The sequence below is a fragment of the Bombus vancouverensis genome, unplaced genomic scaffold (assembly GCF_051014615.1).
Source record: "Bombus vancouverensis nearcticus unplaced genomic scaffold, iyBomVanc1_principal scaffold0075, whole genome shotgun sequence".
Taxonomy (NCBI): domain Eukaryota; kingdom Metazoa; phylum Arthropoda; class Insecta; order Hymenoptera; family Apidae; genus Bombus; species Bombus vancouverensis.
The window spans coordinates 183,260-242,177 of NW_027468966.1; the positions used below are offsets into that span (position 1 = coordinate 183,260).

The 58,918-nt window shown below is 36.6% G+C and overlaps 1 protein-coding gene, 2 long non-coding RNA genes and 4 pseudogenes across 4 annotated transcripts; 4 read left to right on the forward strand and 3 right to left on the reverse strand.

Moving 5' to 3' along the window:
* The window catches only part of LOC143305019 (glutathione S-transferase-like), a 2,138-nt pseudogene extending 1,577 nt beyond the window's left edge, over positions 1 to 561 (forward strand).
* Positions 562 to 16,244: 15,683 nt separating this feature from the next.
* LOC143305022 (uncharacterized) lies at positions 16,245 to 17,738 on the reverse strand. Of its 2 annotated transcripts, none has more exons than XR_013061695.1 (3): positions 17,494 to 17,738; positions 16,986 to 17,219; positions 16,245 to 16,837 (listed from the first exon to the last, which is right to left on the reverse strand). It is a non-coding gene; the product is annotated as an uncharacterized LOC143305022 (long non-coding RNA). The 2 variants fall into 2 exon arrangements; XR_013061694.1 differs by having other exon boundaries at positions 16,245 to 16,834; positions 17,494 to 17,734.
* A 3,355-nt stretch (positions 17,739 to 21,093) lies between these two features.
* LOC143305021 (venom serine protease Bi-VSP-like) lies at positions 21,094 to 26,002 on the forward strand. The gene is made up of 9 exons (XM_076627578.1): positions 21,094 to 21,272; positions 21,344 to 21,498; positions 21,827 to 23,259; positions 23,472 to 23,567; positions 23,644 to 23,922; positions 23,998 to 24,266; positions 24,350 to 24,446; positions 24,609 to 24,713; positions 24,791 to 26,002. The coding sequence occupies exons 2-3, from the start codon at positions 21,367 to 21,369 to the stop codon at positions 21,980 to 21,982; spliced, it is 288 nt and encodes a 95-aa protein (XP_076483693.1). The 5' UTR covers positions 21,094 to 21,272; positions 21,344 to 21,366; the 3' UTR covers positions 21,983 to 23,259; positions 23,472 to 23,567; positions 23,644 to 23,922; positions 23,998 to 24,266; positions 24,350 to 24,446; positions 24,609 to 24,713; positions 24,791 to 26,002.
* Positions 26,003 to 28,588: 2,586 nt separating this feature from the next.
* LOC117164185 (rRNA biogenesis protein RRP5-like) lies at positions 28,589 to 33,799 on the forward strand (annotated as a pseudogene).
* Positions 33,800 to 50,315: 16,516 nt separating this feature from the next.
* LOC143305024 (5S ribosomal RNA) lies at positions 50,316 to 50,434 on the reverse strand (annotated as a pseudogene).
* On the forward strand, positions 50,335 to 52,790 carry LOC143305010 (uncharacterized). Its single transcript, XR_013061682.1, has 3 exons — positions 50,335 to 50,460; positions 51,434 to 51,519; positions 51,989 to 52,790. It is a non-coding gene; the product is annotated as an uncharacterized LOC143305010 (long non-coding RNA).
* Positions 52,791 to 53,162: 372 nt separating this feature from the next.
* Positions 53,163 to 56,936, reverse strand: LOC143305009 (katanin p60 ATPase-containing subunit A-like 2; annotated as a pseudogene).
* Between the last annotated feature and the right edge of the window lie 1,982 nt (positions 56,937 to 58,918).

Sequence of the window (58,918 nt, forward strand, 5' to 3'; positions counted from 1 at the left end):
TATTCTGTGGAAGACACAATGTTTATGTTGAAATAATATAATGTGATATTTATTAAACAATTATTTCGAGAGTTATAAATGTGCGTTCTGGAATGTAGACAGTTGGCTAGTTATTCACAGACTGACTGCCTTAGTGACCTGTGGCGCTTGTAAAGATTTTGAACCCCCACTCTCTATAATGAGTGTGACCTGAGTAGATGCCTGTGTAACGTCACGTGCCACGGAACCTTCTAGCAGCTTCTCGATACAAAGCGCTACGCTGTCAAGGCGCGACACCGACGTGCCCAATGTTCCATCCATATCCTTATGTTTCTTCCGCCGAGTTCTCGGAAGAGCATGCACGCGCCAGCCGCCGCGGTACATCTAACGAACGTACGCTAGTGGGGATGGCGCTGGGCAACGAATGGAAGAATCTGTACGATCAAACACTCTATCCGCATGCGACTGATATCGTTGTATTCCAACAATTCCTACAGAAACATACGAACTATATAAACTGTTGACACGATGTTGTGCTTTTGTATTATAGAGATAATAATAAAACCATCAAACAATCATTAATTATGTTTTTTATTATATTCATTAAGAATTGAAGATTACCTCCTTGGTGATCTTGATAATATCGTATTTTACAAATGTTGAACAAAAAAAATGTATGATTATTTTATTCAATACGTTATGAGGGTTGCTTTAAAAAAAATACGAGTTACATATTTCTTTGAAAAAAGTATGATTTTTGTCGATACAATAATGTTCTTCTGTTATCGCTTTAAAGTTGAGTACTTCGTTGATTACACGAGAGAACTCGCCTACAGCAAATAAGATACGACCGTGTGTAAAGTAATTAATCTGTTTGCTCGTTGCTAGCTACACATAAGGCTTGCGTAAAAAAAGATATGCATTTCAGTTCAGGCGGAGAATTATGTAGAAAGTCATTTTGTCGATCAATAACTTAGTTAATAAAAGATCAAATTTTCATGTACATAAATGTAAGTAACGTTCAAGTATTAATCATTACATACAATTTTTGTATAATTCGATATCTTGGTCACTTACATCTTACAAATGATATATAGATAATATTTATGAGATACATTGGAGCTATCTTTTAGTTAACGCCATTTTTTCTTGTTTTCTCTGTACTTTTACTATTCTTCCAAAAATATCAAAGGATCGATGACTTCAAATTAAACTAGAATTGGTTCGGTATATTGTCAATCAATGGCTATTTGTATTCACATCTATATCAAAGGAAAACCGATTGCAAAATTAATTATCCTTGCAACTCCGCAATCTGAAACTATGTGTGATCGACCTTGAAGATGACAAATCTCAATGTTTGAAGTAGTACAAAAAGATGATAATTTAATTTCGCTTTATCAAACTGTATAAAATTTGTATACACATACAGAAAAAAAACGGAGTTCAAACATTAATCAACATGAATTATCGGTTATTATTGCTGAGTAATTATTAGGATTAGAGTTTTGGAGTATCGATCGTATCGAGTTTTAACTATCGGTTTCCGCAATTTATTGTTTTTCTAAATTATGTCTAAATGGTATCAGTTTTTGAATATTTTATAGTTTACACTCCAACATACTGACGTAAGCTATCGAAAATAATTGTAAATTATACAATATCATTTTTTTTATATTTCATAATCTAAATTTCAATCTATTTTTTGTATTTAACATCCCTTTTTTATTGTTCGTTCGTTTCGTTTAATTTTTTTCCCTTATTGTCTTTACATATTTGGAGTTTAAACGCGTTATAAGTACGTTTTTTTTAACACGATTACGTAGAATTCTTATTCTGAATAAATTATTTGTTTCCGCTTCATAACTGTTTCTAAATTACAGTGCATTTAATCTTGAAATGCACAGTAACATTTTATACTTTTTACGTTCTAAGGAATTTTCAGGATCGGTTAAAAATTAAATTACAGTAATGGTAATACTCAATATTAATGTCAGACGTGGATACTTCACTGTTTCGTATAATAATTTGTTATCTTGGCATCGATCAAGGTATTTAATATACAAAGCGTACAGATTAATAAGAATTTTAATTAATCCTTCTTCTATAGTATTCACCGTTCTTTTCGAGCTCGTACCATTTCAAATAGACTTTCGAATAGATTTCAAAGATTTGTCTGTTCAAATAAAACGCGATCTTTTTTATTTCCCTATCAGTCGTCCCGTTACTGTTCCGTAGTTTCCAACAGATTACAGATTCGTTTAAAAAACATTTGTAACGAAAAACAAACCCACTCGCAGAAATGTTATTCAATATCGCATTTATAACTTTCATAGACATCCTCCTCTCGTTGCTATCATTGTAAACAGATTGAAACTTCGTTTGCAAACACTCGCGATTAAAAAAAAAAAAAAGAAAAGAAGAATTAATCTTAAACAATTTTATCTTGTGTTCCATTTATAATTTTCATAATTGTCTTCCCGACGTTGTATCATTTTAAATGGCTTTTTTCTATCCATCTATGTTGCAGCGAGATCAACGGTCCTAATTACTAAATTGCACGATGTGTTCATACAAATTCACTTTTTATGAACGCGATGAAACGAAATGAAACCTAAGTAGAGATTTGTTTTCTCATCAAGTATAACGAGTTTTATACTTTGGATAGATTGCCTCGTTGCGAGAAGGTCTTAATCGTTTATAATTGCGATTAAGTAATTGCAATAAGTCATATTTTTAAGAAACGGTCTCACATGCTGTTACACACTCTAATTAGAAAAGGATCATGAAACATTCGGTTTATGATATTATTTGTTTGTAAATCTTCCTGCTTCCGGAAACTTTTTTAAATATGAAAATATTTATATACAAAATTAAATATTTTTTTCAATATCAACACTTCTTGCGTTTATGTTGTCCTAGTCAGAATTATATTATTTCGTGTATCCTGTTGCTTTTTATATGATAGTCCTCCCGTTGGCCGCGGCTTCGTTATCAAGCCTGAGGCCCTCGTCACTAGTGTAACTATCGACAATAAAGGTACCCCACGCGCGACCGGACGATGGAGAACTTCAACGCAGAACCGCTACCTCCCGCGAGCCCTCCCCGGGAGGGCGCCTCGAGCTCGGACTCGGATATTCAGACTCGACATATATATTATTATATATATTATATATACTATTATATCTATATAATATATGTATTTATATCTATAAATATATGTATAAATATATCTATTTAAAAAAATAAAGTTGACCTTCATATATCGCCAATAATATCGCGTGCGTAAAAAGAAACTAATTACATTTAATTCTTTTTTTACATTTATTTATTTTTTATTATTATTTTTTTCACAACTAATTACATTTAATTATTACATTTACATACATTTAACTATTATTACATACATTTACATACATTTAATTATTATTTTTTTCATAATTATATCTCGTTTGAAATATTTTTCGACATAATTAATTGTTTCAAAAACACATATTCCAGCCTTCTAAATGATTTATTTTGCGTATTATACGAATTATTCCATCTATAAATAAATTGTTCTCTATACACACAAACACGCACACAGTCTGTTAATTACACGAGTTAATTGTAACATTTTTCTCGATAAGTTGACAGAGCAAGAAAAATGAGCGACGAACATACCTACAAACTAATCTACTTCAATGCCCGTGGTCGTGCCGAACATATACGGTATATATTTGCATATACTGGCATCGAGTATACCGACGAGAGGATCCCCGAAGAACTCTGGCCTGAATACAAGGATTGTAAGCGTGAAGAATCGATTTTTACTTTCATCGTTCAACTCTCAGATATCTACCATTTACTCAAACTTTTCTGTATATAAAACTTTCGTTTCACGTGCAGGCTAAACTTACTTAAAGTAAAATTTCATACGGAATAAAGTCGAACTTTTCATTAAGTTTTGCTTCCGTAATATCGTGTTTATCGAATACCAACTTAATTCACTTACGATTCTCGAATTTTTGTGTTGCAATCTTTATTGTTTTCAATGAATCGAAGCATTTCGAATATTTTGAGAAAACCGTAAATAGGTGACTTAAAATAGGAATACAAAAATACTTCTACGTTTCTCGTTAATTTAAAAACTTTTTAGGACTTGTCGGAAAAAAAGGATAAAAAATTGAAATCAGTTCGGAAATGAACAAGAACACAGCTAAAAAGTCGAAAGAACAAAGCAGACATAAAATTCGATCTTCCGTTGCGACATTTCTATCGTAAATAGTATAATAAAAGTTTTACGCAGCATAGTCTTCGATATAATCTTATATGTCGCTTGCAGATAGAGAAACCAAAAATCAACGTAAATCTGTAAATCAATCCTGTCGGTGTAAAACACAAAATTACGTTCGCAAGAGACATTCGATTTATATTCCTTGCATTTCAATTTTCATTACAAGAACCGTGTACATTTTCTAATATTTTTTCCGTGTCTGGTATTATCTTTTATCCTTGATTTTAAAAACTTTAGGTTCTTCCCAACAGTCAAAAACACGCGATACCATGTCCATCGTAATCGTAAGAAAAGAAAAAAAGGAGAAAGAAGACATTTCTGTATTTCTTTACTAGGCCATGTTGATTAAAACCGAAATGATTTCGATTCATCTATTCACAAGAACGCAACGGCCTCGGAAGCTGTGTTGTGATTTCCTATCGATCGTTTCCCTCTACACAGTGTTCATATGAGCCATGTTTGTTCTTAGCAATGCCTTATAAAAAGCTGCCTGTGCTGGAGATAGACGGGAAACCGGTAGCGCAGAGTAACGCTGTGGCGCGATACTTGGCGAGGAAGTACGATCTAATGGGAAAGGACGAATGGGATGCGATGATATGCGACGAGCTCGTCGATACTCTTGGAGATTTGAAGCAAGGTGAGTAACTGATGAGATGACTTTGCATTTGTCTCACCACAGAGACAGACGTTCAAGAATTCATTGTGAAAAGACGAGTACAAACAAGATACGTATGTAGTATCGTGGACGAAAGGCCTGGGAAATATCGGGCGAACTATGAACAGTGTCGCGAGAGCCGAGGCGCCGTCGGGCCCATCAATGTGTCATCGGTCTTTTCAAGTGCATAGTTTCGTGGAAAAGACCTACGTGACCCTGGCCACGAGCGTCTGCAGAACACGTGTGCGGTGGGCCTAGGAAAAGGGCAATAGAATGCGACAACGGCCAGAAAGGGCGAGTCGAGAAACAGTGTGCGAGTCGAGAAACAGAGTGCGAGTCGAGAACGAGAGTGCGAGTCGAGAAGCCGTGTGCGAGTCGAGAAGCCGAGTGCGAGTCGAGCGGAGACGGAGGTTGCGAGTGGCGTTGCCGAGAGAGTGTGGATTGCGCTGTGTTCTGTACGTTTGGTATGAATAGTTCAAGTTAAGCCACAATCGTCTTTTCTGTCTGATTAACATCTCTATTGTCCACGTTTTGTAAACATATTACAACACGATATTACAGCAATGCCTTATAAAAAGCTGCCTGTGCTGGTGTCACGGTGGTCGTGAGAACGCAACGAAAGGATGGTTATGTCTCACATACCTTGGCCAGCAAAATGATGGCTAAGCAGTAATAGAAACCCTATGTGACCGGCATCCAGCGATAGCCCCTCCACAGGAGCCGGGTCCTTGATATAAAAAAGTACCACTCGAGTCGTTGTAAGAACATTCTTTTCTGTGCTGTTTGACCATTCTGTATCGTTACTCTGTCAGTGTTCAATAAATTTTCTAATAACAATCAAAATTTAAGTACGAATTTCTCACCTTGCGTGCGGAACGTGAAATTACCCCGAATCGACGTGACAAAATTGGCGATCCTGCCAGGATCCACTCATCGCATCAAGAGGAAACTTCAACGGGAACTCTACGGATTCTACAGCGAAGGACCACGGTCACCTCCTTGATCAAAAGAAGGATCTGCAAAGAATCTCGGTAAGCTGGCTTTCGTACATTATCGAAACCGTAAGCCTGAAATACGTTCTGAAGATAGTGACTCTTCTTCCGCCGAAAGTGTCATATTTCTCAGCATGAACCCAACTGACAAGAGTACCGCTAAACAAAACGAACTAATCGCTACCCTGATTGAACAATTTGAAAGCCTAACTCACGAGTTTAGAAGCTTTAGAAACAGCACCGATCAAAACATTAAAAACATAAAAGAATTTGCGGAAACTAGCGATAGAAATCGCTCTAAAGAAATACGCGACCTTGCAAAAACCATGGAAATAAAATACGACACCGAGACTGACCAGTCGCAAATAAACGCCCATTTAGAAACCGCTGCTGATAACGTAACGGATGACGAAACTGACGGACCGAACACGTCACAAAGACCACGAGCCGCATCTAGCCGCGCCGCGAATAAACCAATAAACAACTACAACGAAGATCGAGGGCTCGAGGCAGATAAGGCCATACGAACTGTCGAGACACTACGAGGTCGAGATGACGTAGGCGTTGAAGATTTCATCTTATCGGTCCGCAAAGCAAGAGCTAGGCAAGGCAAGTGACAGAGAGCTATTATTAGATCTCATACTGATCGAAAAGATTACCGACAACGCGAAACGAAACATACGATATCTAAAAATCAACTCGTTCGAAGACTTATATTCATGCTTAAGACAACGCGTATTAACACCAACAACTATTAGCAACTGTAGGGACAAATTAAAGAATTTAAAACAAGGGGCAACAGAAAGTGTACAATCTTTTAACTCCAGATTCCGACAACAGCTAAACGAATTAAATTATGCAGTCCAAAACGAAAACCGCACACCAACAAAACGACGCGTAGCTATAGATATTGAAGAACGCGAAGCACTTAAAACATATTTGCTCAACTTACGATACGAGATAGGACAGATGGTGGTATCTAGCGATCCAAAGAACCTGAACCTTGCCCAACAACTAGCAGCTGATAGAGAACAATGGTTACGAGAAGCAAATCGTGTTGCCAACCGCCCAAAGAATCAATCTCACAACATTACATTAGTATCCAAGCGAACTACTACCGATTCACAGCCACAAACTTCTGCTCAGCTACCTAGCAGACCATTAGACGACCGCATGAAACCGAAGTGTCCAAAGTGTTTACGAATTGGACACACAGCCGAAAAATGCTACTCTCGAAATTTTCCATTCGCCAGCCAAGGAAAGATTCCACCTCGAGTAAACCAAACAACGGAGAACCCAGAGGAAGCTTATCTCGAGTTAACTGCACCACCACCGGAAGATTACTATCAATCGTACTGTAATATCGTGATGTAATATGTTTACAAAACGTGGACAATAGAGATGTTAATCAGACAGAGAAGACGATTGTGGCTTAACTTGAACTATTCACACCAAACGTACAGAACACAGCGCAATCCACACTCTCTCGGCAACGCCACTCGCAACCTCCGTCTCCGCTCGACTCGCACTCGGCTTCTCGACTCGCACACGGCTTCTCGACTCGCACTCTCGTTCTCGACTCGCACTCTGTTTCTCGACTCGCACACTGTTTCTCGACTCGCCCTTTCTGGCCGTTGTCGCATTCTATTGCCCTTTTCCTAGGCCCACCGCACACGTGTTCTGCAGACGCTCGTGGCCAGGGTCACGTAGGTCTTTTCCACGAAACTATGCACTTGAAAAGACCGATGACACATTGATGGGCCCGACGGCGCCTCGGCTCTCGCGACACTGTTCATAGTTCGTCCGATATTTCCCAGGCCTTTCGTCCACGATATTACAGTACTGCAACGAAGAGACGGAGGAAGAGCCAGATTCCTCATCGATACCGGAGCAGGAATCAACCTTATAAAAGAAAAAGCCTCACTAAACGTCCAAACTTCTAACCCAAAAACCTTCCTAATGGGAAGTGACAAACATACCACTAACAAAATTTGCAATTTAACCATGCTCAAGAAAAATCATCAATTCTACGTAGTCCCTAACAACTTTCCCCTAATCGAAGATGGAATAATCGGACTCCCATTCCTTACAAAGTATCAATACAGCGTCACTAACAATAAACTAACCTTAGACGAAATTATATTACCATTCCAGGAAACCGATAGCAAAATAAAACCAGGCGAAACTCTAATCTCAGCCCAATACATCGAAGGAAAGCCCACAACAGTATGTTTCATCAACACTGGTAAGCAAATCTGTCACATTACAAACGAAATAGAGAAACCCGATAAACTAAGCCAAATTAATAAATTCGCACAAATAATACGTACCAAACATATTGATCCAGAACTTCGAGAACCCCTTGAGAAAATCCTCATCAATTACTTAGACGTTTTTAATATGGAAACAGACTCATTACCATGTACCAACTTGACAGAACATACAATCACAGTCAAGACAGACAAACCTATAAACATCAAATCTTATAGACCGCCTGAATGTCATAAAAAGGAAATCGAGACTCAAATCAACGACATGTTAGACAAACAAATCATAGAACCATCGGACAGTCCATATAACGCACCAATTTGGGTAGTTCCAAAAAAATTAGATGCATCAGGCAAACAAAAATGGAGAATCGTTATAGATTTTAGAAAATTAAACGAGCAAACAGACCAAGACGCGTATCCTTTACCAAATTCGGACGAAATACTCGAGCACTTAGGCAAAGCTAAATTTTTCTCGGCCCTAGACCTCTCGTCAGGATTTCACCAGATACCTATGGAGCAAAATTCCAAAAAATATACTGCATTCTCAACCCCACAAGGTCACTTCCACTATAATCGCATGCCCTTCGGCCTTAAAAACGCACCGGCGACGTTTCAACGTATGATGGATACCGCGCTACGGGGGTTAATAGGAAATAACTGTTTCGTATACCTGGATGACATTATAATATTCGGGAGCACCATCCAAGAACATAACCGAAATCTAGCCATTATACTAGACAGACTGCAAAATTTAGAATTAAAAATACAACCGGACAAATGCGAATTTTTGAAACCGAAATTAGAATACTTAGGACACGTAGTAACAAAGGAAGGAGTAAAACCTAATCCCAAAAAGATTCAAGCCGTGAAAGACTTTAAAACACCAAAGACCGCGACCCACATAAAATCATTCTTAGGACTCGTTGGATACTATAGAAAATTTATACGTAATTTTTCTAAAATCGCAAAACCATTGACAGATCTCACAAAAAAGGACACTCCATTCTATTGGACCGATAGACAACAACTTGCATTTGACACACTAAAACAAAAACTCTGCGAAGCCCCTGTACTACAATATCCAGACTTTGACAAAACATTCACATTAACAACAGACGCAAGTAACGAAGGGTTAGGAGCAATACTCTCAAAAGACGGACATCCATGCTGTTATATATCCCGAACTTTGAACCCTCCTGAAAAGAATTATTCCACAACCGAGAAAGAGTTATTAGCAATAGTATGGTCAATCAAAAAACTAAGACAATACCTACTTGGTAGAAAATTTAAAATTCAAAGCGATCATCAAGCCTTGAAATGGTTAAAGAATGTTAAAGACCCCTCATCGACACTCATGCGATGGCGTTTGAGACTCGAGGAGTACGATTATGAAATCGAATACAAAAAAGGAAAAGAAAATACAGCTGCAGATGCTCTATCCCGATTGTATCCTATCACTAATGAAGAAATCCAACCCAATGTAGAAAACCCGGACTATTATGACGAGTATATAGACTGGAAAATCAATATCACCCCAGCTCCGATAACTCAAAAACCTAACCGACCACACTTTAAACAAATTACAAAGACCGAACTGGGAGACTTTAACGAACAGCATTGGTTGCGTCAATTAACCAAACACTTTATTAAACACCGAACCGGACGCTTACAAATAGGAATAAACGACAATAGCTTCAGCACGTTAGAAAAGGTAAATATTCAACTCATGCTAAGGTTTCTAACAACTAGATTCCCTCAAATTAAATTAATATTTGGACAAGATCCGCCAGTAGACTACGATAACGAACAAAAACAAACGATACTACGCGAAAATCATAACGAATTAGTAGGACACTTAGGTATACACCGCACCGTGAAACGAATACAAGAGCACCATCACTGGACAAACCTAGAACAAGACGTTACAGAATTCATACAAAACTGCGACACCTGCCAACGAGAAAAGCTAAATCGTATCAGGGCCAAGGAACAACCTATGATAACTGACACACCCCTTAATCCTAATGACAAAATCGCAATGGACATATTCGGACCTCTCACCAAAACCAAACGGGGCAATCAGTTTATCCTGTCTATCCAAGATCAATTAACCAAATATCTCATCCTCATACCCTTAAAAGACCAAACAGCCAACTCAATCATTAACGAACTTTTGGATCACTATGTGTACATATTTTCCGCACCAAAAAGTATTCTGACGGACATGGGACGAAATTTCGTATGTAAATTGATGGACACATTTGAAAGGGCTTTCAAAATCCGACACATAAAAACCACTTCTTTCCATCCACAATCTAACGGATCCCTTGAACGAACGCATGCCGTAGTAAAGGACCTTATTCGAACTTGTACGACCGACCGACAGAACGACTGGGATGAAAACTTAAAATTAATATGCATGGGATATAATACTTCAGTACACGAGACGACCGGACATACCCCATTCGAACTAACATTTGGACGACAAGCTAACATGCCATCCTCAATATCAACCACTCCTAGCCTAACCAGAGAACAATTGTTTAACCTCTGGAAAAATCGACACAACGCCTATATAGCTAAAGCAAGACGAGTTACCGAATCTAACAAAAAGCGATACCAGAGGGATCAAATGCGAAAAATTATTAAAACACAGACGATATTCCGAGTAAAAGATAAAGTATGGGTACATAACGATCACAAAACTAACAAGCTAGACCACGAATGGCTAGAACCTGCAGAAATCCTCTCATCCAATCCACCCACCTATCTTATCGAATATTCCAACGGTCACACGCAAAGAATCCACGGTAACAGGCTAAAACCCTACCTTTCAGGAAGAAGACCATAATATGGATCATCATAACACTCGAGTACATTAGAAGCGATCTAGAAGTAAAACCATTGAATTACGCCAACATATTCCTGGAACACATTGACAATTGCTATCTGTACAACGAACAAATAGATATCACCCTTATAGTAGGCCTTAACGATCCAATTGACCAAGTTAATATATTACAACGCGTAATAGATTTAATAGACCGTCAATGTAAACCACCTTGCGCTTACACACCAGAAATAAGCAGCCTAAAATTTAAGTACAGAAATCTTCAAAACCTGACTCGGCAACTCAAATTATTATTGCGTTATAAAAGCAAACGCGGATTGCTCAATGTCATAGGCTCAGTATCCAAAACTTTATTCGGAACTCTCGACGAAAACGATTTAGAACTCATTAACAAGAACATCGATACATTATTTGATTCCAACAATAAAATAAAAACAATTCTTAGTAACCAAACCGCACTCATCAAACGCGTGCTAGACAATACCAAAACAAATCAACTTGAAAACTTAGCCAACGATATACACAAGATTGAAAACCACAATGGAAAAAACGAAATATTAGTCTCCCTATTAATTCAAACCGAATCTACCATATCAGAACTCCATATAAACATCGACGAAATTTTTAACACTGTTATGTTAGGGAAACAAGGAATCATAAACCCACAAGTTATAGAACCTGAACAATTCTTAAAAACATTTGACCAAATAACGAGACAAAACTTTATGACTAACCATATCGAACCTTCAGTTCAAAACTTTCAACTAATTCTAGATCTAAGCAAACTAAAGGTATGGATAAGAGATAACAAACTTATATATACAATAACTGTGCCGCTTTTGGAAAACAATGAATGGAAAATAACTAAAATTTACCCGATACCTTCCAAACAAAACTCTGTATTCATTGCGCCTGTAATAGAAACTGATTTGATACTAACCGACTCAGAACAATACACCTTTGTCGATAGTCACTACTTAAACAAATATTGTAAACGAACGGCAATCATCCACATTTGTAAAAGAACTCAACCGAGTCACAATAGAATCAATTCACCTGAATGTAGATCAGAATTAATTACTAATCGACAGACGGTCAAAACTTGCCCGACTGCTGTCTTCAAGCTGGAAGAATTGACGTTCGTACCTTTGCAGACGGAAAACCGTTATATTATTATTCCTGCGAAAAATGTACAAATCGACGTGTTATGTAAGACACATAAAATCCTAGAAATTAGACAACCAAGCTTAATTAGCAGTAAAACCGGGTGCATAATCACATACGATCATAATATTATGAAAATAGGAGGATCACATAAAAATATCTCTTACGAAACCAAATTTAAGAATAGCATATACAGCTTCGAAGAAACAGATGTTCCAATATTAGAGAAAATATTAGAAACAGCTCCAAAAGTAACTCACAATTTTAACCAATATAAAGCCAACCTCGACACATTACAAACACAAATCAGTACCCTGGAATTTGAGCGACGCATAAATTCATTGAAGGAATATGGCATATCCACACTACAAATATTAGGAATCATAGCCCTAGGACTAGGAACAATATATGTAATGTACAAATGTAAACTTTTCGAATGTCTACGCCGATCATTTCCTAAAAATGTACGTATCAAAATACTCTGCCCTACCGCTCGCGTAAACAGGATCGATCAAACATCAACAGTACCATGGACGGTCACCTTCCAAAATATCACCGAAGACGAAGATGAGGGGATCATTCAACTTAGAAGCCCCACCAGAGCCTTACGCTTTAGCGGAGCAACGCGAAGCTAAGGAGGGGGGAATGTCACGGTGGTCGTGAGAACGCAACGAAAGGATGGTTATGTCTCACATATCTTGGCCAGCAAAATGATGGCTAAGCAGTAATAGAAACCCTATGTGACCGGCATCCAGCGATAGCCCCTCCACAGGAGCCGGGTCCTTGATATAAAAAAGTACCTCTCGAGTCGTTGTAAGAACATTCTTTTCTGTGCTGTTTGACCATTCTGTATCGTTACTCTGTCAGTGTTCAATAAATTTTCTAATAACAATCAAAATTTAAGTACGAATTTCTCACCTTGCGTGCGGAACGTGAAATTACCCCGAATCGACGTGACATCCTCTATGTGCTTCTCGAGCTCTTGTGTCGTCCTGTCTTTGACGGAACATTCTACTTGAAGATCAGCGAGTTGATGCTCGGGATCGTAATTCAATTTTTGGTCGTTAGCAGTAATAAGCTCACGTAACTTCACTTTTGAACTTGATCTTGTTTGGTCTTGATTGTGTTTTCGTGGTGCTTGTGGTGTTCTAAAAGTAATCGTCACGTTGCTTGCATTTTTAGTGCACATTGGTACACTGCACTATGCACAGGCAATGCTTTTGTTGTCATGAAATCTCTCTAACTTTTCAGTAACAAAACCTTTTATTTTATTATTTAATTTTGGATCACGCGCCCCTGGTGAAGATACATTATGTGTTCTCTTTACCTTTATTATGTACACGTTTTCCTTTTGCTCTCAATTTTTCGATCATCTTGTGCTGTTCTATATATTGTGTTCTTATGTTCTTCGCATATAAATCCTGTCGATTGATTTTATCTTTCAGTTGAGGTACATGTTTAATTCTTTACCTTTTTTTTCTTTTTTTTTTTATGGATTTCTTGATAATCTTTTAGAAGTTGCTCGTTATATTTGGAAAGTTTTCTCACTTCGTCTTCAGCTGTTTCCTAACGGGATTTTTCTTCTTCAAGTTTTTCTGTAATCATTTTTTCTAAACTTCTCCATTTATTCTGTTCTTCTTCGAGTAATTCATTACGTTTCGGTATCTGGCTATCTTTTCCTTTAAAACATTTTATTTTATCAGAGAGTTCTCCTATTTTCAAACTTGCTTCATTTAAGGTAACTTTATGAATTTCCGATTGATGCTTTAACATTTGATGTAAGTCTTCTATTGCTGTTTCACGTTCTTTCAACTGTTCATTAAATTCGTTGTTTAGCATATCCACTCGAGAAATTTCGAGTTCTTGAGCATCGTTTCTTCTTTTAGAAATTTGGCTTATTTTCTCTCGCCTGCTGCTACATGTTGCTGTCATTTTATCAACTTCTTTCTTCTTTTTTTTTCTTTTTTTTTTTTTTTTGAACTTAAAATCTTGATTTGAGGTTTGTGTTTCACTATATGATTTATTATTATTAACTAGTTCAACATTATTCTCAGTAGATTTTTTTTCGCGTGATTTTTATACTTATTTAAATAGTTTAACATGAGCAAATGCATCGTACGTCAGATATACCATTTTTAATAAATTGTCGCCTTTACAACTCGAGTTACCTCTGAACGAGTCGCATGATTGATCAATAAGCCATGAGTAATTATGCAAATTCAGTATTTTTTTCATCTATCTATCTGAATATTATAACAAAGACTTTACATTGAATATTTTATTAAAATTGTAAGTTTTTCATAAACGCTTCAAAATCCACAGTCTATTGATCAACTCCTCTATCCTTTCTCTTTCTCCTCACTAAAATAGATAAATTCCTAATGTAGTTTGTGGATAATATTTTTTTTTTTTTTTTTTCTAAAGCAAATCACATTTATCATCTGATATATTTTTTGAAATAATTTCTGTCTGTACATTTTCTTCTTTTCCCTTACTCCTCTTTCTCTTTCTAATGAATTCTTTTTATTCCGTAAAATAGTTTTTGTATATTCAATTTTGTTAAGTGCAATCCTTATTTCTGATAACTTACTTTTATTAGATAATTCTTGTGAATCTTCTACTACATCTTCCATATCATTTTGAGTGCGGCTTCTACCTTCAGTAAATTTAATATCTTGAACCGTATCATTAATTTCAATAGCTCTTTCGGTATCAAGTAAATCGCACTTATTATTTAATATACCTTTTGAATTGACTTCTGTCTCTGTAGTTTCTTCTTTTGTATCTTCTTCGAGTTTTCTTCGTTCTTCTAATCCACCCTTCTCATTTTCTAGGATCTTCCTTGTTGTTACGCCGCCTAAAACATCTGCACGCCAGCCCGCGCCAGCTCGCGCCACCGGACAACAACCAGCCTGCGTAACGTCACTTCGACCCTCAATAAACCTAAGGACCCACCATAACTTTCACTTCCCTGTATTGTTTCGCCATGTGTCTTCAATCCGTTTGTCTTGAAGAATTTCTAAAGCTTAAAAATATTCTCGAAACACAGTCGGTTTTTAGAGAGGTCCTTGGGTTTATTAGGCGTACTTAAAACACGGAGAAAGCGGGTATGCACCCATTAGGAAAATCCGAATAGCCCTCTAATAAAACAAGCTATGTTTTCCTCACGCACACAGTCATCTATCCACCACGATGGTAGGAGACTTCCTACTCATCCCTTCGAGCAGTAGTGCAGGTCATGACCAATCGACACCGCGGTTCGTTACCCTCACTTTTCCTAACGAAAGTGGGAACAACGAATCCGCGTTCTTTAGGCACAGGGGCACACCCACACCGAACTTTTCTTCCGTATTAGAAAAAGAGCGACAGACAGTCTAAAAACTAACGCCTAACGCGGCAGTCTACACATAGCGCGAGAGTCGCATACTTCACGAAAATCTTTTGTCGGTTCTCGGTGTTGTCGAACATACATCTTCTCTCCTAAATATATTATAGTGCTAAGTCCATTAATACATTAATTTCCATTATAAGAGCCCTGCTCTAGCGTACATATCTATCACATCTTCGTGCGACAAGTTGTTAACTATTTATTTCTCTACGTCAGTGTAATCTAAGTGTTGGAAATATATAATTTATAATTCAGTGAATCACAGTGTTATACAAACTCAATCACCCCTATTATCTCAACGGAAATCAGTCGCTGCTTTCAATCTTAAATTGTTGCTGACAATCTTAAATAGTATGCCTCATATTTTTAAAATATAAAATTATATACTATGTTATTCTATAATGTATTATGTACAGTTATATATATATATATATATATATATATATATATATATATAATAATTCTATATTGAAAAAAATATGAAATTAACATGATATATACATTACTACATAAGTTATATATAAAATATGTATATTATACCCTTGCCTACTGACTGATATGAATTTCTTTCGGTCTCGAATGCGTTAAAAGAGAGCGCAAAGAAGTCGAAATTACTTATTGTAATTAGTAAAACGACCTGAGAGGCAGACAGATACAAGAAAGAAGGAATATTATATTAGCGGCATTATCATGTTTTTGCTCTCTTTAATTCTTTCATCGAGACAGACAATCTACAGGTATTAATCGACCAATTTCTCCAAGCTGATAACTTCGAATTGATGTTTATATATAAGAAGTGTCGTTAAACGATACGTAATTGCCTTTTGATCGTAAATTTTACTATCAAGGGGTCTTTTATGTATGCGTAATCATTGTGAATTATAACAATTTATGTGATCGATATTAAAGGTGTTTAAAAGCATGTATTTTTTTCTATATTATTATTCTCCTATATTATTATCCTATATTATTATAGCATTCCTATATTATTATAATATCCAATTACATGTTGATACACAAGATATACAGATTATTATTTATAACGTTTTAGTTTTCTTAATTGAGTCATTCATTTAGTACAAATGATAAGAAATTAGTAATAATTCACAAAAAAAGGATATCGTAGTAGAAATATTATAAAAAAACATTTTCTGTTTTAGTGTAGAGTTACTCCTTCTTACAGACAGTGTCGTACAAATCTGTACGTCTCTGAGAAAATGTAGGTATCCGAGCCCTTACTTCCTCAACAACTTTTAGATCTGCTAGAAAAAAGAAACATACGAAATAATAAGTAATGCTTACTAATAAATTCAACAAATACAAAGGAAGATGGCTAAATCGATAAATTAACGAGACTAAAAATTAATTACATCATGGATCTCTCGCTTTTAATTTTAAGCTGTAAATTACCGATATCGGTGACTGCCATATTCTCTTGAGTTTACAAATCGTAAAGAATCTTTCCTCAGGGATTGGTCAACTGTGTATGTCCCCATGCGACGTAACTTGCTTAAGGAACACGAGCCGGTGATATGCAGGCAACGTATAATTGATTATCATTCGCTCTGGAACGCTGAAGTAATGACCAGTGCAGTGGTCCAGTGGTCATATTGAATGCCGCTGGATATATCAGCATTTGGCAACCTAACCCAGAGAAGCAGGAAATATGAAGCCACCGAATACCAATTAACTTCGTAGTTGCACGGTTCACATTCCATCATTTCTGAATATGCGAGGACAGTCCTCTTATTGTGCTTTTAATTCTTTTATTTGTTTCATTTTCAGCAAATATACTGGTTTTTTAAATTAAGCTTCTTTTTATACAGAGTTACAGATTATATTAATTTTATATAGAATATATTTAAGAAAGATATTTAATTTTTTGCTAGTTAAGTATTGATCGATTAAGTTACTGTACCTTTGTTCCGATAAATGCGTGCCATTTCCTCGAATCTAATATCATAGCAAATGCCAATACCTATTTTGCAGCCCTTCACATCGAACGTCGTTAGGGAGTTACCAGGACTGAGTGAATCACTCTCTCGAAAAGTAATCTTATTAGGAATGTCGATGTCGAATAGATGTACCTAATAACATAAAAATGTGGTCGCTAATTATATTGCTGCAACTTTTGTAATTTAATATCAAAGTTACCAACTCCTAAACTTTAATTATTTTTTATTTAATAACTGACAGCGTTTTTATCACTTTCTTTTATTAAAAAATCTTATCATTTAATAATGTTTAAAAAGGAGAAAAAATAAGTATAATAATATTTTAAGTATGTGAAAAATTTATACAACAACAAACACATTACAACAAAAATGGGCGTTTCCCGTATCATAACGTATTTTATAAACCGTAAATTATAGAATTGGTTATAGTATACGTATGTACATATGTATATTCCTAAATTATTCCTAGATAGAGTCACTTTCTTCACCCCGATATTTTCAAATTCAAAGCCATAAAGGAATATATTACTTACCTTTCGGTGTCTTGCTATCAAAGTTCCATCGGGACCCCAAATAGTACAGGTATTGTACAATTTATCGCCCTCTATTTCAGGCATCGTACCACCAACTACATAGATGTTGTTTTCTTTAGCTGCGTTCGATGAAGCAACGCTCGTTTCACCATCAGGAATACTCTCGCCGTATTTAGGAAAGTACTCTGCATTGCAATATTTCAATTAATGAAAAATAACTGTCTTTTGTTCCAACCATAAATTAAATTGAAATGTTTGTCAGTTTTTTATTTTCTAAATTATCAAAATAACCAAGTTTTATATTTCGACTTAATTAAATATGCAATTTCTTAGCTAATAGTATATATAATAAATTGTTTCTACAGGTTCAAAATGAAAAATGAATATTTAGAAATATTTAATTACGACAATGCTATTTGTGTTAGCATCAGTGGCTTGTTACTCAACGACTTTGCTAGTATAAGTACCCAATTATTAGTATCTTAAAAAATATATTTATACAAAAATCACGATAATCATGAAAATGGGGAAATCCTATATTCTCGAATCAATTCACAATTTATTTTGTATATTAATTAGATTCCGCGCTCATCAGTACGTACTCACTGGCGACATCGAGAAAATGTATCGGCAATTCCTCGTACGACCAGAGGATCGGAAATATCAAAGGATATTATGGCGCAGCGCGAGTGGAGAAACAGAAACATATGAGCTTAACACCGTAATACTCTTATCATAGAAATAGAAGCAGTCCTCAATTCCCGCCCGCTAACTCCTATCTCCACCGATCCAAATGATCTCCTAGCCCTCACTCCCGGACATTTCCTCATTGGCGATTCATTAATGTGCTTACGTGATCGAGATTTCAGAGACATTCCATCGAACCGACTCTCCAAATGGCAGCATATCCAACAGCTTAAACAACATTTTTGGAACCGCTGGCATAAGGAGTATTTGAACGAGCTAACCAACCGCAATAAATGGAGCAAGGGTGGACACAGCATCCAAAAGGGCACAATCGTCATCCTCAGAGAGGACAACGTTCCCTCCATGCATTGGCCTCTGGGCCGAGTTATCAAGGTTCATCCAGGCGCCGATGGTGTCATCCGGACAGCTACAGTTCAGACGGCAAAGAGCATTTTGGATCGGGGCGTCAAAAGGCTTGTCCCACTGCCAATTCAACCCGATCTCGAGAAACCCGAACAACTAGCCACCGAGACGAAATAAGATGGGAACTTCAACCACACCTCGCTAGTTTGATCGGTACCCTCTCAACGGGGGGAGAATGTTACGCCATGCGGCTTACCATAGGTCATATTCTTAACTATCGATAGCGCCACTATAATGTCGCAGACGGATCGTCGCGTCTGCCCGGCAAACAAACATTGTAGTGGCAAGCGCGTGGTTCATTAAGCAGGGCGACTTCCAGAAACGTCGACTCGTGGCCCGTATTTTACCTCGCAGTAAAAGAATGTGGCGTGATCCGAACGTAGTGGGGGTCGCCTTCCAGAAAAAACGAAAAAAATCGAAAGGCGTTCAGAACTTTTCGAGAAGTCGAACCGTCAACACATGTGGTATGTCGCGCTTTACTTATCAACCAAAACGCAGTTACATTTTTTTTGTTCCATTTATATCTTTCTAGTTAATAAGTTGTTGAAATAAACATTAATTTATTTGTGTTAATTCTGTGGAATTTCATTGAACTACCCTTATTATCATAATCGAAATAAGGGGATCGATCAGTTCGTGGCGTCGATTATTTAATCGTAACGGGAACTTACAACTCTCGTTGACGTGCTATCCCGCGATCGCGTCTCTCCGCGAACGGTCGAAACAAAATGATTCACTAAAAACTGTCCTGAATTCCTAAGAATTTATTTACCGCAAAACTGACAAAGTGTTTATTTAAAAAATGAGGTTGAAGGTAGTCCTTTTCTTTCATTTCATTCATTTTCATTTTCTTTCTTAAGTATGGCTAACACAATATCTAATCAATTAAAATTTTATATTTTCACGTGAAAAGTTTCTTTAGATAATTATTATCAACATGTTGACTAACTCTTACGGATTAATACGTGTCTGTAGGGCAATCCGGTGGACTTGATCGGCTTTTTACTTCGAAAGTTGAGTAATCGGTGTCGCTTTCTTACGCATCTTTGAACTGTATAAATGTTTTAAAATTGTTTGATCCAGAATGTACGTACCACACCGGACAATCAAGAAGGCACGTTTTATGTCTTTCTTTCCGATTAATAATAAGCCATTTACTGCAAAGAATGAACTTTAAAGGCATTAAACAGCACATCAATGTACATTTCAATTAGACTAAATAATAATGCTATGATTTTATCGGTAGTAACTTTACTTATTAACTTGAATTATTTCTTTCTTTTACTTCATGTTAGGAAGAGTATCTTTTTGCTTGAAATAAAAAATTGATATAGGAGTAATAATATAGATAGAGATCAAAAACTGTTAGGGCAGAAATTACACGTTTGAACTTTATAGTTCAGTATAGTTCAAATAGAAATTATATAGAATTATTTAATAATTTGTATTCCACTGGAATAAAAATTTAATTTCTGTCTTTATCAAATCTCTATTTCAGAGTATTTGTACGTATGTACTTATCGTCTGCTGTATGATCGAATATCGAATAGGTAATAATCGTTGTTACTCGTTATGTGAGAAAAAATTATGTATATTCACAACTATGACTATTGCATTTTAGGCGCTTGGCCATGGATCGCTGCATTAAGTTTTCGTAATCCCCGAAACCCAGACAAACCACTATGGAAGTACGGAGGTTCCCTGATAACGGCTAGGCATGTTTTGACCGCAGCACATTGTGCACATATGGATGGAATAGAAAACATACACAATCATAATATTGCCATTCTTAGATTGGTGGAGGAGGTGCCATTTTCGAGTAAGTCCTCAAATATATATATATATATATATATATATATATATATGCTATTGAGTATTACTGAAGTATCATATTCGGAAATTTCTTACTGTACACATATATTGTGTCATAAAGCGTGTACAATTCTTTCTCATACTTTTGGTCATTCGTTTCCTGCATTTTCATTTATTCTTTTATTTTTCAGGGTACGTATATCCCATTTGTACGAAAGAGCCCCTACGAAAGAGCAACTTCGTCGGCTATAACCCCCTTGTTGCTGGATGGGGAGCATTAAGATATAGTAAGTGATATCAATTTTATAATAAAATTAAACAGTTCCAGTCTTAAATATCTTTCTTATTTTCTTCGTAGGACGACCACGACGTAATGCATTAATGGAAGTACAAATGCCAGTGATTAAGAACGCCGAATGCAAAATAGCTTATTCCAAATTTCCTAATGCACCTGATATCACTGATGGTATAATATGCGCCGAACATGCTCAAGGTGGAGAGGATTCTTGTACGGTAATTAAGTTACAGAGTTACTACAAACTATACGGTATCTGAAGACACGTCAATTTGAATTAACATCAAATCGACGTCTTAAACATTAGAAATAATAGATAAACACAATTTAATAGTTTTGCCCACTTCTCACACCTCATTATGGTATTTAGTCTAATTTCCTTCTAATCTTAGTTTTGTTCAAAATACATATAACATGTACATTATAAATTGGAGTATTTCTATACACAAATCAATAGAAGATTATTACTGTATATAAGTATAATTTCAATACAATTCGATCGATATATTTCAGTATCTTTGATTAAAAATTTAACGATCCTTTCAGGCTGACCGCGGCGGACCACTGCTGATACAACATGAATTAACCTCGTATTTAATAGGTATTGTGTCTTACGCTTATAAGTGCGGCACAGCTGGCTATCCCAGCGTTTACACTAGGGTCACATCGTACCTTGACTTCATTCTCCAAGCGATGCAATAATATGATATTACTGTTCCATAAATATCATTGTGTAAAAAACGTAAAGTTGGATTTTCTTATTGTGGAGATAAGAAACAGCTCAAATTTACATTGTTTTGTACGTTACAAATTATAGGCTTAAAATGTACGAAATGTAACTTTGAAACGACACTAATTTTTTACGCACGATAAACCTCCACGACTTAGGTATGTAAAGATGATAAACGTATATTAATTCTATTAATTTGGTAATAATAAACCAACTTTCTGAGAAGTTCTGTAAATTTCGTTTCTGTTGTATCAAGAGAATAATGGAATATTCCACTTAGATCGTATACTTCTTGTATGTACATACAAAATTTTCCGGCTAATCTAAAACACTTCATAAGATAGAGAGCTTCTGGAAATTCGGACACAGAGAGTACATAAAATACAAGATAAGTCTCGTGTCTTTCAAAATTATTTTTTATTCGCTAAAAACGTCCTGTATATTCATGCAATCACATGCAACCTCGAAACTTCACTTATTTTTTATCACTTTCCAATTCAATACACTGTTTCTGCATTTTTGACTATATGTAAGAGAAATTTCCATTCAGCCAAAGGTGTACTTACAGATTATAGATTCCTATACGACTCTCGGTAAAAATTTATCCGCACTCCAGATAGTTAAAACTTCTGTCGACCATATTGATCCATCTGCACTCTTCGTATGACGTCTATATCTGTTCAGTGCTGCTGCGTAGGTTTCATTGTGTTACGTCAATTCGTTTGTGCAGGATGCTGTGATTCGTTTCTTGTGGTCTGAGGTTATGTTTAATGCCTATATTTATCAAAGATTTAATGCACATTATGGAGAAAGTGTTTTGTCATGAAGTGTGTTTGAATGGGCACAAAAGTTCAAAGAATATCGCACAAGTGTTATGAAAAAACAGCTGGACGCCCGTCCACATCCACGATGACAACATTGAACGTGCTATCTATGGAATAGACGAGTGACACTGGATAATGTGGCAAATCATTTGCAAATCAGCCACGGCTCTGCTTATGCAATAGTGCACGACAGATTTGGGTTTTAAAAAGTTTGTGCGAGATGGATGCCGAAAAAGCTGATGAAAAGGTGAAGACGACGATGCATTCGTGGTTTGCAGCTCAGCCCAAAACATTTTTTAACGAGAAAATATGAAGGTCCTTCAGCAAATGGACAAAGTGTATACAGAAATTGAGTGATTATGTCAAAAAATGATGTATGTCTTTTTTGACAATTGCTTAAAATAAATTCTACACCGACAGAGAGGGTAACTTTTTACTCACCCTCGTAAGACACTTAAATTTCCAATCTATTATGATGAATAAAAGAGTTTATACTATTAAATCTAATTGTATTTTGTTGCATGAGAGTACACGTGTATGTGATGTACATTACCTTTATATCCCCTTGAACGCTTCAATATTGCGCATATATACTATATTTTGTGCAGCTTCTATAAAATTTTGTATGTTTGTTTAGGCTGTTAATCGAGAGGCTGGAGTACAAAGAAGTGGCACAATGATGTGGGCTGATGACATTTATAATTATCAAGGAATCACCCCTACATTCGCTCAGGTATATATCGTTGACTATAATGTATTTAACATATATGATTGTTAGAATATTAATAATTAATTTTTAATTCTATCAGAATTTTAATGAAACTGTCCCTTGGGAAGGAAGAACTGATACCTTGATATCAGGGTTTGTACATCCTATATATACGACAAATTTTAGAACATTATATAACGAAGAACCAGATCGTCGTGGCCATGTGATGTGAATAAAAGGACTTGAATTTGATGATATTTTTATAATGTTAGATAACATAACTAAGTATCTTCACAGTAAGATAGGATGACATGGTTTACATGATCTTAATGTTGTTCACTTGAGTGATGATATTATAAGGAAAAGTGTAATATCACAGGTAGGATGATTCATAATTTAGAACTACTAACTCATGTATGTATTAAAAATTAAAGAAATATATTAAATTTTATAGGATATTTATGTTTAGTAACCAGTAATTCAGAGATTGGTATTCATGGTTACTATAACGAGGCTGTAGAAACGCACCCTTTCTTCTTTGCAAATGGTCCTGTATTTATGTCTAAGCCGAAACTGGAACCTCTGAATAATTTAGATTTATTCTTGTTATTTTCTAAAATACTTATCTACAGTATACCATAAGGAATGATACCGTATCACACCTAATCAAGTGCCTTAAGAAACATCAACAGGATATCACAGTAATCCCTTATCGACTGATATGTAAGTAAAAGTTATGTGTCATTGTTATACACAGTTATGTGTTAGTGTTATACACAGTTATTTATCATTTTCTATTAATTCAGTTGTAGCCACTACAATATCTATGACACCGGTAGTAATTATAAGATCAATAATGATGTTCTATAAGAGGAAATGATGATTAGGAACAAAAACTTACAGGTAAGTCAAAGTATATGTTATTTGCCATTTGAAAAGAAAGTTACTAACTTAGAATTTTTTGATAAATAACAATTGTGCAAAATATATTGGATTTCAAATTTGTCAAAAATTGAAATTTAAGAAGCATTGTAATAATATAACATTAATATTTTGATTTTTCAGGAGATATCATGCGGTGGATGGATAATATGTAAAAAATATTAAGCAGTATATGAATTTTCATATTGCGTAGAGATAACAAAATGAATTTTAAAAAATGTCGACATGGTAATAAGAAATAGCATCATGACAAAGAATATATAAACACAGTTTCATTTTTTATAAATAAAAATTTGTTGTTCCAGATTTTGAAATATAGTGAAACGTTTAATTAGTATCTTAATATCTTTAAATAATTATTATTTTAGAATCAATTGTAATTGTATCATACGTACTTTTGAATTCGTGCAAGAACATATGTAATTTTGAAGTAGTTATTATTAGGAAATTGTTAGACGCGAACAGTATGCGAAAAGTTAGTATGCAGTGTAATAATTATCAATCAAAACACAAGAATTAAATTCTTGAGGAAAAAATTTCCGGAATTTCTTATTTAGATGATTATAAAGAAATCCATAATAAAAAGGAGCTGCTTTCTAATACTTCTCTTCCTTGTAATGCCTACGTTAATAATAACGAGGTTCGACTTTTTGTTTTTAGAGGGATACTGGAAAATTTGAAAGTACAGTACCATTGGGAAGAAAATCACGATATTGAAAACGATATTTGCAAGTAAATTTCCAAAAAATCTGTTTTCAAATTTTCGCTTTCTATTTCACATTAAAAGAAAGGGCTGCCTTCTTTCTCTGCAAGACAAAACAAACATTCTGAATCTCGTATCAATGAATGATGTCAATAAGTTATTTTTCTTTTCAGATTGAACAATATTCCAGATTTATTCATAATTTCATACTACGCGAAGAATAGACTTTCATGGGTATATAAAGGAAATATTAAGTATAGGAAAACTCTTTTTCGTTGTAGGTGACATATGCTTCACGGTTGAACACAAGTATTTTTGAACACATATAAGTGAAAAAGTACTCTTATGGAGAAAAAGAATTGATACCTTCGATTGACATTAGATAATGTATATAAACTTATGAACAATCACTATCGGTTTGTATTTTAGGTGCACACGCAGATTTGTTGGAGTTCTTATAAAATGTACATCCTGTACGAACGTTTTATTCTTCCAAATTTTACGATACTATGTCTCATATAATAACTATATGGATTAAACGTAATATAAATGATCCGAAAATAGACTCGAACGACATTAATTGTCTTTCTATTTATATCAATATCGAAAATACAAGTAAAGCTGGAACAATAGTATGCAAGAATGGACTATTTATTATTTTAAACCAAATCATAGCATATTCAGAATGCACAGTATTATCATGAAATGTAAATGAATCAGTTGTAAACGAACGATTTTACTGTAAAATCGTTGCCTCCTTTTTTTCATCTGAAATATAGCAGCAATGAGTACATTCTTTTAATATATAATAAAACGAGATATCTTTATAAAGTTACATATGTCATCACTGGTAACTGTTATCTCGTATGACACCAAATATACCGTTAGTATGGAATGATATTTTTATGAAGATATACTTTAATGATAGATTTTATGAATGAAACGTTATATAAGAAAAATTATCTCTTGTTATTCTATGATGTGTAGTAGCTAATGAAGATTAATTTTACAAAGTATTGGAGCAAAAGAGAATTAAAAAATTAAAAAGATCTAAATAAGATTGTTCGTGTGGCTTAATTATCTCAATTCTGGTACACCACTTGTTACATTCTAACTAATTAGCGCTAAACAATAACTTGCAAATATTAAAGATATTAACACCTTAATATTAACACCTAAAGGTTTTCAGGAAATTTTATAATATTTGATTATTGTATATCTAGTCATTGATTGATAAAATTTCTTGTATAAGCATAGATCGAGGTTGACGTCATACGCAGATTGCATATCATTGACAGGTATCGTTTTAATTTATTTTATGGCTAGAATCATTTGAATATTATACGAATAATTATTTCCATTCGAACGATTAATAAATCACGTACCTATAAAAGATATATTATGAAAAAGACGTGACGAAACAAAAAAATATTGGAAATTCCGTTGTCATTAGATCAATTATTTTTGCAATGATTTTTATTTCCATGTAATTACATATGAAATGGGTAATTCATTAACATCTCCTCGAATCGAATATAATTCGTTACACTTCACAACGATTCAAATAATGGACGGGAAATATATAATAACTTTCCTGTCCTTGCGTTAAAATAGTACTGTACAAATCAGATGATACAGGAAATACCCAAAAAACCCAATTACATCCACATTGCATGACAGCACACTTGCAATGGATTTTTGTGATTTCAATGTCACAGACAATGACACAACTAATCAGAACACGTTCGAGGCTATAGACATTGAAATTACCGCGTGTTTAATACGTTTAAAGCATAAATCTAAATTTCACGCGATTATTTCTTTGTACATTGTGAAACTCTTAAATTATCTTAATCGAATAAATAATCCTAATGTAATAAAACATCTTGAAATAGACCTAGATATCTGAAACAGAAACTCGAAGGATAAGAAATCCTAAAAGGTACTAATCCTAAAATAACAAACTCCTAAATAATAAACAAGTGATAAAACCTGTTATAAATAATAAAGCTTACCTGGAATAATCAAATCCTAACTAATCGAAAATAAAATAAGGCAAGCAATTCTTAATGTTTCAAGTAATTTTTCCGAAAACACAGAAAGATAGAGAAATTAAAAAGACGCAGCACAAATTGCAGCACAATGAAAGTTTCAGAGCGATGAATACGATCGTATTAAACTAAATAATTTTCAAAAGTGAAATTACACTGAAACGTATATCGATGATATTTGTCATTTCTACGATCTGTTTCGCTTGATCGTGCTTCTTTTCTGATGTAAATTCAATTTATAATACGAACTAAGTTTCCTTTATTATTATTAGTCCTGCGTCTTTTTAATTCGTCACTTCTTTTATTTCAGAACAATGACGGGCTCCAAGATGCTGTTCGGATGTTTGGCGTTAATTGCTTTTCTGCATCCATTAGTTCACGTTTGTACTTCGAGTAGTACAGCTCAAGGTTTGTACTTCGAGTTGTCTTTTTCCATGCACTTCAAATTCCAATACGATCTGGTCACGTGGCCTTCGTACAATTTCGAAATTTTACCTGTTTGGTAATCGTCAATGAAAAAAGAAGTTATGCGTGACCTCAACACATTGAAACAATTTTTATGATTTTTTATTTGCCGGTTGGTCAGCAAGTTAATGGAAACATTTCACTTAACTATTCGCGTTAATTTCTTCGGTTTAACTTTTGGGAATTGCTTCGTTAGCTTCGGGAATATTCCAACGATTCGTTTTACGTACAAAATAAGCATGATAAATATTACATCACGGTAATGTAATATCGGAATATATTAAAGGTGTAATTTTGTCCGATTAATTATAATTTATTAATAATGGATTGAAAATACAGATATTAGTTAGACAGAGAAACGATGTTTGATTAACAGGAAAACTAAATGCAACGCTCGTATTTTTTATATTTGGTAACTCACTCTCTCTCTCTCTCTCTCTCTCTCACTAGCAACTCTAACACTCGACAATTCTAACGACTCTATGCTTCGACGTCTCGATCAACTCTGACCCTCGCCAATGCATTCCTGCTCGGTCGTGCTCGCTCTTGCTCTCGTCCTCTCACACACACACACACACGCACACACGCACACGCACACGCACACGCACACACTTTCTGGCTCACATGCTCTGGCCTCTCGATTGCCACTCCTTGAAATATGAAACCGTACTTCTGTTTTGACGCTGTTTATCTTTTCTCGCGTCACTGTTACTAGGCGCTCTTGGATGTAAACAAACTACAAAAAGACGACGTACACGGTGTTTTCTAATTTCAGCCGATCTTCAATCAAAGCTATTCTACGATATTACAGAATTATATTTCCCCCTTTTTAATTAATTATATATATATATATATGTCGGGTTTACATTAGAATTAGGGTTAGGGGCGTGAAACGAATCTTCGTTTGGGTTACACGTTGTCGTTATGCAATAGAGAAGACATTGACAAGTGCAAATACGATTATTATAGAACCGGACAAGTAACCGTGGTAGTTAGGTACTCGAGAAACTAATGACAATGATCCTAGGTTCAATAACGATTCCGCTGTGACATCAATCACATCTCAACCTACATCAGTGATAATACATCGACGGCCGACTCTCGAACACTTTTGGACACATCACCACCTTATCATCATAGCATACACCAAGACTGTGACGCACCTTAGTCCACATCAGAGATAGGATATGGACCCCCGACCTTTGGACACTTTTGGATACATCACCACCTTATCATCATAACATACACCAAGACTGTGATGCACCTCAGTCCACATCAGAGATAGGACATGGACTCCTGACCTTCGGACACTTTCTACATCATAACCTACACCTAGCCCCTCAACATCCTAAAACCAAAACGTATATAAACCGAGACTTCACCCAGCTCGGGCAGTTCTTGTTCTTCTTCTAGTTGCTGTACTCATATAACCCCTTTTCTCCAGGTCGGTATTATTTTGTAAGTGTGAACATTTATAATACAGTTTTATAAAGGAAAATAAGTAGTTGGGTTACGACTCAGCCTTCTTACTACCACACAAGTACCGACTTTACGTGACACCGCGGTCGACGGGATGATAGATGAACGTGCTCACAAAATCTAAGTTGGACGCGTAATATTCACTGGTCGTAAAGGGTTACTCTTTTCATCGATGAAATCGCGAGCGAGAATGCCTTTCCCGTCCTGATGATGCCACAGAGGAAAACTATAATGGGGTGTGTCTAAGGACACGAGATCATCGGATTCGTCGAGAAAAGCCTTCGTTCAGAAAGTAAGGGAAATTGGCGTTGCTGCTAATTGGTCAATCTCCATATCGGTGGTTAGAAAAAGATGCTAGCCGCCCTCGAGGGAAAGTTGCTAGTGGGAGACGCCGCTCGTTGAAAAATAGGTCTCCCCTATTTTCCCGTAGGTGGGACAAAGACTGTTTGTCTGTTTGAAGGACTTTAGTTGACTAAATCTTAAGATTTATAACGGGCCTTCAGGCTAGCCGAACATGTACTGCGGAGACGCATCGACATCTGGCAATAATCTTACTCGGAGAATAGGCTCTGCGTGTGATGAGCTACAGGACAGAGACCGTTGGAATGTTTACCGTCGCGTGCCGTCACAAATATTTCTTTTAAGGAGGGCTATAGAATTACTCCATACCTTTGTTAGACAAAGCGTTCATCCCTTGGCCGCGACTACGTTAGGCGACGGACTGTCGCCTCGAGCCAAAGCTCACTATCACTAATCTCGAACAATTACAATCGGATTGAACAACTACAATTGTTTAATTACAGCTATAGTAGACTCTAGGTTATAATGTTGCGGGATTATCCAAAATTCCAAAAGCTCCGGTGTTCTTTCATCTCCGACAAATATAAGTACTGTCGAGAGACGCTCGTACAAACGTATTCGTAAAAACAGTGTATGATTGCTCGCATATGACTCGATAACTCGTATAACTCCGTTAATTACCGTTAATAACTCGTGAAACTCGAATTATAACTGACTCGCTCGCGACTGCTTCCTCTTATTGATAAATGATTTTTTGTCTATTACACGCCTGTCAGATTTCTTTACGAGCAGAACTGTAGCAAGTGCTATTGTAGCAGAATACAAAAAAATGATGCGTGCCTATGTGGGTGTCACGTTTATCTGCAGTTACGAAAATCTGAACTTTAGAAAGAGAACGTTGTTGTGGAAGTAATGATAAGTAAAGTGCGAGTGTTTGTGTAAATTCATATTTTTATAAATTGAAAAAATTAAATCTGAGCAGACGATTGTTTTATTATAAATGTTATAAGGAGTACTATATCTTGTATATTTCATACCTCGTTCGGTCTAATACTTCATATATGAAACCTATAGTGGTCATTGTTATCTATATTCATTCAATTAATATTTATTATTAATATTTATATTGAAACAATTTATGTTTATGTCTATGTATGAAGCATAAAAGTTTCAGCAACTATATGGTACGTGGTATTAGCATTATGCTAGGCATTATTTTACATTAGTCTTTGATTCCCGCTCTCTCGCTTGCGCGAATGAGAAGGATTAGGTTCTTACTTCGTTGGAATTGAAACTTATAACTCAACTTAATATGCCTTCGCAATTACTTAACTTGTGACTTAGAGAGTACACGTAGATACCCCGACCATTACACTAAACGATTGTATGTGCCAGTTTATAAAATATGTACGTTGTCATTTACTATATAACATTTAAACCTGGCGACGTGGTAAATGTAAAGATTACAAATATTGATAAACTGAATGATTTCGTTAATGTACAACTTGGTAAATTTAATGTTCAAATTCCACCAGATCATATATCTGACGAAGATCTAAGTCCCTTACAAAAGCTGAAAGTCGACAAAGAAGTAGAAGCAAGAGTCTTGTTCCTTTATATAGGCCGAAAAAAGTATATCTCACTTTGAAAAGGTCTTTAATAACGAGTGACTTGCCCATTTTAGGAAACATACAAGACGCGAAAATTGACTCGAAACACCACGCAACTATCGTTCAAATACATAAGCGTGGAATATTGGTAAAGTTTTTCGGGGATGTCAAAGGTTGGATTCCACATACTGCCCTCGAGCTGGAAACATCTAACGTAAATTGAAACTATTCAGCTGGACAAACAATTTTGGTAAAAATTCAAACAGTGAACACAGATTCGGGAAAAGTAGTTCTAAATGTGGCTAATCAAGACATAAAAGTTGAAGAAGCAACATTCGATATTGGTGAAGAAGTAGAGGGCACAATAATAGAATCATCCGCTCAGGGATTATATTTAAGAGTCAGTAGATATAAAGGACAAACTGTTAGTACAGGATTTTTACTAGATGGTCACATGTCACCTTGTATGGAGATTGCAGCTCTACTAGCATCAAAATATGTTCCTGGTCATACACTTTCAGCTCTTCTATTTGCTACAGTACCTAATTTAATTTTAACTAGGACTTTTGCAACTCAAGGAAGGTACAGGAATTTTGAAAAACTGAAAATAGGAGACTGTATACCTTGTACGATCAAGGATATGGGTATAAGACTGGTATAAGACTTATTTTTCCAGTTGCAGAATATACGCCATTTGGATATGTGTCCCATAGTAACGTTAGTAATTTTAATCTACTGCACACAAACCAAATTTTATTGGCAAAAATATTTTCTATTAACAGGAAAGAACAACAATTAAGACTAACATTACCGCTAAAGAAAATATACATTGAATCCATTGATCCTGTATTTTAATAAATTAGTAGAACTTTCAAGGAATTCATATTACAAAAACAGACCCATTGCATCTGTCAAATTAGGGCAGAGAGTTACTGGAGAGATTGAAAAAATTACGCCTGATTGGTTGGTTGTTCAATTGCAGAATAACTTGCTAGGTATAGTGTCTAAGAATCATTACTCTGAGAATAAAAAAATAGGGGACAAAATTTCTGGGACGATTATATGGAAAAATTACGTACACGAGCTTGTCCAATCGACCACGTTATCGTTAATAATGCATAAGTGCCAAAATAAGTGCCAAACAAAATAAGCAAATACAATTTCCTGACGGTAAATTGCTACGTGGTAGAATCTTAATGGTGACAAATTGGTTTATCCTGATGCTCCTTCAAGGTATTGGCAACGGAACTTTAGCTGCGATACCTGTACGTCGTCACATAAATAGTTTACTGCCAGATCTAACACCTTATACTATTCATTCTAAAATTAAATGTTACACCTCATTAAATTTCAAAAAATCCGATATTATGCCTCTCAGCGTCATAAAATCTGCATTTGAAAAGAAGTGTTGTGTGAGAGAGAAATCGGATGATAATAATAACTTAAAAAGAAAGAAGCAAAATCAAGAGTACGTGGCACTCGCCAAAAAAATAAAAATTGAAAAGTTACGGGAAGACGAAACATGAAAAACAAAGGGAAACGAAACAGAGAAAAACCAGAGAAAGATTTAGAAAAGGAATATTCAAAGAGAATGTGTGTTGAACAAACAGGAGAAGAAAAGATTAAACTGGAAGATACCAAAGCTTCCGAAGAAGATTTGAAATATGCTGACTCAACTCTCCTTCAGGATAAAGAGTCATCTTGCGATAGTGAAGATGAAGTAGAAGAAAAACCAAATCTGAGAAATAAGAAATTATGTGCCGCTGAACGTCGAGAACAAAAAAGACAGGAGAAACGTGAAATACGTCAAAGAGAAGAAGCACTCGCCAATAACCAGTTACCAAATTCTGTACATCAGTTCGACAGATTAGTTTTAGCTAGTCTAGACAGTTCAATAGTATGGTTACAGTATATGGAATATCATTTACAAACAACAGAAATCGAGAAAGCAAGAGCAGTTGCAAGAAGAGCGGTGAAAACGATTAATTTCAGGGAACAGAAGGAAAAATTAAACGTTTGGAAGGCTTGGTTGAATTTGGAGTCTAAATTCGGATTTCCTAAAGCACTGAATGATGTTTTTCAAGAGGCAGTGAAGTCTAACGATTCACTGAAAGTATACAGTCACATGTTGACTGTTCATGTCGAGGCTAGCAGGCAGATGGAACTAGAGAAAACAATTAATACCATGATTGGAAAATTTAACTGTATTCCCGAGATGTGATTTAATTGTGGAGAAGGGTTGCTAAAAATGGGTTTGAGGGACAAATCGAGGCACATTATGCAGAGAGCATTCCAATCTTTGCCAGCATCTGAATGTATGTACACTACAGAAATAAAGAGAGAGCAGTAACTCTGTTTGAGCAAATTCTAAGTTCTTATCCGAAACAGGTGGATATATGGTCTTGTTATGTTGATTCTCTAGTTAAATCTAATGATACTGATATAGCAAGGTAAAAATATTTTTTCAACTATATTTTGTCTTTTTAATTTCATACAGAATTTATCTTCTAATAATTTGTATTTACAGGAAAGTTCTAGAGAGAGCAGTTGTTCAGGCATTACCGCCTAGAAAGGTAAAGATCCTCTTTAAAAAGTTCATCAATTTTGAAGAACGAGTTCTGCCCGAGCAGTCGAGCTATGCGTACGTAAAACATAGTGCCTCCGACATTGTGCGACAAGAGTAGAGCAACAGAACCAATCGAGGATGGAAAAAGTACCATCAATAAGAATACTAAACAAAGGAGAAACATACACTATAAGCAGGGCAGTAGACCAACAGAGCCCAATTAAAACAACAAGAGAAGTACAGGACTGCGCAAATACAAAAGAAATAGAAATGGAAATAATACAAGAAGACGACGTAAAGAGCAATACTAACAAGGATCTACCACAACATAACGAAAGTTGGAGAACTGTAACTCCCAGCAAAAAAAGAAAAATAAACACAAACACAAACGATAGGAGGACCACAGAAACAGAAAGTCAACAATGGCTACAAGAAATTCCTACACAAAACTCCTTCAGCTCACTGACAGAAGAGATGGACACAGACCCTACAGAAAAACCAAGAACACTCACTCCCAAGCCACCACCAATCTACATAGACGCAAAAATAATAGACCCCCTCATTGATCTGCTAAACAGCACGGCAGGAAAAGAAAACTGCACTATCAAACAGCTCAAACTGGACCAGGTAAAAGTACAGACTAATACCCCAGAAACCTACAGAAAAGTAACTAAAGCGCTAAAGGAAGAAAACGCTGGGTATCACACTTGCCAACCCAAATCCGACAAGAGCTGCAAAGCAGTAATCAGAGGTCTACACTCCAAAACAAATACAAACAAAATATGCGAGGAATTGGCCAAGATCGGACACCAGGTAAGAACGATCAACAATTTAGCCAGATTTGACACTAAGCAACCACTACCGCTATTCCTAATAGAGTTAGAACCGAAAAGCAACAACAAAGAAAAATTTGAAATTAAAAAAATCTCAAACACAATAATCACAGTCGAGCCACCCAGATATAGAAAAGATATACCACAATGCATGCGGTGTCAACAATACGGACACACAAAAAACTACTGCAACAGAAGCCCGGCGAACACAAGCCAGCTACAAAGGCTGCGTAGTCAGAAAACAACTACAAAGCAAACTCTTCCCGCCGATTCGAAACAGGACACACAACAATTTCCACACGCAACAAGACAACACAGAATCTATGTCAGCACCAAATACACAGCATGTAATGAACAATAACCACACTAACACCAATACCGTCAAAAACCGAAGCTACGCGCAAATAGTCAACCGGTCGTCACCCCTAGATAATCAAGAATAGAACAACCACAGCAACGACGCTACAGAAATCAAAGAGTTAATAAAACATTCCATAAAAAACACCGAAATACTCACAAAAATGATAAGCGAACAAAACGAACTCCTCAGACAGCAAACACAGCAGATAACAGACATGTTACAATTACTTACTAACGTGATGAGCAAAAAATAAAAATAGACACGCTTAAAATAGCAACCTGGAACTCTAACGGCCTACAACAAAGGGCCCTAGAAACTAAAACATTCCTGTATAGCAACAACATCGATATACTACTCGTTTCAGAAACACACCTCACAATGAAAAGCTATATAAAAATACCGCACTACACCATATGCGACACCAAGCATCCTCCAGGGAAAGCACACGGAGGGATGGCAGTAGTAATAAAAAACATTAAACATCACCTACACAGTCAGGTCAGTAAGGAACATATACAAGCAACCACCGTTACCGTACAGACTAACAGCAACCAACTGCAGTTGTCAGCAGTATACGTACCGCCGCGACACAAAACTACAACGCAAATGTGGGAAGAGTACTTTCGACACTTAGGTGACAAGTATATTGCAGCGGGAGACTACAATTCAAAGCACACACTATGGGGATCAAGAATCACTACACCTCGAGGTAGAACCTTGGAAAAATACATTAGAAACAATAACCTCAATATATTATCTACAGGAAGACCGACATACTGGCCGACAGACCTGAGCAAAATACCTGACCTGCTAGACTTTGCAGTTACAAAGGGACTAAACGCAAATAAACTAAACATAGCACCCAGCCTCGAGCTTACCTCCGACCATACGCCCATAATAATTGAATACAGAAACAAAGCAATACTTTACAGCAGCACAGAGAAGCTATGCAATAAAACCACCAAATGGCAAATATTCAAAGAAATAATAGAGAGCAAAATCAGCTGCAACATCCCACTGAAAACACCTGAACACATCGATCAAGCAGTAACAACATTCACAGAAACTATCCAAGAAGCAGCAAGGGCAACCACTATACCTGAAACAACCAACAGACAAACAAAAACAGTTCCACTAGACATCCTCGAAAAAATTAGAGAAAAAAGAAAAGCGAAAGCAAAATGGCAAAAACAAAGAACAAAAGAAAACAAAAAACACCTAAACAAACTCACAAAAGAAATAAAAGACAAAATAAAAGAGCACAATAACAACGAGTTCACAAAGTTCATCGAGTCACTATCTGCTCACGAGAACTACAACTACTCCCTATGGAAAGCCACAAAAAAAATAAAGAAGACAATAAAACTGGTACCAGCAACCAGAAGAATGGGCAAGAAGCAACGAAGAGCAAGCTGAAGAATTTTCCAACCACCTATGCAACACATTCACCCCACACAACATCAACAACAGCAACCACAATAGCCATACGGACGAGGACGCGCTAACTACTAGTACACCAACTGACAATCACTACACCATACCCAAAGCAACAGCACAAGAAATCAGAAACATAATTGAGAAAACAAAAAATAATTAAGCACCAGGAATCGACCTAATTAACGGCAAAATCTTAAAAAACCTTCCGCCAAAAGCAATAAGACAAATCACAATAATAGTTAACGCAATACTAAGAATACAATACTTTTCAAAAACTTGGAAACTGGCACAAATCATAATGATACCCAAACCAGGCAAGGACCCACACGAAATCAAACCCTACCGACCAATCTCACTACTTCCGATGTTCTCTAAGATACTAGAGAAAATAGTTTACTATTTGGGGATAAACCCCATAATAGAGAAGAATCAACTAATACCGGATCACCAATTCGGATTCAGAAACAAACACTCCACAATAGAACCAGCGCACAGACTCGTCAATGAAATCTTACAGGCGCTGGAAACGAAACAATGCTGCACGGCACTCTTTATGGATTTATTCGATAAAATAAACCACACTAGCCTACTTCAATCAATCAGGAAACAGTTCCCGGAGCAGAGATACCAATTAATCAAATCATACTTAAGAAGCTTCATAGTAAAAATCAAAGACACATACTCTGAAGTTAAAGAAATCAAGGCAGGAGTTCCGCAAGGAAGCGTCCTAGGACCAATTTTATACACATCATACACGGCCAACATACCAACAACTAACAATAGCAAAATACTGACATTCGCGGATGACACAGCTGTACTAGTCAGGCACACTAACCCTGCAGTTACACTACTACAAGAACATATCGCAAAAATAGAAAAGTGGCTTCAAGCAAAACAAATTAAAGCAAACCCCGATAAATGCAACCATATTACATTCACACTGCGAAAACAGAAACCACCAAACATTGTACTAAATGGCACACACATAATACAAACAAGGCAAGTCAAATACTTAAGACTCCACTTAGATACACGACTCACATGGAAACAGCATATTAAAGCAACAACAGACAAAATACAGATGGCAAGGAGACAAATGTACTGGCTAACAAGTCGAAAATCCAAACTAAGCATAGAAAACAAACTAAAAATATATAAAATGATCATAAAATCAATCTGGACGTACGGAATAGCACTATGGGGAACAGCAGCAATGAGCCATATAACCAAAATAGAGGCAACGCAATCTAAAATACTCAGAACAATAGTAAACGCGCCATGGTACGTTAGAAACGAGAACATTCGGAAAGACCTGGGAATACCAATGGTCAAGGAGGAGATTAACAGAAGTGCAAGAAGGTACAGAGAAAGAATACCCAAACAAATACAACGCACCCAAACCGGCTGGCAGCGGAAACGGTCGACACATCAAGCATAAAAAGAAGATCTCACCTAGACCTAACAGAAGACCTAACAGATCTCACAAGGACATAACCTAACAAACACGATAATGGTACCCCGCTGGGGGTAGCCACCCACATGTTATATTAGTATACCGCTATAATATTTTACCAAATGTCCTACTGGACAAATTGTAAAAATTGGCTGTAGAATATGTAGAGAAGCAGTGTACAAAATGATTAAAAATAATAAAACATTTTGACACATATTTCATTACATCACGTGAGCAAAACCTATGTTACGTGGCGCAAGATGATCCGTGCGACGTCCTTCATTGTCGGACCGTCAAAACCCAAGCACCATTAAACAGGCCCTCAATAAATCTAAGGCCCCACCATAAAACTTTAACTTTTTAACGTCATTATTTTAACACATGTTTTAAGTTAATCCTTTTGTCCTGGAGGACTTTTTAAGCCTAGAAAGGTTTTCGGTTTATAGAGGGTTATTGGAAAGGTCCTTAGGCTTATTAGGCGCTCTTAAAAATTACGGAGACTGCGGGCAGTGACCTAACGGAAAAAGTGGATATTTATCTAACGGAAAATCCGGCTTTTTCCGGATTTTTTGTAAACAATGACACCCCCTAGCAAGGTTGGTAGGAGGTTTCCTTCTCCTCTCACCACTCATTAACATGACTGAAACCAATAGGCATCACATATCGTTACTCTCACCTTATTAACGAAAAGTGTGAGAAACGAATCCGCTTTCTTCGTTCAAGAAAACACACCCACACCGAGCTTTCCTCCGTAATTGCATGAGATCGGAACATCAGTCTCCTCTATTGCTACGTCAACTACAACAAGAAACTCAACTGTAAGGGCCTTGCTGTATTACCAAAGAATACTGTGCATGTGTATCGCATCTTCATACGCCAAATCGTCGTCTACGACATATATCATACGCAACGGCGTAAGTTCGTTGTATCAATTTGTTGAAAATATATAGTTTATAATCCTGTTAATCGCAGCGCTATATCACCTCAACCACCTCTATTATCTTAACGGAAATCAGGAGATCGATCTATTCGCGACGTCGATTATTATAATCGTAACGGGAATTTACGACTCCCGCTGATGTGTTTCCGCGCGATTACGTCTCCCCGCGATTGATTGAAAATACAACCTTAATTACACAATACCTAAAACAGTCCAGTTATGTAAAGTTTTCTACCACATATACAAAATACTATTAATATTGATACAGATAAAAATGAAAAAAGTAATAATAAATTGACATATTTACAATTTCTCTGATCTCAAGTGCGTCCTTTTTATTGATTATTCTGTAATGACAAAAACAGGAATATGTCTAATCAAAAATCTTTTAGTACGTTTGGGACGCAACTGCTCCATTGTGCAGCAGTAGTTTTAGCTAATCGATCGTTACAACCACGTCCGCGCTATTGACTTCTTCAGAGGTCTCGGCGACATTTGAATTGTGCCTGAAATTGTACAATTTGGTTTTGTAGGTACCCAGGTAAATACCCTTGTCCAAGAAGTCTTCGTTTTTGTACTTCCCGTTCGTGGTTATTATGTTTTGCGTCTATCTTCTTAAACATATTTTTTGAGGTAATCCATGCTGCATCACGAAGACATTAAATAATGTAGATTTATATTGTTTCGACTCGAGATCTCTACCGATTCATTTATGTGATGCTCTGTATGAAGTGTATCATCGATCAATTTGAAGAGAGACACGATTTGAATTTTTGGACGAACTACAAATTTTTAATAGTTAGTAGCCAAAATTGAGAAGCTAAATCAAAATCCGCGCGGTCACCGTCTACTTCTTCATAAATGTAGTCATAGACTATGGACATAAAAATATGGATCGTACCATAGGTCTATGGTTTATTCATCTCTGGATATAATGTTCTTGATTCGTGATGTAGTCGCGCGTGGGTTGCCTCGTTGCTTATTGCCCCGGTGTGGCTGATTCCTCCATCTGGTTTAGGATCAGTTGTCTGCAGCTTGTGAAGCAAAAAAATCAGAGACTGTTGAAGAATTTTGAAGATAGATCTGTCTTATACTGTTCATTCTAAAATAAAACGATATATTTCATTAAGTTCCACAGAATAAATTATTGCGCCTATTTGCATGGTAAGATTTGCTTTCGAAAAGAAATACTATGTAAAAGACAAGTTGTGCGATAATAATAACCAAAAAGGGTTGATATTTCTAATTTCATAGTGTGCTTACTTCATAAATGAAATTTTGGGGGTGTCCTGGAGAAAGTACTTGTTACGTTCGGATACTGGCAAAGATTGCAATGCTCTCTGCATAATGTGCCTCGATTTTTAATAATCCTTCTCCACTATTAAATCATGTCTCGGGAATATGTTTAAACTTCCCAATCATGGTATTAATTGTTTTTTCTAATTCCATCTGCCTGCCAGCCACGACACGAACAGCCAACATGTGACTGTATATTTTCAGTGAACCGTTAGACCTCACTGCCTCTTGAGAAACATCATTTAATGAGTCAGGAATTCCAAATTTCGATTCTAAATTCAACTAAGCCTTCCAAACGTTTAATTTTTCCTTCTGTTCCCTGAAATTAGTCGTTTACACCGCTCTTGTCGCGACTGTTCTTACTTTCTCTATTTCTGTTGCTTGTAAACGGTATGCCGTATACTGTAGCCATACTATTGAACTGTCTGGATTAGCTAAAACTAATCTGTCGAACTGATCTACAGAATTTGATAACTGGTTATTGACGAGCGCTTCTTCTCTTTGACGAACTTCACGTTCCTTCTGTGTTTTCTGTTCTCAACGTTCAGCGGCACTTAATTTCTTATTTCTCAGTTTTGGCTTTTCTTCACAATCGCTAGATGACTCTTTAGGCTGGAGGAGAGTTAAATCAGGGTTGTTATCCCAGTAAAATCCATACGCAAATATCCTTGGCTTCCGCTCGTTATCGTCACCATTATTAACATTGTTAAGCGCATATCTCAAATCTTGTTTGGAAGGTTTGGTATATTTCAGTTTAATCTTTTCTTCTCCTGTTCGTTCAACACACGTTCGTTTTTCTCTGTTTCGTTTTTTATCTTTGGTACTTCTTGTAACTTTTCAATTGTTATTCTTTTGGCGACTACCATGTTCTCTTGATTTTGTTTCTTTCTTTTTAAGTTATTAATATCATCCGATTTCTCTTCCACACAATAATGGAAGATAGTGTCACGTAGAAGACACAGGAAATCACGAAATTAACGGATCATGTCTTGTGAATTTGAAGTGTGTAGGACGTAATAGATGCCAAAAAAAAAAACACTCGGAGATATTTAAACAGTATATTTATTAACAATTCTCTCTTTCGACACTTTGCGTAGAACTCGCGATTACACTTGACGATTCGCAATTCTCGGTTACAACTGATAGACGATGAGTTAAGGTGGCGATTGAGCAAAGTGCGCGATATAAATTAAGATGATGACTACTCAAGGAACGTAGAGGAACTGTCCTTCTGTGACGATGACGCTGCGGAGGTGTGACTAAGGGTACGAGATAATCGGATTCGTTAAGGAAAGTTTTCCTTAGGAAAGTGAGGGAAATGAACGTCGCTGTTAATTGGTTAATTTCTATGTTGATGGTTGAAGAAGGATGCTAACCGCCCTCGAGAGAAAGTTGCTAGCGGGAAGCGTCGTCCTTGAGGAAAACAGATTTCCCGTATCTTCCCGCAGTAGGTGTTAGAGATTTAGGGACTGTTAGGATAAAGACTGGTTGTCTGTTTGAAGAACTTAACTAGTTAACTAAATCTTAAGATTTATAACAGGTCCTCAAGCTAGCTGAACATGTACTGTGTAGATGCATCGACGTCTGGTAATCGTCGCACCCGGAGAATAGGGTCTGCGTGTGGCGAGCCACGGGACAGAAACCGTTGGAATATTTACTGTCGAGTACCGCTACAACTATTTCTTTTTAAGGAGAACTATACTATTACCTCATACTTTTGTCAAGCAAAGCGTTCATCCCTTGACCGCTGCTACGTTCGGCGACTGGTTGTCGCCACGAGCCCAAGCTCATTATCACAAATCTCGAACAATTGTAATCGAGTTAAGTTATAGAGGCTAAAATATTGAGGGTTTTCCGATGAATTCCAAAGGAAGGCCCCGGTGTCCTTTCATCTCCGACATATATATTTTGTGGCATGCTTGTAAAATCTAGACATCATTCTTTTGGTAGCTTTTTATGATTGTATCACAATTTTAAGATTAATTAAACGAATATTTAATAATGATTTTAATATCGAAAGTAACGATTATTATACTACGAATTTTTATATGAATAGAGTATGTTAGAATATGTGAAACATAAGATCCGGTCAAGTAATAGGAACAAACGAAAAACAGTTTTGTACGAAGAAAAACAAGAAAGATATAAAGAATAACAGGCTTTGTTTTCGAGAAAATTGATCTTGGAAATCTGTTTGAAACATGTAAATTTGGTTAGTTACCGATTAAGCAGAGGGAAGTTATTCGACGTGCAAAAATAAGAGAAAAATGTGGAATAAGATCTTTCCATATAAAGCTTCATTTTCAAGAAAAACGAATTTCTTCGTGCTCAGTTGATAACACTGTTCAACACGTAATTTTGCAACCTTCAATTTCTTTTACCACCGTTCCTGGTATGCCATCTACACCAACCGCTTTATTCCGGTTCATCTCAGCTCCGGCATCCAGTAGCGCTTCCTTCGTGATCAAGCCCTCGCTGACACTAATACTCCCGTGGGTTCTACTTATATTTCCCCTCGGTCTCGTTAAGAAAAGCTACGTCATGATAGCCCTGTACGCCCTTCGCTATGGATCCCTGCCCAACGAGGCACAGAACTCCTTTCAACCCTTCTCCTTGTTGGTTCGAATCAGTTTCCTCATCTGCCTCTTCTTTTTCCGCAACTCCTAAATCCACTGTGCCGCGTCTCCAGTTCCTCTCGCCATTGCTCTCTAGCTCTTCTTCTCGTCGTCATCACCTCCTTTCTTAACTTCATCGACTGTTCACTCCGCCAATAATTATGATTTTTCTTGCTCATCGGAGGATAAACCCTTTTTAATTCGGAGGTACATGAGGTTTCCACTGTAACAGCATACATCGAGCCCTCCTGCATAGATGTCCCTCGGTACATGTTACTAAGCTTTCCTAATTAACCATTGCCACCAGGTGGCCCACTTAGCCAGATTGACACATACCATTTCATATTGAATAATACTTCACTTCATACATGTAGATGGCACCACTCCTTAATGTATCATAAAGCCCCTAAAGAAGGGGCCCGCTTACCTATTGGCAACCGTATGACACGTGCGCGTCTCATCACGTCGTTCAAATTATTATGTGAGCCCTACTTCCTACACTCCATTGCATATAAGCATTTGCATTTGCATTTCCCCTATCCCATCAACTCACAGTTGACCCTAGTGACAAGAAAACCTCACCTTGCCCCAATGCTACCACCCACATGTATCTTCTTCAATTCATCGATCTACTAATATTCATGTGCCAATCCAGCAGGTATTAATCGTGTCGAAGCCACCCAAAGGGCAGTGTTAGTGTATTATTGTGTTCCATCGTGTGCAATTGCATTCTCTATCATACTTCATAATCTTACACCATTTAAATCTATTATATTAATTATCATCTCGAAGCCAATATTAAATACTGTTGCGTTGAAAATTAATACAAAACCATTCTCGTTATTCAATTAAAAGTAAAATAAATAACGACTAAAACAAAAACAAAACACGATAAACAGACTTAGCGTGATGAGTTATTGTTATTAAAGGCGTTTTTAATCTTTCCATTCTTAACCATTAATTTAATAGTTTGTAATTAATTAATTAATTAATTTGTAGTTATGAAGCTATAATAACTCATCAATAAATGCGAACAACCAACGTCCTTTCGAATTATCTACAACAACGTACTCACGCATATTAAACATTTACTAATACGTTATATACATTAATTTATTACTTTTTAAATTATCTACTGTTTCCTATTAATTCCTTTCTTTCTAATTCCACTCTCTAATTCTTTCACTGTTTTCCATTATGAACTGACTTTATCTGATGAGTCATTATAGTTCCAAACATATTTATCCTAAGCTATTGTATTTAAATTACTTAAGGTTGAAAATAAATTTCTTCTTAAAACTTTATATTTATATAGTTCTTCAATTATATTATGTAGTATTCTACGTAATACTCCTTCATTATATTACCACTCTTTATTATATTTTATTGAACTCTGGCTTCTCCTAATTCAATTCTAATTTTATTTCCTTTTAAAGTTTTATCATTTAAATTGAGATTCGTAATTGCATTTTTTTATAGATACTCGACTTTACCAACTCCTCTTCATATTTTAATTCAATAATTCAATAATTTATTGCCTTATATTCTTTGATATTGTTCATCTATGACTCATCACGCCACGATTATCGAGCATTATACTTCTTGTTTCTCTCACATTTAACATTAGATCCTCCAATTATTCCATTTATTTTTGTTCAGCGAAGATATTACCATTTAATTATACCCAAACATATTGCAACTCACTCACTCGATCATAATCCACGTCGACTCCCTTGTAATATACACCCTTTTTTTTTTATTAACGTGGAGGAAATCCGCACTGACACCAGGTCGCTTCTGGGGAAAAGCGGCGTGGTAGTGCCGGACTCCAGCCGACTAAAACCTCCACGATGACCGCCCCGGCTGCGATTGAAAGGGGCCCGGGAATTGGTGTGAGCGATACACCGCCCCCCCCCCGCCTAATACCGCCGCTTGATGGAGCCATGTATCATACACCCTGATATTCACTTAATACTATTCCACTCACACCAATTCTCCTATCACCTCATCCCACTTCACACCCCTTACAATTTATCGTAATAATTCATTGCACTTCCCTCCCTCTTTGTAATCCACTGTAACCCATTGCAATTTTGTTGAAATTCGCACAAGCATACTGTATTTTCGACCAGTCGTGGGGAGACGCTTTTGCTAGGAAATGCGTCAATGGAAGTCGTAAATTCCCGTTACGATTGTAATAATCGATGCCGCGAACAGATCGATCCCCTGATTTCCATTGAGATAATAGGGGTGGTTGAGGTTGTATAACGCTGCGATTAACAGGGTTATAAAGTATGTATTTCCAACAACTTTACACAAGATAATAACGCCGATGCGTAAGAGGTAAGTGAAGAATAAATGGATTGCTCTTAGATGAGAGAATCAGTGTAGAGACGATGATTGATCTAAAGACAGAGCTCGCGTCCTGGTAGATATGTTGTCGTCGACGAAGTCTTGAGATGTTGGGTATGTTAGAATGGAGAGTTAACTGAACTTCCGCTCTCATGTAATTACGGAGGAAAGCTCGGTTTGTAGGTATTTTTTGAACGAAGGAAGGGGATTCGTTGTTCACACTTTTCGTTATGAAAAGTGAGGGTAACGGTCCGCGATGCGGCTTGATTATAACCCACGTTAATGCATAAAGGTATGAGGAAGAAGCGTCCTACCAACGTGGCTCATGGGTGACCTTGTTCATGGGAAAAACCAGCTTTGTCGTTAGACAAACATTCGTTTTTCCCATTAGGTGACTACCCGCTCTCTCCGTAATTTTTAATAGCGTCTAATAAACCTGACGACTTGTCTAAGAACCAGCCATAAACCGAAACACTTATAGGATTAGAAAATCCTTCCGGATAAGCACATTAACTTGAAAACATGTGCTAACAGTTAAATTAAAAAGTTAAGGTTTATGGTGGGTCCTTAGGTTTATTGAGGACCGGAATGACGGTACGTGGACCATAGGCTGCCAGGCATTGTCGTGACCAGTTTCGACCATTTTGTTTATTGACGGTCGGACGAAATGCGTCGTCTCCAGGTTTTGCGTGGCGCGTATCCCAGGATGGGAAAGTCCCTGGAGCGAATTATATACGCTGTGCCGCAAGGGTTTCAATACAAACGGTCGTACAATATCGCCTGATACGTCGTAATCAGGAAAACGTATCTTCCTTAATTGTAATGCGGATGTATCGGACTTGATGATGTTGCGCAGCTCGGTGTCGTTTTCTTGCGCTGCGGCGAGAGTTTTATGGTCCACAGATTTCCCTATCGCTTCGATGCGAGATAGAGCGTCGGCTACATTATTGTCCAAACCTTTAATGTATCAGATGTCGGTCGTGAACTGTCCAATGTAGTCAAGATGGCGAAATTGTCGCGGTGAACATTTGTGTAGATATTGATTGAACGCGCACATGAGGGGTTTCTAAAACGTTTAACTGCGGTGTACAGAGCAAGAAGTTTGCGGTCATATGCTCTATATTTTTTCGCTGCGCGGAGGTCAAGGATTTTGTAACAAATCTTAACGACTGCCATTTGTCGTTTACGCGTTGTTGTAGTACTGCTCCTATGGCGTAATCGGATGCGTCTACCGCGAGGCTGACGGGCCCGCCTGGTATCGGATGCGCTAGTGTCACACGCTCAGTAATGTCACATGTTGAGAAGCAGTAATAGGGTGGACAAAACATACTGCATGCCACAGCTATCGATACAATAACCAGATAGTAACGGAATAGCCGTCTCTGATATACACTCGGGGATAATCCCTACAGGGGGACTAAAACCTCAGCATAAAAACCTTTCCAAATTAGCGCTCGATATCTTTTTTATTATAGCACTCTGAACCCTCACTATTTTGGATTCGTACAATAAATTTTACTACTGTTAGGTAGATGATACATTTACACTGTACATGTGAATGTGTGTGTAAGCGTCAGAGGGCGTCCAGGTATCAGTTGAGACAAAGACGATTCGAAGCTGTTAGAAGAATCTGGTGGGGTCGGTTGACAACAAGCGTGCGTACAAGAGGGTTATCGAGGTCTTCGGAGTGTAATATATGTCGGAGATGAAAGAACACCGGAGCCTTTGGAATTTTGGATAATCTCGCAACATTGTAACCTAGAGTCTACTATAGCTGGAATTAAACAATTGTAGTTATTCAATCCGATTGTAATTGTTTGAGAGTTATGATAGTGAGCTTGTGCTCGAGGCGACAGCTAGTCGCCGAACGTAGCCGCGGTCACGGGATGAACGCTTTGTCTAACAAAGACATGGAGTAATTGTATAGCTCTCTTTAAAAATGAAATAGTTGTAACACACGGCAATAAACATTCCAACGGTCTCTGTCCCGTAACTCGCCACACGCAGACCCTATTCTTCGAGTAAGATGATTGCCAGATGTCGATGCGTCTCCGCAGTACATGTTCAGCTAGCCTGAGGGCCCGTTACAAATCTTAAGATTTAGCTAACTAAAGTCCTTCAAACAGACAAACAGTCTTTGTCCCAACTACGGGAAAATAGAGGAGACCTATTTTTCAACGAGCGGCGTCTCCCACTAGCAACTTTCCCTCGAGGGCGGCTAGCATCTTTTTCTAACCACCGATAGGGAGATTGACCAATTAGCAGCAATGCCAATTTTCCTTACTTTCTGAACGAAGGCTTTTCTCGACGAATCCGATGATCTCGTGTCCTTAGACACACCCCATTATAGTTTTCCTCTGTGGCATCGTCAGGACGGGAAAGTCATTCTCGCTCGCGATCTCATCGACGAAAAGGTTGACACCTTACGGTCAGTGAATATCACCAAAGAATCTGACATAGAGTACGTACACCTACCATCCCGTTGGCTGCGTATTTGTTAGTGAACCTAAGACCATTGTCACTAGTGTTGCAAGTGTGTGATCATCGTCAGTTTGCGTCAACTCTGTAACCTTTTTGTTTGTGTCAATAAAAGTCACTTCCGTGGTCTAAGAAGATGGATAGCTTCAGTGAAGAATCATTACCTACCCCAAGTCCTCACCGTGATAGCGACTCGAGCCCGGACTCGGATCGTGACTCGACATGTCAATAGGAAAGGATGTACTTACTCTTAATAGGTGTGTACCCCTACGAGGTAAGACTTGGGCGAAGTGCGGTGATGTGTGAAGAAGGTTTCGATTTTAGGAGGTAGAACAGGATATCCTGAGAAGTGGAGTTTTATATTAAATTATATTAAAGTTATATTAATTTTATAATAGTAATATTATTATTATGGCAATAAACATTGTGCAGGTACGATGAAGTTTAGCATTTTTTACCTATTTAACAGCAGATAGTTTATTGTAATTGACTATAGAGTTTATACGATTAATTGTTTACTAATATCGACTACAGAAGGAGGTTTTTAACTCTCCATATATCTATCAATGTTTATGTGTTTTATTAATTATTACTTGGTTGTAAGCATATATGAAGGAGTTACTTACTTGCTTTTACTAATGTACTTACTTGAGAGGTAAGTCTTGGCTTGCGTAGTGTTTAGGGAACGAGGTTTTTGATATCTAAAAATTGACTTTGAATTATTATTCATGAAGTGGATCTCGCTAGGATATCTATGCTCATTTTAATAATGGACCATTGTTACTTGATTTGTAGAGAGAGTTAGTTTATATTTAGTTTTTATATGTCGGAGAACAGTCAGGAACAGGGTTGTGGGCGTTTGATAGACCTCCCTTGGAGTTGGCCATCGTTGTGTGATAACGAAGATACGGCCTGATGCTACGAGTATGGACATTACCGATTCGACAATCAACAGCGGTGGTTGGGCACTTGTGATGTTAGTGACGTTGGTCTTAGGTCCGATGACGAATCCACGGTCAACGGGATGAAAGATATACTTGCTCTAACTCAAACTCACTGATCGTCAGGCGCTGCTCCCTTCGTCGGTGGGATCTCAGGAAAGAATGAATTTTCGTTTCAATGATGCCACAGAGGAAAACTATGATGGGGTGTGTCTAAGGACACGAGACCATCGGATTTGTCGAGGATAGCCCTCGTTCCGAAAGTAAGGGAAATTGACGTCGCTGTCAATTGGTCAGTTTGGGACAAAGACTGTCTGTCCGTTTGGAAAATCTTAATTGCCGGAAAAACCCAGGTTTTGTAGCGGGTCCTCGGGCTAACTGGATTTGTGCTGTGTACGTGCCTCAACATCAGGTATTCATTGTCCGAAGGAACCGTTGGAATGTTTTACTGTCACTCTACGTACCTCTATTGGTATTTCTTTTAACGAGGGTCATACTATAACTCCACACCTTTGTTAGGCGAAGCGCCCGTCCCGTTGACCGCGGCTACGTTCGGCGACTGGTGGTCGCCTTGAGCCCAAGTTTATTATCACAAATCGCAAACAAGTACAATTGGGCAGGATGACAGCAGATTGTTTAATTACGACTGTAAACTTTAATTACAATTTTACGGATTTTCCCGAAGTTCCAGAGGGAAGGCTCCGGTGTCCTTTCATCTCCGACATATATGTTTGATTCTACTTACTATATAATGACAATAAATTTATATTTTATGTATTTATGTATATGAGGTACTTACTTTGAGTGATAGTGATAAATTGATGATGGCATGTGTCTAGCGAAGGAGGTTTTGATGCCTGTAAGCAGGCCTCGAGTTAGTTTTGTTAAGAGGATTATTATATTCTCTTGTTTGATTTTGACTATGTGATTGTTATGTTACGCTTTATGCTTTATATTTATTTTGTCTACTCAAATAGATGTACTAGGAATGATGTACTTACTTCTAATAAGTGCGTGCTCCTACGAGGCAGAGAATTGGGTGATGAATGTGTTGAGGAGCAAAGAAGGAGCTGATCTTAGAAAGTAGAATGAAGAATTATCCTGCGAAGAGGAGTTTATTTTAATTATATTATTATATTAATTGACATTGAGTAGGTATTATGGAGTGTAGAGTATTTTTACTTATTTATTAGGATACTGTTATTATAATCGACTTTTGATTTTAGAGTTGTACGATTAAATTGTGTTATTAATAATTGACTAGAGAATAAGGCTTTAACTTTCCATATATCTATCAATGTTTGTGTGTATTATTAATTATTACTTCGTTGTAAGCATGTATGCAGGATGTACTTAGTTGCTTTACGTACTTATTCTTACTTGAGAGGTAAGCCTTGGCTGGCGTAGTACTAGGTGAGCGAGATTTTTCGATATCTGAAAGTAGATTTGAATGATCATTTAGTAAGTGGACCTCATTATCATATAATATATATTTTATTTATTAATGTACTATTAATATGGTACTATGAGATTTATTATATATTAGGCTATTTTACTATAATAGGTGACTATGTATTAGGTATAGTTATTATGTTTTAATAATTGACTAGTGATATAAAAGTATGGAGTTTGGTTTTTGTCTATAGTATTATAAGGGATGTACTTACTTTAAGAGGTTGTGATATTAAGTGGGTTGCTTACTTATTGATTTAATTTATTTAATGGTTAACTATTGATATATAAGGAGGTACTTACTTCAAGAGATAGGGTTAATTCGAGGATGGTCTAACGTCATGCGAAGGAGGTCTTGATGCCGGTAGTGATGAACTAGTTTGCGATCGTTAGTGCTTTTAGCGGTGATTGATATGTTTATTAAGTGGTGAATTGCTGGTGGACGTGAGCGCACCAAGCCTGAACCTCACCGAGGGGCGCGGCGGGCCTAGCGCGCTTCGCCAACGCCACACGGAGTTCCCAGGCGATCACCCATCCAAGTACTCTCCGTGTCCGGCGCTACTTAACTTTCGTGATCTGACGGGAACGAGTGCACTCAGCGCGGCCAGGGCGTTGGCATTTCTATTTTTTACTTAACATGTTTGTAAGTAGTTGTAGCATGACTGTAATTTGTTGTGTTTGTTGTCTGAGTACTGCATTTTGCTCACATATTTTTGTTGACTGCAGCGTCGTTATTGTTGTTGTTTTGATTTTGGTTGTTTAAGGGTGGTGTTTAGTTAGTTACTTGTGCATAACTTCGGCTACCAAAGGTGTTGATGGGGTAGAACTGATGCCGATGGAATTTGACGAAATCGTTATTGTGTTTAAATGTTACATTCGTCCATTAATTGTCGTAGAATATCGAGACTACGTGATAAGTAACACACATTTTGAGTCGATCCGTTAATTTTCCCACGATCAATCTATCAAGTTACGAGACGAGAAATTTTTAATTTATAATAAAAATGTATGAGATTACGCTTTTTCGATGTACGCTTTTTCGAAGATCTGTAGCGCAAAGAACAATTCTCTCTCCAACGGTTTCTTTGATACATATTATAGCATCGCCGGAACACTGTTTACGAAAGGCCGACGAAACACATACAGTGTCGCGATAAAGCGTAGGTGCCGACGGGCCGAAAGTGTCGGGAAACTTCAATAGGCCTAATGGCCCACCGATATCCCTTTGGTCCTTCCGTAAAATAATCGGAAGAAGGCGTATATAACCAAAATAGCAGACGGTTACGAACACGTGCGTAGCGGGGATATTGAAAGATGACAAAGGGAAGAAAATTATTACTGGACGTCTAGGTTACATCATCGAGAACACAAAAAGGAAACAAATATGTCCTGACCATACAGGATCTATTGACCAAGTGCTCCCTTAAAATTCCTACTGTAGCGGTTCATGGCCATAAAGAAAGTTCCAGGGCTGAAGCGCACGTGCTGGCCTGTGAAATGTGACGTCCGAGGTCAGGACGTCGTCAAAGAATAGACCCTATGATTTACAATAAAGCGCAAGTGCTTTCGATAAAGGAAACTGATTCCCTACCCCAGAAGAAAACATTCTGTTTCAGGCACCTCGGTATCCTATATGAATGGCAACGAGGAAAGGCTAGAGAGACGCAGAGAGATACAACTGATCAGTGAAGTCGAGTAAACGGTGAGTATGCGAAGAACAATACCAGTACGGCCCAGGTAACGCGTGCTGGTAAAACTATCAGGTCTTCCACGTATAATTAATAAACTCATTGTTAAATCAATCCGCGGAGTATTTCTTTGGCACCGTACACGTCCTACCACCTCACTGATAAAATCGAAAATAAAATCTAAGGAATATTACAACAGACGGATCAATAAACAAAATTTCAAAATGGTAGATTTGTTACATTTAATGAAAGAACTTAGTAGAGGGAAATCTCAAACGGATATACAGAACCTCATAAAGTTCCCAATATTTTCAAGTACTATAATATTGAAATCGAAGTAAAAGGAATGCCATGGTCAATACATATAAATAAATTAAAATTAACGCGCTCGCAATAGATAGTGACGAGCATTCAAACAGGCGGACCAAACACAACAAACAAAAGCAACACGTTAATAATGAAAACTTTTCCTATTATATACAGTACGGGCATCGTTTTTTATGAACAAGAACAAGGAGAGGAACTCTACGGTCCTTGGGATGGAGAACTTCCAGCCTATCACCCGGAGGTGTATGGATAATTACTCACTTACTGTTACCAATTACTCCAACACGCTTATTAAAATATCTTCGACCGTATCATTTGTCAAAACTGTTATTACAATGTAGATGAAATGCCAAAAGCAAAAAGGAATCGTAGACGTAGAGGCTATAATCCAGAATGATCGAGCTCTGTATACGACTGTTAAACTCGATATTTTGTTATCGAACTCACGATAAGAATAAATATAATGACCGAGCCCTTCTCGCTGGGGCATTCGATTGTTGCATATTCACTACCGTAATCTCCAGGTCGCATTGACAAATTTTGAACAGATGTTACGATAATAAAATGAGCCGTGACACTTTAACAATTTATGATTTTACAATCCGCGGGAAAATAACATACTCAATATTCTGATTTGTGACTCAACAAAAATAAAGAAACACATTTATACGTCCTCTGTACTGCATATGTCGTTGAACATGTGGAAAATCGCTAGTAGCACATAGATTATGAAGATACATTTTGCTTGTTATGATATAGTAATCCTACTTTTTCAGCACTGTATCATATTTGGATTTAGGCTTGAAGAACGCTTCTACTTTACTAGTGTTGCTGTTTTTAAGATCTGTTTCTCGTAGTAGGTCTATAGAATTGTACTATATATTCAATATTACTTTATGAATATATTATGAAAATTATGTAAGAAAATTTAAATAAAAGGCAAATTTGAGGTAACAAACTGATAGAGCATGTTATATAAAATATGTTGTAAAACGAATAAACTCACTTCACTTCACTTTTCGTTCACTTTTTATAACACTTCGTGCTTTGCTTTTTTGTAAAATGTTTCGACGTATTCATTTTTTTATTATTTTTATGCAAAATTATGTTATTCTGCCAGAACTTTGTAATTTAATTCTCTCAAGTTAACTTACTGTTTGAAACTGACTCCCTTCTGCGAAAACATTTTTTGACTAAATTTACCCAGATATTTTCTGTATCCAATACTCAGATCCGATGAATATTCGGAGCAGTTCAAGGCTTGAATTTCGAAAGAGGTCCCGGTGCACCTTTATTAAGCGTCAAGTAGGCCAAGGTGAAGAAATTTACCTTTATATATGATAATAGAGTTTATTATGCAGATCTAACAGAGTAACGGTACAAAATGTTACAGAATGATTCAAAGTATTAAAAGAGACTGCGTCAAAATATTTTAACAGATTGATTCGAGCGCTTATTTTGGGGGGTTTTTATATCGTGCTTTCTATACTGTGTGACACTATCGTGGGGTTTTAGTCGGTAAGTCCGACACTACCCCGACAGTGTCCATGAGGATCTCCCCACGAAAAAAAAGTTCAAGGCTTGAATATTTTTAGAAAAATAATAATTTCACTGATCTTAGTATTAATTTCAGTGATTTCAGTAAAAATAAATGTAATTTTCAGTATTACTAACAATTTGTTTTATCCTCTTCCTACCACATTTTGAAATACAAATTTTTAAACCTAAAGTTCAATCTAACAATGAAGGTCATCATCGAGGTTGATACATGTTCCAGTTTCGAATATACATCAAAAGAAGTATTTCCTTTCTTAAGTTGAGGTCACAATAAGCATCTTCAATCAGCATTTTATTCTTTTGTCTTAATGGTGAAAACAAGTGATCGAAGAGATAGTACGCATCAAAATATAATACAATATGCTCAAATATACTACACAACCTGCTACAATATACTGCAAGAGTAATTGAGACCGAACACGGAAGACCAGGAACGATAGCGTCATAAGCAGCTTGTTCCTTTTTGTTCTTTATTTGGAGTTTTAGATTTCTTCCCTTACAATAAGTAGCTCTTTGTGATCTATCTGTTTCCTCTCCTTTTTCCATCTACTTAGGGACTCATTTTTTGGAATCCGCGGACACAGTACGTAATTGATCTTCATCGAGCAATCTTGTCAATACGCATCGTCATTTGCCACTCCCTCATTTGAAGAGATTTGATGATAGTATTCCTATTACGGCATGTATATATTTCATGATATGGAGCAATATCATATGATGGTAATAAAAATTTCTCGAACGATAATCCATTTATTTATATTTTTCAATATCTGTCCTTACGATTGCGTATTTATTTGTTCCACGTATCATATTTATCCATTTGCATAACTGTAGGTGACATTTTTTTAAACAATTTTGCTAATATTTCATAACTTTTTAATTCATATTTCAAAGTGGTAACAGGTGTTTCTTTCTTTTCAAGTCTCCTCCATATCGGGCTTATTTCTAGTAGCCACGCTTGCTTACAAAGCAATTTTATATCTGCACAAGAATATCTTTCAGTACATTTTACTATGTGGTTTACAATATCTGTATTTTCTAATAAGTGGTTGCTAAGGTATAATTTGAATATACCAAGTCGAGCAACTTCATTGGGTAATGATACGTATATTTGCTTTTCGAGACGCCTGAGTAAAGCTGCATCAATGCCCCTAATAACATATTTACAATAAATATTATCGTTCTATTATACTAATAATAATGAAGGAATACTTCAAACAACACAATAACATATTTGGAATTTGGAGAAATATTACGATATTTTCTACTTAGAAAACATTGAAATAACGTGATATACGTACCAAGGGGAATTAGTTGTAGCCAGAAGAACTACATTAGAATTCTCATTAGACACTAATCCATCCAATCTAGAAAGAAGTTCTGACCTGAATCTCTTTGCAGGTTCAGACAATATACAGTCTCCTTTATTTGTGGCGATCCAGTCAATCTCGTCGATAAAAATAATTGTAGGCGAATGACTATAGGCAAGTTCAAATAAAACCTGTTCAGTTTAACAAATGTATTATTCATTAAATATTATATTCGAAATTCCTTAAATTCATTGCCTCATCACGAATATGATATCATTTCGTTTTCCAAACAACTATTCTATTTATATATAAATGACGAAAAATAAAATCAAATCTTTTTATACCTAGAATCTCTCCTTCATAGACAAAGGAACAAAGAAACTTATATAGACAAAGCAACTTACACGTATATACTTCTCGGAATCGCCTCTCCATTTGCTGACAGTTATGTTAATGAGCTGGCAGTTATGTTAAAAAAAGGTGCAATGGCATTCTGTCGCGACTGCCTTCGCTAACTTCGTTTTCCCTGTTTTGTATATTTCTTGTAAACACGTACAGAAATGAAAAGAATACGAGTATCTTACCTGTACCAGGTGGGCCGTACAGCAAAATACCTTTCCAGGGGGAAAACGGGCCATCAAAAAAGATATGATACTTAAGGGGATACACAACGGCCTCCTTAACAGCGGTTTTACATTCCTCTAGGCCTATAACGTCATCCCAATGTACATTTAATTTGTTTACTATGATCTCCTGTGACGATACAAAGATAAAATGGCGTCTTCTCTATATTAAGTAAGTGTTACGTAATTTGATATTTGAAGCGTTACTGAAATCACGTCATTGTCGATATACGTTGGACGGTTTATCGACGGGAATTTTATCGTTTAAAAGCTTTACGATACGTATATTAATCGAAAATAACTTACGCATGAGATGTCCTCAGCAATTTTTCGTAATTCCGGATTATCTGAATAAAGCTTTGCAATGCATTTCAATATCTTCGATTGCATGGATTGTTCCATTGGGACGTTAAATAGCTCTTCTGATGAACGTCCATCACTCTCATTGGGGAATATTGACGTCACTGTCATTGCGAGATTAATATGATTCGCATTATCATCAGTTATCTTCTGCTGTAGATTCGTCTCTTTCACAGGCTCACTTCTCGCTTGTTTACTAACAGATTTGGCTTTTGTCTCAATACTTCTACAAACACTGGATCATATTGTAATACGATACGTTGAATACGATACGTTGAATACGTTGAATACCGTTTAATATCGTTAAATAATTTAAATTCTTACGTTTTGCTTGCATTTGTCACTTCCCTCGTCATTTCCCTTCCAGTTATTTTCTTACACAATATGGGATATTTTTGAAATTTCATCTTGTAATAATTTTCATACTCTGCAACGATAATTTCCAAATCGATGTTGTCGCAAACCCGATGTTCGGGAGATAGACGAGCTTCCCGGAATAATACATCGCTAACGTCTATATACATAAAAAAATGTAGTTTTTAATTAATTATAGTTTTTAACTAATTAAAAATATTTTTCGCAATGACTGAACACTATAAGATAACCATCAAACAACTGTTTTATCTCTAGGTAAGACAGGCAAAAGAATGTATTTACTATATAAATCCTCGAAGATAATTTCTTGTCTTCTGCTTTTTAATTTCCAATTTTTAGATGGATAAGAATAATTTGAATTTATACTTCATATATTTGTTTATAACTAGTTAATCTACATAATCGATTGAGTTATTCTTAACTACTGAATTACCGATGTCGAATTTTCAAATTTGGTTTCGCCTTCTCTTTCCATGATGTCCACTGATTTCTATTTCGATTGGTCACTGACACTATTCAAAAGAATTGGAACTAGGAATATATTTTAATTATAATATACTCACCCATTGTGTTCCAAATAATCACATACAAGGTATAATATGTTCCGATGACGTTCCGAAATACGACTCTCCTCCTAATGCAACATGGATATAGAAAGATGGATGCAACATGGAAATAGAAAGAGAACACCATGTATAGATACTTCCTGTCCATGTTTAATCAGGCATGCACACTAGTGGACACTGACGCTGCTCGTATACCGCTGTTACATATTTCCTGTACAAGTGCGCGTCATTAGACAAGGACGGAACATCCTCTCTCTACTTCTCTATCGCGTTTTTAGTTCGCTCACGCGCTCTGTACTTATATCTATTACATTTCCACCCTAGGCAGCGGCCGTGCAGTGACTTACAAAAGTTCCGAACGGTTCCATCCTGGGCGGACGGTTAATTGCGTTCGGTACTTCGAGGCAGAAAGGTGAGTACAGAATCGCTCCTCTTAGTACTCTTATTAGAAGTGTTATCATCGAATATAAGTTTTTTCAATAAATTCTTATCGTTTTACGATCTTTCTAGAATACAATGACGCCAGCAATCGATCATTTTCGCGAATTTATTGTAAATTAATTGGGGGAATATCTGGAGTTCTTTATCGGTTTCGACTGTAAAATCAGCAACTATTCGAATTTTTCATTCATAATTGTGACATTTTCGACACTTCCGTTGCCAAGACCCTCTTGAGAGATTTTTGGCACGTTCCATCACCCTTGTTAAACGAGTGCACATTGGTGGATATATTGATTTTAAAAACCAATACGTGTACGAGATTTATTATCTCACTGGGACAAAGAAATCCGTTTTATTCGCGAATTTTCCGTGTTTCTTCTTAATTTTCGTGAGTGTCTGGCGCGGAGCATTATTTGAATGAACTTTTCATCGTTCAGATTATATTTCGTTTAAAAAGATTGAAATTGATGTCGAGAAGAAATGAAACAAGGTGCTCGGGCATTCCATCGTTTCCCGGGGAAAGAGAAATATGAAAAAAACGGTCGTTCTTCCTTCTGCCATTTTCGTCCATTACCAAAATGGTATGACCCAAATGTCCCGGGCCGTGAATCAATCAAGCGAATTTTGAATAATTTTTGAATAATATCCAGTTAATAATTTGTGAAACAAATTAATTTCATTTTATTGTTGGAAACAAATTAGTTGGATTTTTCTTTCTTTAGCAGTTTTCGCCGGAGTTGACCTGACGTGCTACTTCAGTTTCCATCATCGCTTCTCGAAACTTCCAACGTCCTTGGTGTTGGAGTCTCCTTGACCAGGTGAGTACATAGCTTCTAGATACTCGTCGCTGTTCATCCTTACGAGCCTCTCGAGAAAAATCCGCAGTTAATATTCTGCTAATCCCTGCTGCTTTTAAAGACCATAAGTAGTCGTCCGTAAGGTTTAAAAGATTTCGAGTAGATTTGTATTACGTATTTTATCTTCTAATTTTTAAAGAGAGGGTCGTGTTTAATCAATTGAAAATGACGAAACTGTAATGGGACATTATTATCAAATATTAAACGTGGTTCCATTGGGTACTTTTATGGTCTTTGCGAGATATATATGCATTATACGTTGCTACTAGCAACGCGTAGCGATGAACGATGGAGAGCAGTACCTTCGTTATCTCGTCTCGGTTGTGTACATATCAGTAATGCACAGTACTCGTACTAAATATCTTACAAATTCCATACAGATTTTCAGATTAGTTTCGAATAATACCAACACGACCATGATAGTCACAGTACAGTATTAAATGGTGCCACTATGCATAATACACTCCTAAAATGTTTCTACAAATATATTTGTCCGAATATTTTTGTCAGCTACTATATCCTAACCACGGTTTATTAAACAATATATAGATTTAAAAAAGAATATATAACGACATTACTTGTTTAGGCTAGATTGGTTTAACTTGTATAGTTTTAGTAACTGTGTAAGATCAAACAAGAACTTATCGTTAGTTTGGCGAGATCTGATTACACGAAGCAACATAATTGCTTTGAAACTCAGGACAGAAAACAATGTCAACCGGTAGACGCGTTTGTCTGGTGAACGTGTAACGCGTGAATAATAGATAGCGACAATCACGCGAACGCTAGTTACAGCTGACTTGGCTTACATTGTAGCATTCAAACTAGAGTATACGAGCCGTAAGCACTATTGAAAGTTCAAAGACCGACTAGTGAGCTTCATCCTGTCTCATTTTTTAATCAGGCGATGGATCGACGAATCGTATTGATTTCGAGGATTATTATAGTTCTGTGGAAATTTTAAAGCGTGGTTTGTCTAATCTTGTCTCGTTAGCTA

What these genes read in the sequence shown, in the direction of transcription:
- LOC143305021 (XM_076627578.1), top strand. Translation starts at nt 21,367, where the DNA reads ATGGAAGTACAAATGCCAGTGATTAAGAACGCCGAATGCAAAATAGCT. An exon ending in GTGGAGAGGATTCTTGTACG is followed by an intron (nt 21,499 to 21,826) that starts GTAATTAAGTTA and finishes CGATCCTTTCAG; the next exon opens with GCTGACCGCGGCGGACCACT.